We start from the raw sequence: 72,089 nt of genomic DNA on the forward strand, positions 1-72,089 counted from the left end.
AACATCTCTTTTAGAAAGGTAGATCTCTTCTATAAAGGGAACCATAAGTGACTGCTCTCCTTGCTCTTAAAGAAAGGATGAATGGCCTTTGAGAACATTTTTCCTTTTTTTAGGGGGGCAAGGTTGTCTTAACAGAGATAGACTAGGGTCATGACTGGGTATAGTTTGTGAAATTTTATACTAAATCCAAACCTGAGCCGAGTTTCTATTAAGACCCGCAAATTTTCAATGTAAAAATGATAAACAAATATGGTTTTACTGGGGTATGGTGCAAGTTTGGATCATGTAGTTCTTATCGAGTCGGGGTATGGTTTTTCTTATAGTGGACTCGATTGAACTCGGGTTTGGACTTGATACCAAACCCAAAAATTTTGTCCAAATCTGGTTTTATCGAAAGCAGATCCGGTCATGCTGAACATGAGCATTTTTGCTCACGCCGACATCGTGGCTCGGATGGCCACGATGTCAGCACGAGCAAAAACGCTCATGTTCAGCATGACCTGATATGCTTCCAATTTTACCTGGGTCCGAAGCAAACCTGACCCATTGACACTCCCAACACATAAACTTTTATTGGGGCCCAAACATAAACCAATTTTTTTTTCTTGGGGGGAAGATTTTTTTTTTTTTTTGTCCTTCAACATAAATAAAAGCAACAAAGTTATCATCTCATTGAGAATTAAATATAGTGAGATTATCCTTCTCAAAGAAAGATGACGGTGGGATTATTTGATGATTGGATATATCATGGAGTCACTCCATGTTACCTGTGGGGTCTTGGGTTTTATATCCCACGCGAGTGTCGTAATTTTTTTTGTCATTTTATTAATTTGGTTGTAGTATAAATGTATTTTAATAGAGAGAGAAAAATTAAGAACAAAAGATATTACAAGATTAAGTTTTTTCATCATGTTTCATCAGTGTTTGTGTTGCATCATGTTTGATGTGTATGGGTGTGCATGACGGACCATTTTCCAGTATATATATATATATACTAAAATATGGAGGTGCATGAGCACTTCAGAACATGAGCAGAACAAACTCAAAAGAGTTGGTATCAAATAACATCGACAAACTCCAAGGAGTTGGTAATAAAAGTTGCCGTATGAGATTGTCACCTCTAAAGGTCCTCACTGAGACTTTTAGCAGCGATAAAAGCCGCTACTAAAGGCCCCAAACCTTTAGACTTTTTGTCATCGCTAAAAGTCCTTTCACCGAAACAGTACGGTTGAGCATCCATCAGGCAGGATGGACCTCAACCCAAGTTTGTTTTGGTCATATATATATATATATATATATATATATATATATATATATATATATATATATATATAAAAGTTGGTAGCTAAACAATTGGAGAGGGTGGAGTATGTTCCCCCTGGAACACGGGGCCGCGTGTTCAGGGGTCCGAATGAGTGCCACGTGGCACTCATTCAGCTGGTTGTGTACGGAGGAAGGAATATTGCAAAACCCAAGATCTTCCTCCGTACATAACCAGCCGAATGAGTGCCATGTGTCACTCATTCGGACCCCTGAACACGCGGCCCCGTGTTCAGGGGGTAACATACAACCTGCTCAGAAACAATTGATAAGAATGCAAGAGAGCAATTTTGCTAGCCGTTGGATCTGAGTAGCCGTGAATCAGATCCAACGGCTACAAATCCCCCTACTAAAGCATTTGGCTTTAGGGATTCAACTCATTTTCTCAGTTCTTCTCTCGCTCTCTCATTCTCCTTCTTCCACCGCGCACCACCACGCCGCCGCCTGTTCCTCCCCTGAGACATCGATCACCACCACCACACCGTCCCTGAGACGTCGAGCATCCAGATCCCCTCTCACTCCCGCCGTCCACCAGTCTCACCCAGTCTCTCTCTCTCAGTGGTTCTGCTTTTACTTCAAGAATTGGTAACATTTTTCTGTTGAATCGGTGCATCTGAAATCAGCGCTAGATTTGGGGTTTCGATGACATGTTCACAGGAGATTGGATTGCTTGAGAAACCTACAATTATTATCCATACTGATGCAGGAAAGGTGTTAATTGTTATCCCTTTGGGGAACTTGGGGATAATCGATTTCATATTTTTTTGGGTGTTTCACTTATTGATATTGTTCTTGTAGTTATTCAAAGTTTTGCTTGTGGCTGCCAAAGGAATGGGAGTGTAGTGTTCTTGTATCTAGTGTCTATTGAGTGGGGTTGTGGGTATTGGATTGATATGTGCGATTTTTTTTCGATAAATTGTGGAAAGAGGGGAAATTTAGCTCTAGTGATGCTTCAGATCTTGCACAGAAATACCACCTACAATGGCAGGGATAAGCGACCAAGTCAATATCAGAAAATATCAACCATCCCATTGTTTATAGGAACCACAACAGCCATGTATTGCATATGGTGTTGGTTTTTGGATTGTTAACATAGGTTTTGTTTGTTTTGCATATTTTTGTAGATGCTAGACGTGAATGGATTGCATATGGTGTTGATTTTTGGATTGTATATAGATTTTGTTTATTTTTTTATATAAACTAAAATATGTCAACACTGTGATTTTTATAGTTTTTTTTTATTTTTTTCTAAAATTGTGTGGTACATATGCGATTTAGATGCATGGTTTTATAGAAACAGACTCTAGGAATCTTTTAAGACTTGAAAATCAATGGCTCAAATTTTTTGTAAATATGAAAGCATAAAAAAACACATTTTTTTATCGGATTATGACCAATAGTCGTTTCCAAGTAAGTGGACTACGCCGAATGTAAATGCAGGGTTATATTTACAAAAAAAAAACTATGAAAATCTTGATACATATTTTGTTAGTTTACATATTTTAGTTTCTCTTGATCTAGGGTAACTAAAATATATCAATGCATCGAGATTTCTATAGGTTTTTCTTTATTTTTTCTAAAATTTTACCATACTAATGTGATTTAGATGAATGGTTTTATAGAAACATACTCTTGGATCATCCAATTATGATGTATAAGAAAGATCTTTTAAGGCTTAAAAAAACACATTTCTTGATCTGATTATGGTGATTCAATAGTTGATTTCAACCAAGTGGACCACGTCAAATGCATCTGTAGGGTTAGATTTACAAAAAAAACCTATGAAAATCTCCGTTCATATTAGTTTACATATTTCAGTTTTTTTTATCCAGAGTAATTAAATTATGTAAACGGGCATGCATCAAGATTTTTATACTTTGTTTTTTCTAAAATTTTACTATTCGGATGCGATCTAGATGCATGATTTTATAAAAATAGACTCTTGGATCATCCGATTACGATGTATAAGAATGATTTTTTAAGGCTTGAAAATCAAAGGCTTAGGATTTTTGTAAAAATGCAAGCATAAAAAATTATTTTTTTTATCCGATTACAATGATCAATAGTAGATTCCAAGCAAATGGATCACGTCAAATGCATATGTAGGGTTAGATTTACAAAAAAACTTATGAAAATCTCAACTCATACTAGTTTACATATTTCAGATTCTTTTGATACAGGATAACTAAAATATATAAACCATTCAAATATGTAAATTGACATGCACTGAGATTTTCATAATTTATTTTTATTTTTTTCTAAAATTTTACCATACAAATGCGATCTAGATTGCATGGTTTTATAGAAAGAGACTCTTGGATCATCCGATTATGATGTATAATTAAGATCTTTTAAGGCTTACGGTTCAGAAATAATCAACATATTGACAGTGATAATTATTGTTGTTAATATATTAGAGATAATCAACGTATTGACGGTGATATTGTCGTCAATAAATTATAAATAATCAGGTTATTAATGATGAATGTTTGCATAAATCATTAAATGTCGCCTTAGTTGATGCAAAATTTATTTTCTTTGTGAAAATTCTGTTATAGCATGCACAATTTCGTTATAGTGCATGTAATTTTGTTATAGCATGCACAATTTCATTATAGCGATAGCATAAGCAATTTAGTTATAGCGTGCACAATTCTTAAAATGTTTTTTACAAAATTCATCAAGATTTTCGTATGTTGTCGACTTATAGCGATGCACAATTCTGTTATAGCGTGTGCAATTCTGTTTTAGTATCTATATAAGTGAACTGCATTATTATGCACATAAGAGATTTTTGCAAAGATTGTCACAATTTTAGTATTATATATGCGAAAATCATGAGAGAGTTTTGCAAGGATTGTTGAGAGTTTCACATCGTATCATGCAAAATTAGTGATTTTTGTGAAAACATTATGCATAATTCATTTTTAGTGATATTTGTCGAACAATACAAATATTTTTCATTTAAAATCACTCTTAGTTACTCAATGAAATAAATTATGTTGATTATTTATAATCTATTGACAACGATAATTATCATCATCAATATGCTAATTATTTGTAATTTATAGACAACTATGTTAGTTTAAAACCGACGATAAATATTGTCGGCTATATCATTTTAAGTTGATGATTTTTATATTCGGTTATATCCATTTTTTCAGTTTTGATACTAACATAGTCGACGATTAATTATCGTCGGTATAAACAATATAGTTGATGATTTTATCATCGGTTATATCTAATTTTTATTATTATTTTTGAAACCAACATAGCCGACGATAAAAATTGTTGGTGATTTTTCTTATACTGATGATAATTATCGTCGGCTATGTTAGTTTCAAAATAAAAAATGAATATAACTGATGATAAAAATCGTCAACTATATTTTTTATAGCGACGATAATTTATCGTCGGCTATGTTTGTTTCAAAATTAAAAAAATAAACATAACCGATGATAAGAATCATCGGCTATATCTATAATACCAATGATTAAGTATCGTCAGCTATGTTAGTTTAAAATTGACGATAATTATTGTCGTCTTGTAATTGGTGATGTCGTCGTAATTATAAAAGATTTTTAGCAACGATTAATTATCATTGTAATTTCAAACTCAACCATATTATCATCGACAATATCTTTTCGTGATCATCTTTCACGTCTTCCTCTTCATATTATTCACTGGATAAGAGTAACAATAAAATATCATTGACAATAGATGTTTTCACTCCAACGGTGTATGTCATCGGAATTAATTATTGGCACTGTTTTTTGTGTGGATTATGACCTGTGTTTTCTTGTAGTATCTTTAGTAACGCGACATGCTTAGAAGGTGATTTGATGGTATTTTCATCATTTAAGTTAGATGATTTTAGTCAAGATAAAGGCATGAAACTTCAATAGATGATCAATTGAATACATAAACAACGATGGTTAGCTGAGCTCATGTAACTCAGATGAGTGCCATTTATATTGATAAGATGTTTAAACAACCAAGTCTGTCCCAAAGGGGCTTGGCGTAATGGGATGGGACCTAGGCAGGTGTTCTAGGTTCAAATCTCATGAGTGTCACCTCTTGCGCAACCCTGACTTTTTTGGGGCAAGTAAGCCCGTGGACTCGTGGAGTTTTATGGTGTCAGTATGGTAGACAGCAAGTGCAGCTAGGTCTCTGGTCCTGAGGGTGGTTTTTCAAGTATAGATCTATGGAAGGACCCACATGCACTTCATACATCGGCCCCTCCAAATAATTTGATAATATGAGGTTCATATTTCAAGCATACTATAACCAACAAACTGAGGCTCATGTTGTGTGCATTGGCAGTGTCTACATCTGGTTATTACACTACAAGAAAAATGTGGATTAGCGATAGACGATATCCGTCGCAAATTCGTCGCTAACGTGTTTAGCGACGAATATCGTTCGTCGCATAATCCTAGTAAGTAAATTGTGACGGACTTTATCTGTCGCCAATCCGTCGCTAATTAGCGACGGCTTAGCGACAACTTATATCTGTCGCTAATTAGCGACGGCTTAGCGACAACTTATATTCATCGCTAATTAGCGACGACGTAACGACAAATGATATCTGGATATAATCCGTCGCTAACTTTTTGTCGATAAGTTAGCGACGGATTAAAGTCCGTCGCAAACCATCGCCTAATTGAAATTGGCGACAGATTAGTGACGGAAATAATCCGTCGCTAAGTTTAAAAAAAAATTATAAAATTTTGAAATATGAAACTCGAGAAAAAATTCTAGTAATACAATTCATATAACCTGCTTATAAAAAACAAAATACATATATAGGTAAAGACCTTCCACTTGAGAGAGAGATTACTGAAACCATCATATGGAAACATGTTGAGGACAGCCAACTACTACTACATTTTGCATGAGCGAAAACCCTAACTTGCACCAAAAGAAGTGCTAAAGAAATAACAAAACAATGCCACTGCCATAATACTAAAATGAAACATACACTGGACAAGAAAAAGCCAAAGAAAGACATGGTCATGGTGAGGTCTAGCTTGCTCAACAAACTGGCTCCTTACAAAAGCCATAACAGAAAGTCAACAAATTCACAAAGCATATGGCAAAAACATCAGAATGACAACAAATTCACAAAGAATACTTGATTTTACTGTCATGGGAACCATGTCACTGGTGTCAGACCATAGATGTAATATCAGAATGGAAAAAACATCTCTCATTTGAAAAAAATCTAAAAACCAATAATGCCAACAATAATGAACTGTAGATCGGAAGTCATGAATGCAATTATCATTTTAGGGAAGAGAACCAATGTGAACTCGATGAAATTTTTACGATTTCTTTTACTCAATCACTTATTTAAACAATACTCAATACTTCTTGCGCAGCCCAACATAGGAATTCAATTCTTTAATCTGAAAAAAAAGTGCACACACAAATCAGATTGATATTGGAAAGTTAGAGAACCAAGTTTGCAAAAAATACAGCATGCTTTGTCAGAATTAAGTAGACTATCACCATTGACTGCTTTTTCTCACTGAGCATCTTGTTCTTTTCAAAATCATAGCTACCCTCCTCTTCCTTAATTTGTTGATTAAACTCCTTAACAAGTCTGGAAAAAAAATAATGAGATCAGACACAACGTTAAGCAATGTATTCAAATACTTAATCACCTCCAGCATTTAGCAATATGAAAAACTCAAATTAAAAACTAATGGTGAGACAACCTTGGAAAGCATAGAGGCACTTATAAACCTGGAAGATCTGTAAATATTGCATGTCACTCAAGAGCAACCTAATCATATATCATGCTAAAATTTAACCAATGATTGAAAAAATCACCAAATATACCATGCCAAAGAATCAAAAAGACAAAAAAGACTGACAGATTAGCCAAAAAGACCATGCCTAAAGATTCAAGGTACTCACCGATTTTCATGTCATTAATGGAAAACATTCATAAAAAAAAAGAACAAATTGCATCCACAACTAAAACAATGATCACAAAGGAAACCCAAAAATATGAATAACACCAATAAAAGGAAAGAGATCCAGAGAGAGAAAACCAATAACGCCAAGTAGAAGTAATAAAGATTCATATTATATAAAATAGATCAAAATAAAAAAAGAAAATGAAAAGAATACCTTGACGAACAGATTGATGGCACCATTCTTTCTTGTTTGCGGCTCTCTACGAGACCAATTAATCTTTATAGCTTTCCCATTCAACGCGCTGTTGTTTAGCATTTCAATTCTTCTTGATTATGCTTTCTGGATGCTCGTTGAATCTTAGGCCTGCTCAGTGTATACTATAACATAAGCACAATTCTATAGCGTTCACTACCACAAAGCTTGAAAAGTTACTTTGTTGCCCACTTGTAACATAAAGTTTGAAGCACATAAAGTACAATAAACTAGAGAGAGAGAGAGAGAGAGAGAGAAAATTGCAAGAGAAATACAGATCCCCAACAGCAGCACATCGCAACCAACAATCAATATTAAAAAAAAAAGAACCAAAACCTAACAGAGCAACAGATACGGGGAGCAAAGTAGACGCTACAAGGCGCATATACAAAAGGAATGAAAAAGCATCACCTACTACCGAATGGCAGAGAAAACCTTGCAGGAAAGAAAGCGGGTTTCTCCCATTCGCACATGATAACAAAATAAAATAAAGGCGAAAAGGATTATTTGGACAAAACAAAATCAATTTCTTGGTCGATTGCGAGGGTTTCAAGGAATCCTGCTTCAAGATTAAAGTTAACCCACGATGTTGCAAAAGGGATAGAACCATCATCAGGTGTTTCTCCCTTTTTACATCTGATTGAAACAGAAGGAGAAAGCATTAGGAACTAAAAAGTGAGAAGAAAATCCCTGGCAAATTCAGATCTCGATCGAAAATTATGGAGTTCTTTTCTTTTCCTTTCCTTTGGGTTATTGATCATACTGGGGCTCTCGAGCAAAATAGGGGTACAGAAAGAAACCCCACTTGGGTCAGAGTTAGTTTTTCGCCTTTCGAGTGACGGATTAGGTATTGAATAAAAGATGGAATAAGTTTTATGGTTTTCGCTAGAAGATCATCTTCTACACGAGAACCATTGTCGGATTACTCTCCTCCTACGATATCTCCATCAACACCCGCGCGCGCACACACACACACACAGAGAGAGAGAGAGAGTCGAAATAAGGAAAGAGGAGACTCGCTCGCCATATGGTGGCCATCCTCCACTAGGGTCGGAAGGGTTCGTCGGGCTCCGTTGGGTGGGGGTGCGGGGAGGTGCCGGACGACGGAGGTGAAGCGATGCTGGGGTTCGGACGAAAGGAAAAGAGAAGAGGTGATTTGGGGGTAATCAGAGAAAGAGAGAGGGAGGGAGAATTTCGCGCCCGAGGTAGGCAGTTTTTTATCGAAAAATAGCTACCGATTGTACCGGAAAAAAATCGTCGCTACTCCGTCGCTAAGGTGCAACGGAGTTTAAGACACAAATTTTCTGTCGTTAACCCGTCGCTAATTAGCGATGAATTTGCGACGGAATTTTGTCCGTCCCTAATCTCGTAAATATTTTTGCATTTTAGCGATGGATAGTTTTCTCTCGTTAATCCGTCGCTAATTTGCGATGAAAAAAATCCGTCATAAATTTTTGTCGCTAATAAGTGTTTTTCTTGTAGTGTTAGAAACTTAAAATATATGATTTAAGGCACTAAAAAAAGAAAAAGACTTATCTCTGGGGGCAATTAGTGAATGTTGCCAACGTTTGAAAACCATGCGTGAGCATTTCTTACCACAGGGAGGAAGCTGGTGTACTCCTTGGTGGGCAAGCATGACCTAAGTTTAGGGCTGGTAAACTAGCTGAACGAACCGAATAGGTCAATGTTCGGACTCAGTTCATTTACCAATGGATTGAGATCGTGCTCGTGTGTAGTCGAGCCCAACTCGAGGCTCGTGGCTGAATAAGACTAACCCAACACGAGCTGGCTCATGTAAAAATATTTCATGTTATTTACACATAGAATATATATATATATATATATATTACACTTAAAATATATTTTTTTATATATTACACCTGATAGTTCATATTTTATGTATACATTCAAGTTCAAAACACAGGTTACAAGTTCAAAAATATTTTATGTATATATTTCTATGCATCCTTCTATTTGCATATATATTTTAAGTAATTTTCTTTGTATATATTACACTTCAAATATATATTATACATAAAGTATGTATATATTTTATGAGAGGGTGGTGTATGTTCGCCCCCGATGATTCACTGAATCCCACGTCTGTGTTCGGGGCTTTGAATGAGCACCACGTATACAAGAACATGGGACTCGTATTCCCGTGTATGTTGACATAACTTTGCATCGGACTCTGGTGTTGTTGCAAAGACTTAAGTACCCTTTCTTGCTATTCTTCTCATAAAGTGATGGTTTGAGAAAATGACAAAAATGCCCTTCATTCAAAAAAGAAAAAACAAACAGTTCAAAAAAAGGACAAACATGTCCTCCATCCAGAAAGTCGAGGATGATGTTGACTCTTCAAAGTCTTCTTCTTTTTCTGTTCAAAAAAAGGACAAACATGTCTTCTTCTTCTTTCTCCGTAAAACACTGTAAAACCCTCTCTCTCTCTAGAGAAGAAATCAAGGGAAACAAAGAGTTCTTCCTGGAGAAGGCCATGAACATCAACCCTCTCACTCTCTCTCCCTTCTCTCTCTACTTCTGTGCACATCCAACAAACGATCCTACATTGCTCCATCGTCATCTTCTTCTTCTTCCTTCTTCGTAAAACACTGTAAAACTCTCTCTCTCTCTCTCTAGAGAAGAAATCAATGGAAGTAAAGGGTTCCTCCTGGAGAAGGCCATGAACACCAACCCTCTCACTCTCTCTCCCTTCTCTCTCTACTTATGTGCCTGATTTAGAGTTTTTGCCCTTACAGGAGGGGGGTCCGGGGGTTCATCCCAGCGTGGGTAGCATCATTCAACTAAATGAGTTGTAGATCCTGATTCAGAGTTTTTACCCTTATAGGAGAGGGGTCTGGGGGCTCCTCCCAACGTGGGTAGCATCATTCAACTTGAAGAGTTGTGGAGTCTGATTCAAATTTTTTACCCATTCATATTTTAGGGCATTAGATCTCATGTTTGAACATCCACGCATGTGCAGTTTGCTCTCATCATGTTCAGTTGCTTTCTAGATTATACTTTGAATTCTTGTGCATTTTAGATCTATCGATTTGTATGTAATCAGAGCTCATTTTAATCTGAAATTTTTACTGAAATTTCATGCATATGTCTTCATGCTCTCCACCAAAAATCAGATCATTCTGAGTTTGTTTGACCCACTTTAAAAATTGAGATTCAAAACCTATTATTTTGCACCGTCAGGATTTTAGCAGAATCAGGACCAACTTGCAGAAGTGATTTCTCCCTAACCAGAGATGATCTTTCCGATCCGTAAAAAGGGTTGTTTTCTAAATTGAATATAGTTTGTTCATACCAAATTTCAATGATTTCTATGGTGTTTTCATACCCGTTTCGGGTCAAAAAACATAACCCTGTCACCCTGTGTCATTTTAACGACTCAGATTTTGATCCATTTTGTTTGAATTTTATTTTCCTAATGGAAGATCGTTTTTCAATTCTGTAAAACGGGTTCTCTTCGTTTATGTGTCTAGTTTATCCCTGTAAATTTTCAAAATTTTTCATGGTCAATTACTATTTTATTTTGATTAAATACCAGAACTTTGTATCCAGATTTTATAAATGTTCTGATTTTGGCTCCCATATCATGACTGTTGTAGCACTTCTTCAGCAAATCGTTATTTGATTGGCAATATTCTTCAACAAATTGTTGTTATGATTTTTGAGTCTCTAATGAGTCCCTACTATGATTTTTAGTATTTTTGGGTCTCCAACGAGCCTCACAATGATTTATAGTGTTGTCCGATCTTTTAACTATGATTTATAGTGCTTTGGGGTCTCCAACGAGCCCCACAACGATTTGTAGTATTTTTCGGTCTTTAACTATGATTTATAGTGTTTTCGCGTCTCTAACGAGACCCACAGCGATTTATAGTGTTGCTGGACCTCGCTATAGCGATTTGTAGTGTTTCTCGCTAAACATTACAGCGATTTGTGATACAAATCGCTATCCGAATCAGGACCAACTTGTCAGGGTCATATCTCCCTAACCATAGATCAGATTTCAAATCCGTAAAAAGTGGTGTCTTCGTTATGAAGTCTAGTTTATTTCTGTAAATTTTCAGCGATTTTATGGTCATTTGATACCCCATTTGGATCTAAAACCAGACCCCTATCAGTCTGCCTTATTTGAGTGACATAGGTTTTTATTTCATTTTGTAAGAGTCATATCTCCCCAACGGAAGATCATTTTTCAAATCTGTAAAAAAGGTTTTCTTCCTCTATGTGTCTAGTTTATATCTGGAAAGTTATTTAACTTTTTATGCTTATTTGATATTTCGAACATGTTAAAAACCGAGACATGTTATAAAATGTTATAAAACTTAAAAAGTTTGAAACTTCCTCTATGTGTCTCGATTTTTAACAGGTTTAAAATATCAAATGAGCATAAAAAGTTATAAAACTTTCCAGATATAAACTAGACACATAGAGTAAGAAAACCCTTTTTACGGATTTGGAAAATGATCTTCCGTTGGGGAGATATGACTCTTACAAAATTGAAAAATGATCTCCCATTAGGAAAATAAAATTTAAACAAAATGGATCAAAATCTGAGCCATTAAAATGACACAGGGTGACAGGGTTATGGTTTTTGACCCGAAACTGGTAAGAAAACACCATAGAAATCGCTGAAATTTGGTATGAACAAACTAGATTCAATTTAGAAAACAACCCTTTTTACGGATCGGAAAGATCATCTCTGGTTAGGGAGAAATCACTTCCGCAAGTTGGTCCTGATTCTGCTAAAATCCTGACAGTGCAAAATAACAGGTTTTGAATCTCGATTTTTAAAGTGGATCAAACAAACTCAGAATGATCTGATTTTTGGTGGAGAGCATGAAGACATATGCATAAAGTTGCAGTAAAAAATTCAAATTAAAATGAGCTCTGATTACATACAAATCGATGGATCTAGAATGCACAAGAATTCAAAGTATAATCTAGAAAGCAACTGAACATGATGAAAGCAAACTGCACATGCGTGGATGTTCAAAAATGAGATCTAATGCCTTAAAATATGAATGGATGAAAACTTTGAATCAGACTCCACAACTCTTCAAGTTGAATGATGCTACCCACGCTGGGAGGAGCCCCCAAACCCCCCTCCTGTAAGGGCAAAAACTCTAAATCAGGTTCCACAACTCATCAAGTTGAACGATGCTACAGTTAGTGTGCAGGTCAGTCGGTGTTTGATGGAGAAATGTTGGATCGTTTGTTGGATGTGCACAGAAGTAGAGAGAGAAGGGAGAGAGAGTGAGATGAGGTTTTACCCCTCTCTTGTAAGAGTAAAAACTCTGAATCAGGATCTACAACTCATTTAGTTGAATGATGATACCCACGCTGGGAGGAGCCCCCAAACACTCCTCCTGTAAGGGTAAAAAATCTGAATCAGGCTTCACAAGAGTCAATGTATAGGTCAGTCGGTGCTTGATGGAGCAATGTATGATCTTCTAATGGATGTGCACAGAAGCAGAAATAGAAGGGAGAGAGAGAGTGAGAAGGTTGATGTTCATGGCCTCCTCCAGGGGAGATTTCTTTCTCGGATAATCCTGCAGTGCAGAGACTGGGTCTTAAATAATCATCTTCGGGGCACTTAAGTCTTTACAACCACTCATTTTCAAGAACCGTCATTTTTTTTTGCACCAATGGAGGAAAGGGTACTTAAGTCTTTACAATCTTATCAAACTCCAACGCTAATTAATGCTGACAAACATGGGGATACGAGACGCACATGCTTACATACATGGTGCTCTTTGGGACCCCCGATCATGAGATGTAGCTAACTGCCCTGTTCGGGGGGGGGGGGGGGGACATATAACCTGCTTTGATATTTTATATACACAAGCTCACCTGAGTCGAACACCGTGTTCTAACTTGACTCGTTTAAGTTAAATAAGTTGCTCGTGACTCGGCTCATCATGAACGAATTCGTGACCAGCGGAGTCACAAGCTGGTCGCCTCATTTACCAGCCCAACCTAGGGTTTTTACACCAATGAGTTCCTGGTTGAGTGAGGCATTTTTCCTCCATTATCTCCCATTCTTGCTATAAAATCTCTCTCTCTCTCTCTCTCTCTCTGGTGGATGACTGAAACATATATAAAATATAAAATGACAACTAAAAATAGAAGCACAATCAATTGTTTTGTGTTGGATCTAAAACCATACCTGCATTCCAATCCTTGCTGAACCTAAACCATCCATTCCTTGAGCAGGGCATGTAAATGGAGTTAGGGCAGTCTATTTCAATCAAAATAGATCATGCAAAAGAAACTCTACAAACTATCAAAGAAAACAGTAGAAGAATTCTATTGCTTCTGCATTTCCTTTCTAACCATGCAACACAACCACCGCATCTCTTCCAAATCCCATACAATGAAACCATTGTTTCAACTTTTCCTGAGTTTTTTTTTTATGACTAAGGAAAACCCTCACCAAGAACTGGGACACTTAATGAGCCCATCTCCCTGGGTTGAGGACCCGACCAGCCAGCCTTATGCGCTCCAACCATGATAAAGCAACAACAGCACCATGCGCCAGCAGGATTTGATCCTGGTCCTTCAGCCTGACACAAGACAGTTCTCCCTCAAATCTCTGGCATACACTCAGTGGTTTGCATATTCCTGTCAATAAAGCTTAAATCTGATGATTATTACTTTGAGAGTCTCAGTTTACTCCTATTTTGCTCACCTATGATCTCATGGGTTTTGTTGTTCTCCAAATAAGTTCAAGGAGATGTCTTTTTATGACAAAAGTGAATTATCTCAGGTGCCCATCAGTGAAAGGCATCTCCACGCCCCATGGGAGTTGAACCTGGGAAGAAAGGGTTAGCACCTTCTCCCAAGACCTGCTATCACTAGGGATGTCAACCGGCCTGGTTTACCGAGACTCGGCCCGAACCAAACCCTATAGGGTCCAGGGATGGTGATAAATAATAAGACCCAATTAAGACCTAAGTTCAGACCTTCTGATTAATACTGGACCCGGGTATAGTTTATAAAATTTTATACCAGACCCTGACCCAACCCCAATTCCGATTAAGACCCGTAATTTTTCAATGTAAAAATAATAAAAATTATGGTTTTACCGGGTCTGGTTTATGTAGTTCTTAGCGGGTTCAGGTACAGCTTTTCTTATAGTGGACCCAATTAAACTCGGGTTTGAACCTGATACCATACCCGAAAACCGGGTCCAAGTCTGGTACCACCTGGGTATCCGTTGACACCCCTAGCTACCACACTAGCAACCAGAAATTAAGGGTGTAAATTTTGTATTATGTTGAAAATGCATTTCCAGTGTTATTCAACGTTAACAGAATTATTTTTTATTGTAAACCTAGATTGGAATGTTTTGGGAAGAGGCTCAAAGATGCATTTGAAAAAAAAAAACAAGTTTTTATATATCTTTTTAGTGTTACATCCTAGTGGTTTTCCTTGCTTCTATTTATGTTTATTATATTTATGGTGATGTATTAATGCTTGGGTTCTCTTACTTAGTGGTGTTGATTGGTCGAATCTTCACCTGACTTGAGTGGGTCCAAACTTGGATAAACTCTGAGATGCCTGTATTGGGTATCAATGCAGGTCCAAACCAGAACTACCAAAGGCAAAACCATAAGCAAAGTTTAAACCTAGCAAAATATCGACTCTTTATGTTGTCAGTATCGGCCCTGAATCGTTTGGCTAACGATTCAGGTGAATTGGCCGATACCGATTCACAAGTGGATCATTCTGAATTCGGCTAAAAAATATTTCATGTCAATCATAATGTGACACTTGTTAAAACCATTAAAATAATATTAAAAAAATAATTTTGAACATTTTTTTGTATTTATTAAAAAATAGCCAATTCAGGTTAGTATCGTATCGATTTTTTGCCGATATGATAAGTATCTGACTACATTGGTTTAGACTAGGGGTGGCAAAACCTGACACGACCCGCCAACCCGCTTCTTAGGTAGGTTTGGGTTTGGCTTAAACGAGTTCGTGTCATAAATGGGTCGACCCGCCTAACCCATTTATTAAACGGATTGGGTTCATGTTAGGGGTATGCCAACCCGGCTGACCCGTTTAATAAACGGGTTAGGCGGGCGGGTCAACCTATTTACCCAAGCCCGCCCGCTAACCTGTTTACCCGACCCAACCCGCCAACCTGTTTACCCGACCCAACCCGTTTATTAAACGGGTTAATCGGGTCGTGTTACCCGTTTAATAAATGGGTCGGGTTCGTGTTTGCCACAGCCGACCCGTTTAATAAACGGGTTGGGTTCGTGTTGAGGTATGCTGACCCGCCAACCCGACCCGATTGCCACCCCTAGTTTAGACCTATGTTTAATACGGAATTTAATAAACCATAATTAGGTCTGTATACTAATTAGGCCTCTCGATCGGATCATTAGTCAGACCACTTTCTTTGTTATCAAATCCTGACCTTATTGAATCTGGTACATGCAGTCCATGGGTCATACCTGGGGGTATCAGTGGATGGGGTTTGACCCAGACCTGACCTATACCAAACCCTATAGAAGAAGGTCTGATTAATCTTCCGGTTGGACCCAAAGGGTCTGATTAATATATGAAACTGGGTATGGTTTGTGAAATTTCATACCAGACTCGGGTCCGATTAAGATCGGTGATTTTCAATGTAAAAGAGATTAATTATTATTTTGTAGGGTATGAATCGGGTCTGGTTCATGTAATCCTTGGAGGATTCAGATATGGTTTTTCTTATGATGAACCCGATCAGACCCAGGTTCGGACCCGGTACCTGCACCTCAAAGTCAGATTCGGGTTTGGATCTACCTGATTCCAAATCATATCCAATCGTTTATACCCATAGGGCTCATAGCCGATCTGTTGGCACATCTAATCATACCTACTTCTCATTCTAATAACTTTGTATTGTCTATCTGATCATATATAATAGTTCGGTTGGTGATTAATTGGTTTAGTTCTTCGGTTCGGATCGGGTTTATGGGTCCGGGATAACCGGATGAGAGAGAGAGAGGGAGAGCCGAAAGAAGATTAACATTAATACTCATGAAGATCAACAAAATGTTGAACCGATGAACCGAACAAAATAGAAACAAAACTAAAATATAGAAAAAATAAAGAAAAAGAAACTACAGACAGCTAGCAACAAAACAACAAAGCCTACTCAACCAGGATCCGTAGGATTAGAAGAAACCACCGCTGAGTGAGAGGAGAGGTCAGAGAGAGAGATGGCTGGAGAAGAAGGAAGGAAGGATGGTTTTGGTCCTTTTGGAGCGGGTGGGAGATGGTCTCTCCATGGGATGAATGCCCTCGTTACGGGAGGCACCAGGGGAATCGGGTCTCTCTCTCTCTCTCTCTGTGTGTGTGTTAATTTCCTGGGAAAGTTTTTGATCGGAATTATGGGAAACTCGTTTCGCTAGAGACTCGTTTTGTATGAAGAATTTGGGTAAGAACTCTTGCGAGTGGGCTGATTACGAGTTTGGTTTTCTTTCTCTCAGGCACGCCATAGTAGAGGAGCTAGCAAGGCTCGGTGCGTCTGTGCATACTTGTTCTCGCAACGAAGCCGAGCTCAAGAAGTGTTTGATCGAGTGGGAAGCGTTGGGGTTTCGAGTTACGGGTTCCGTCGCCGATTTATCTTCGCGCGAGGAAAGGTCGAAGCTGATGGACACGGTTGGGACCACCTTCGGCGGGAAGCTTAACATCCTTGTGAGTTTGGTTCGCTTATCTGTGATTTCTATCTCCCTGTTTGTTGAAGACTTTAACTGCTTGCTTAGTTTGATCGTGTAATTGAACTATTTCTAAGGTGCCGGATTGTTCCTTATGTTCTTTCCAACTTCCTACACCTAAGACCATGTTTGGAAGTGGGAAAAAGACGGGAGAATTATGTACCAAAATATGGAAAAGAGAATCTTTATATGTTGTTCCAGAAGAGTCAAAACTTTCCAAATAAAAAAGATTCACATTTTGCTATGATCTTTTCATCTTATGGAAAAATTCTCCACCCTAAAATAGGTGGAGAAATGGCTTTTAAGTTTTCCTCTGGCTCACATCCCTTGCTTCTCACTATGTAAGTTAACCATCTTGTCGCTGTTATCAAATCGGCTGATGTTAATTGGACTCAAGTTTGGTTATATCAGGTTGTGGTTTTAGTTGGTCTTAGTCGGAATTGATGGGAAAGGTCACCTAACCATCGCCGTCGCATTGCCTGCATCAAGATCTTTTTTGAGCTTAATTTTTTGTATTGTAATGCTTATCTAGATTTCCAAAGGCAGAGTGGTAGAGAAAGAATGGCCGAACAGGCGGAGTGCTTTTTTCATGTTCTCGTTTTTATTCAAATAGGTCATATGCAGCATCAGGATCTACCATTGGAGTTTCATCTTGGATTTACATTGCTAAGACGGTAGGATGAAGACCATGGATATATAGACACCTTTTTTGTTCTATGAATTATGCCAAACAGTTTGAGAAAAGAATATCACTTCGGTAATAAAGGTGCTACTGCATCTAGAGGCACCACAACGCATAAATTCTTGTATTTCTAGGTTGCTTATCTCCTAGAAGATCATAATTATTTCAGGTAAACTTGCTACAGGTGCATGGTTTTGCCTTGTGAACATGATCCGGCCAGCTTAGAAGTATGTGCAGCATGCTCTTGTTGCATTGCTTCATACCTTTATCAAGATGGAAGCTCTATAGCTCTTGATTGCCCTCCCAATGTTAATAAATAAAGTTCTGAGGCATGGAGAACTAGGTGGTCAGGAAAATACTGCTACAGTGCTACTGTGGTCGTCATTCTTATGTAGGTTGATATTGTGAATGTATGGTGGATTATTTTGAGGTTAGGAATATTTCTATCAGGTATTCATTTCTGGCTTTATTCATAATAAGAGAGGGAACATGCGTAAAATAAAGTGTCCATCGGACGAAATTTCTTCTTGACCTTGTTATCTCTTATCTCCATTGGATAGATCACTAGTTGTCTGAAAACTCTACAGTGCATGTATTATTTCAAACATGGGGTTCAAATTCAATAAACATCAAAAAGTGAGTTTCTCAGTTTCATTATTTTTTTTGTCCCGAGTCCCATGCATGCTTCACTACACCAAATTATATTATGGTTTTTATGGTAGAATTTTGGAGAAACTTTTTAAAGTTGTATGCAAAATTGTTATTCTCTTTTCATCTGATTCTTATTCTAGATAAACAACGCTGGAACAAATAAAAGGAAACCAACTGTTGAATATACAGCTGAGGATATCTCATTTTTAATGTCAACCAACTTTGAATCCGCTTACCATCTAAGCCAGCTTGCTCATCCTCTTCTGAAAGCATCAGGAGACGGAAGTATTGTATTTGTATCCTCTGTTGCTGGTGTTGTGGCGATTTTGTCTGGCAGCATCTATGCAGCAAGCAAAGGTCAGCCTTTTCAGAATTCTAGTTACTTGTATGAAGTTTCTCTTTTAGGAGCCAATTTTTTTATGCAATATGTCATGAGCTAAAATTATCTCTTCACATGATTTCTCAGCTGCTATAAACCAGCTTGCAAAGAACTTGGCTTGTGAGTGGGCCAAAGACAACATTCGCGCTAACTCTGTTGCACCTTGGTATATAGAGACATCACTTACTGAAGAGGTAAAACTTGTTTGCCCCTTTATGTCATTATTTGCTGTAGAAACTTTCTTCTTGCTTAACTGCAATAATTTAGTGTGTGGAGTAATTTTGTTGTTGGAAAGCTATTTACCTAGCAGAAACTTGACATAATAGTCCATGCATTAATATTATTTCTCTATGAAACGTCTTTCTCTCACCATAAATCATACTTTTGTTAGATATATGTGTCTACTTAGTTTCATTCAGTAGTTATTTCAAATTGAGATCCACTAATAGTTTAAATTAAATGGAACCAACTGCTAAGACTGCATAGAATAAATTTGATGTATTTCTTGACAATCCACAAGAGATAATTTTTGGCTCGTCCATCTCCTTATTATTTTAATTTGAAACAGCCAGTTACTCGTTTCTTGAATTGAAAGGCTTGTTTAAGTGACTATAAATGCTTAGCTGATGTAATCAAGGTGATGAAATTCATCTCTTAATCTGTATGAATTAATAATTACTGCTTTGGTTGGTGACTGTTTCCTTCAGCTCCTGCACTTTCCTGTAGTTTTAGCACACCTGTTTACAATTTAGGCACCCATAGTGAACTTAGAACCTTCGATTGCATTCTACGAGGTGGAGTAAGTGGTTTGTTGTGGTTAGGTTTGTAATGAGACCTCAAAAGATCAAAGTAGATGCCTATGGGGGCAATAACACAACACAATCCACAAAGAAAAAATTCAATATGCACAAAGGCACACACTCAATATAAAAATATATATTTTATTAATAGAAAATGCATAACCAATAGGGACCCCAAATTTCCATATATATACAAGTGAAAAGGGGTTGAGAGGAGCCTACTAGCTGTTGGGAAGCTCCTAGCCATTGGGAGCTCCCAAGAGCTAGTTGGTCCAATTACCATTATGCCCATGAACAAAAGAAAAAAACAAAAAGTACAAAATTAACCTAGATACAATAAAAAATAATATATATATATATATATATATATATATATATATATATATCTTAATACTCCCCCTCAAACTTACAGTGAGATCACCGAAAGTTTGTCAAGGAGAAAATGAAATTTTGGAGAAGGAAGTGTTTTGGTGAAAAAATCCGTCAATTGATAGTCGGAGGTGACATAAGATAATGATATGGTCTTCTTCAAATATTCTTTACGAACATAGTGGCAATCCATCTCAATGTGCTTCATTCTTTAATGAAACGTATGGTTGCCGGCAATATAAATAGCACTCTTGTTGTCGCAACAAAGCTTTGAGAGTGTCATGAGTTGTACTCCCATATCTTCAAGTAGTCACCTTAACCAAACATCTTCAAATGTAGTGGTGGCCATGGCTCGGTACTCAACTTTTGTTGATGAAAGATAAATCTTTTGTTATTTTTTGCATTTTCAAGACACCAGCGAGTCATCTAAAAGCATACAAAACCAATACTTGAACGATGATTATAGGATCTCCTCCCCAATATGAATCAGAGTACACAACTAAATCGAGTGAAGAGGAATATGACAAAAAAAGACCTTTATAAACAGTTTTTTGAATATATCTAATGATTCTCATAACAACACTCATATGCATAGTAGTTGGTGAGTGTTGAAATTGGCCTAGTGATGGATAAGTATGTGAGAGCTCCAATCATCTGGTGATAGAGAGTGAAATCCTTCGTAGGCGTTCCATCACATGGTTGCCAGTCGAGGAAGCGGGAGCTGAAAGCGAGGCACTTTCAAAATTTTAGGAAGCGGGAAGCGGAGGGCGATTTAGAAGCGAATCATGAACTGTCTCGGAAGCGAACCAGAAACGACCTAGGAAGCGAGAGGGAAGCAAAAAAGAGAAAAAAAATGAAAAAAGGCGGAAGCGCTCTTCCCATAAAAGGAAAACGCACTTCCCATTTATGGGAAGCACGCTTCTCTACGCATTTCGAAAGCACAACGTTTTGTGCTTTCGAAATGCGCTTCCCCATATGCCTAGGCGCTTTTGGTAACTCTGTTCCATCATCAATTTTTATTTTTTCATTAATTACTTCTTAAGTATTGACTCTTTTCTCGTTAGTAATTCCAGACCTATTAATAATCTCAATTGCAAATTTAGCTTGGGTTAATAAATACCCACGAGGTAAGTATGCGATCTCCATACCAATAAAATATGTAAGAAATCTAAGATTAGTCATTTCAAAACTAGTTTTAAGATCATTCTTAATATGTCTAACTCTCTGTTTGTCTCCGCTAGTGATGATCATGTCATCTACATACTATGTAGTCAAAAGCGCTAGGCGGTGCCTAGTCGGTAGACCCCTAAAAAGACTAGTTGAGGACTAGACAGGACTAGTCAGTACGTCAATTAAAATATAAAAAAGTACACAAAATATACATAAAAATATGTTTAATTCTTTTTACTAATAAGATGTTTTCATTGTACAAGTACAAAATTACACATGCTTTCACAAAATAGATTAATGTACATAACCAGAATATACATATATATAATTGTACACATGCACAAATATATATATATATATATATATATATATTTCAATTATTCATAACATATTTAGTATAATCAATAAAATATGCTTTGAACCTTTCACAGAATTACAATAACACATACATATATAAACAACATATTACATAATTCATAATACTAAACATGCTTTCAGGATTTTATAGAAAAATTCATCAGAAACAAACACATACATATATAAAAAATATAATCAATTAAAATTAACTATCCATGCTTTCAATATTTCACAAATAAAATCCCAAAAGCAAAGTAGCGCGCGCGCACACACACACACACACAAATATATATATATATATATATATATATATATATATATATATATATATATATATATATATATAATAATAATAACTAAGCATGTTTTCATGATTGCACAAAACAAATCACGCAAACACACACACACATATATATATATATATATACAAAAAAATAACATATATAAGAATAATAAATGGCTAAACTATCCTCGTGCTTAGGTGGAGGCAGCTTAGTCGCCGACTAGGCACCTTAGTTGGTGCCTAGTTGGAAAAATAGTACCTTTTACTATGCCTAGTTGGCAAAATAGTACCTTTTAAGGGTACCCACCTAGGAATTGTAAATCTTAGGCATTTTACTTACGTTTGACCGACTAGGTGGACTAGTCGGGACTTTTGACTACATAGTCTATATACAACAATAGGATGACTATACCTGCATCAGATATCTTAACAAATAAAGCAGTGTCAATATAACATGATCTATTTTCAAAATTTATTATGATAATACTGAATATATCATACCAGGCTTTAGGAGTCTGTTTCAAACAATACAAAGCTTTCTTTAAATAGAGAACGTGTCCAAGTGGAACCTCAAGACTTAGAGGCGAATCCATGTAGACTTTTTCTTTCAATTCTCCATTCAAAAAATGTATTTTTTACGTTCATTTGGTATATAGGCCAACCTCTAATGGAAGCTAGGGCTAATGAGAGTCCTAACAATGTTCATTTTTACTAAGGAGCAAAGGTTTTCTCATAGTCTATTCTGTATTCTTGAGCTTATCCTTTGGGCACTAATCTAGCTTTGTATCTTTCTAATGTCCCAACACTTTTAGTTTTTACCTTATACATTCATCTACATCCTATCGGTTTTTCTCATTTGGCAATTTCACAATATCCCAAGTCTTGGCTCTTTCTAAGGATTCTAGTTAAATTTTCATGGCTCTCTGTAAGATCTTTAGGTTGACCATAAGTCTTGGGTTCAAAATAAGAGTAAATGCTAGTTAAATATGTTTTATGTTGAGAAGAGAAAGACTCACAGGATACAAATTCATCTTGTTCTATCTGAGTGTATCTTTTTAAAGCACTAGGTTGGTTCTCAGTAGTTCTTTTAGAATAAGTGAGAAGAGGTGGCTCAAATTCAGAAGTGACATTCTCATTATGGTTATCATTAACATCTACTTGAGGTTCCACATTGGTAACATTCTTTTCTTGATCAAGTACATCAATGTCATTATCAACATTTACTTTAAACAATAAGTCCAACATAAATGAATATTCATGGTCTTTCTTAGGTATACTAGAGTTAAAATAGCTTTCCTTTTCAACAAAATAGACATTTCTTGACACGTACAATTTATTATTGTAGAAGGTTAGATGAGATGCGCAGAACCCTAGGTATATATATATATATATATATATATATATATATATATATATATATGAGAGAGAGAGAGAGAGAGAGAGAGAGAGAGACGACTGCAAAATAAGAGAACTCGTTAAACTTGATTAGGGCTAATTTCTATGTTAAATAAAGAGAGGCCAAAGAGAGAAATTACACATAAGTCCCTCATTAAACTAAAATATCAAATAACCTCTAGTCTAGGAAAACTTAAACTTAAAACCTCTTAATCTCAACACTCCCCCTCAAGCTAGAGCATAAATATTAATCATGCTCAGCTTGTCACAACATTTTGAGAAATTTGGTCTAGCAAGAGGCTTTGTAAACATATCTGCAACTTGGTCCTCCGACTTTAGATATTTGGTAGTGATATAACCAGCTTGAACCATATCTCTTACATAGTGGCAATCAACCTCAATGTGCTTTGTTCTCTCATGAAAGACATGATTGTTCGCTATATATGTAGCAACCTTGTTATCACACATCATGGTCATAGGAGAGGAAACCTTCACCTGAAGATCATGAAGAACAATACAAACCCACATCAATTCAGCAGTTGTTTGGGCCATAGCCCTATATTCTGATTCTGCACTCGATCTAGAAACCACATTTTGCTTCTTACTTCTCCATGAAATCAGGTTGTCTCCCAGAAACACACAGAATCTTGTGGTAGATTTTCTATCTACTACAGATCCTGCATAGTCAGCATCAGAATAGGCCACTATCTCCAGAGTTTCACCTTTCCTGAACAATAACCCTTTTTCAGGAGAAGATTTTAAATACCTGAGAATCATTATAGCTGCGTTCCAGTGTACCTCAGTTGGTTTGTCCATAAACTGGCTAACTTTGCTTACTGTTAAAGCAATATCCGGCCTGGTCACAGTTACATACAGTAGCTTCCCTACTAGTGAGCGATAACTTTTGCTATCAACCGGTTTTGACCTTTCTTCAAACAACTAAACTTTATGGTCCATGGGAATATTTGCTGGTTTAGCTCCCAACATTCCCGTTTCCTTTAATAAGTCAAGAACATACTTCCGTTGAGACAAAACCATCCCTTCACGGCTCCTGGCAACTTCTATACCCAGAAAATATCTAAGTGAACCAAGGTCTTTTGTAACAAAGTGTTTTTGAAGATGAGCCTTTGTGGCTTCAATATCTTTCACATCGTCTCCTGTAAGAATGATGTCATCCACATATACCACCATAACAACTATGCCTGAGTTAGTTTTTCTTGATAAATAGTGTATGATCTGCCGCTGACCTGTTGAAGTCAAAGCGTGACATCACTTCAAAAAGCTTTTGAAACCATGCACGCAGACTTTGTTTCAAGCCATAAATCGCCTTTCTCAATCTACACACCTTCTGATACTCCCCCTCAACCTCGAATCCTGAAGGTTGTTGCATGTAAACTGTCTCAGATAGATCCCCATATAGAAATGCATTTTTCACATCTAATTGACATAAGCTCCAACCATGATGAACAACTATTGAGAGAACAAGACGAATGGTGCCCATCCGTGCAACAGGAGAAAAGGTTTTAAAGAAATCAGTACCATATGTCTGAGTATATCCTTTTGCTACTAATCTGGCCTTGTACCTTTCAATAGAACCATCCAATTTATACTTTATTGTATATACCCATTTGCATCCAACAATGTCAGCATCTACTGGGGAATCAACTAGATCCCATGTATGCTGAGACACTAAAGCATCCATTTCTTCTTGCATAGCCAGCTTCCAGCGGTTATCTAGCTCTGCCTGTTGATAGTTCAGAGGAATCGTTTCAGCAGATAAGACTGAAATAAAAGTTTTCATCTGATTTCCAATTCTGACATCGGAGACAAAATGAGATATGGGATATAAGGTACATTGTCGTGTCCCCTTGCGTAGAGCGATAGGCCTGTTATCATCATCATGAAGATCACTATTGTCAGTAGTACTTACTCAGGAGAAGAAGAGGATGGAGGCACTGGCGGAGGTGGAGCTCTACGCACATATACTAATGGAGGATTATTAAATCGTGAAGAGGATGAAGTTTGGTTCGGTAATGAAGGCACAAATTCCAAAGGAAAAGGACGTATAGGTAATGGAAAAGAGTCAGCTGAATCAACCTGCAGCGGGGAACCGGTACTAGAGAAATATGGAGTGGATTCCAAGAAAGATACATCCACACTGACATACTCTCGGCAAGAAATAGGATCATAACATCGATATCCCTTTTGATTTTTTGGATAACCTATAAATATGCATTTTATAGCTTGAGCAGATAATTTATCATGGTCAGGGCCAAGTTTCTGTACAAAACAAATACATCCAAATATTTTTGGTGAAAAAGAGAAGAGTGGGGCATTAGGTTTTAGGATATGTAATGGAATTTGATCACCCACAGAAGATGAAGGCATGCGGTTGATCAGATAACAAGCAGTGGTAATCGCATCACCCCAGTATAATGCAGGAACTTTGGATTGAATCATAATGGTCCGGGCAACATCAAGCAGGTGTCGATGTTTTCGCTCAGCCACCCCATTTTGTTGAGATGAATAGGCATAGGAAGTTTGTGGTTGAATGTCATGATCTTGGTAAAATTGTAACAGAACTTTTGATTTAAACTCAAGAGCATTATCAGTGCGAACAATCTTGACAATAGATTCAAACTGAGTTTTTATTTCAAGAATTAAGGATTTGATAATACTTAGAACTTCAGATCGTTCTTTTATTAAAAACACCCATGACAACTTAGAGAAATCATCAACAATAACAAGATAATATCGACATTGAGTCCTAGTAGGAATCTTACTAGGACCCCATACATCTGCATGAAGAAGTTTAAAAACTTTATGACTAGATTGACTCTGACTCGAAGGGAACAAACTTCGATGATGCTTGCCCAACTGACATGCTTCACACTGAAATAATGTAGCGGAAGGAATTTGAGGAAAGACAGAATGAAGCTTTGACAATAAAGGATGACCAGGACGACGATGCCACTGAACAGGACTGGATGAGTGTTCCACTGCAACATGAACATTACCCACTGGATGATGTAGGTAGTAGACTCTATTTTCTTCATAGCCTCCACCAATCTTCTTCCCCGTCAACAAATCTTGAAAATGACAACCCATTGGATCAAATATTACTCTACAGTTTTGTTCTTTTGTAAGGCAACTAACAGAGAGTAAACTTTGAGGAAAGTTGAGAGCATGAAGAACATTTTTCAACTGTAAGGAGGAGAATATAGAAATATTTTCCTGACCAACAACCGGTGAGGAACTCCCATCGGCTAATGAGACTCCTCGATGAACAATAATATCCTTTAGATCTGAAAAAACAAGCGAATTTCCACACAAGTGTCTGGATGCACCAGAGTCAATAATCTACTTACTGTCAGTCGGATGAAGATGATTCCCTGTTGAGTAGGCAACACCGGCTACATGTGGAACTCAAAGGGCGAAGAGCTATCAACTCATCATATTCAGCACGACTGAGGGTGATACTATCACTTGCAGAGATATTATCATGTACATTTGTTGTCTCTAGTGTAGTAACATTTGCTTTAGGAGCATATGACTTTAATGAAGAAGAGGTTGGCCGACCATGCTTATCCCAACAACGATCTTCTAAATGTCTAGATTTTCCACAGAATGTACATTGAAGCTTTCCTCTGCCTCCCATACCTCGTCTACGACCTCGTCCTCTGATATTCTGAATATTTCCACGCCCATAACCAGATGAAACAACTAGAGCAGATGACTGGGTCACAGGCTGAGATTATGGAAGAGAGATCACAAGTCTACTCAGACGATTGTATGCATCAGCAAGAGTAGGTACATCTGATCCAGTCAACATTTGGACTTTTGCAACAGAGAATTCTGAAGATAGACCTGTAAAAAACCAAGCAACCATAGTCTATTCTTGCTGATCCTTTTGCTTCGAACAACAAAGAGGCTTGTGAGCATTGAGTCTTTCAAACGCAGCTTTGACGGATGCATAGTACTAGGCCAAGGTCTGATCTCCCTGCTGTAAATTATATATCTCATGTTCGACTTGCAGGATACGACTCACATTAGTCTCTTGTGAGTACGTATCTCGAAGATTGTCCCACATCTGTTTGGCTGTATTATAGTAAATTAAACCATCTGCAATATGGGGTTCGACACTATTCATGATCCATGACATAACTATGTCATTATCTTCATCCCAAGTAACGTATTTTCCCACCTTTTCATTGGGTTCGTCTTCCAACAAAATATGTTTTCTATGATGTCCAGATACCAACATCATAAAAGTTCTGGACCACCTGGCATAGTTAGTTTCATTCAACCTTATAGAAGAGCCGTACGAGAAGGGATTGGCAAAAGCCTTATACTCCCCAATATGTTCAATTTTGGAATCACATTTCGAAGTTTTACCCATACTGAATATTTAATTCTATTTCAGCTGCAAAAAAAAAAAAATCAGATTCACTCACTTGAACAACAAGTTTTATAATCACACGTCAGGCAAGTCCACGACTACACAGTTTGCCACACTAAAAATAAAATCTTGACAGGCTTCAAGCGACACAGAAAATAGCGTGTGTTACAATCACGCATCAGCCAAAAACGACGACCAGCAGCTGTACTCAACACAGAATCCCACGACAGTAATTAAAAACTACCCACAAACAGGTTATTTTTCAACACAGCAGGGAATCACGCCTGCTGCTTCCACGACAGAAACACAACTGATACTAACATGCTTCTTTCACAGCACGCATGTAAAAAAAATCACGACACAGCAGGGAATCACGACTGCTGATATCATATTCTGAAATAGAACAACCAAATAAGATTTGAGAAGAACTCGACACCCAGATTTACGACCAACGATAATATGCAGACGCAGAAAAATAAAAATCACGATAGCTGCTGCTCCTAGACGTATAAAGCACGACAGCCAAAAAGAATTTCATTTCTTCAGGGCACAGGAAATGAGATTGCCGCTGCTCCCAAACACAAAAATCACGGCAGCTGTTTCCAGACAAAAAAAAATTCCACAACTCAAGGGCTCAAGGGTTACGACTGCCAGACCTAAAGACACGCATCCACCGTGTCCCTTAGATTTGATGACAGATCTGGGTCATGACCTTAGTCAGACACCAGATCTGTTATCAGATCTTACGTAAAAAAAACTGCACACCTGGTTCCAACTTCTCTTTTCGTTGGTGTAGATCAATCACGCTCCCGAGATCAGTGGCTCTGATACCATGTAGAAGGTTAGATGAGATGCGCAGAACCCTAGGGAGAGAGAGAGAGAGAGAGAGAGCTGAAAAATAAGAGAACTCGTTAAACTTGATTAGGGCTAATCTCTATGTTAAATAGAGAGAGGCCAAAGAGAGAAATTACACATAAGTCCCTCATTAAACTAAAATATCAAATAACCTCTAGTCTAGGAAAACTTAAACTTAAAACCTCTTAATCTCAACAATTATTTTTAACATCATACCCTCTAAATCTTTTTTTATTCTCAGCATAACCAATAAAAACACAATGAATGACTTTTGGTGAGAGTTTGTCTCATTTTTCATTTAAAAAAAACATTTATAACAAAAAACTCTCGTTCTACTATAATCTAGTTGAACACCAAAAAGTTTTTCAACCGGTGTAATGTTTTTTAAAGAAGATGATGGCATTCGATTTATGAGATAAACAACAATGAGGGATGCTTCAACCCACAAATATTTTGGAACATTGTTTGATGTCAAAAGGGTTTTATCAGTTTCTATAATGTATGTATGTTTCCTTTATGCTAAACCATTTTGTTGAGGTCTATTAGGACAAGACCTTTGATGAAGAATATCAGTTAAATCAAGATAAATTTTTAAATCATTTAAAACATACTTTCCCCCTGAATCGATTTAAAAAATAGGCATATTATAATTAAAATAATTTTTTATCATAGCGTAAATTTTTTTAAAATAATGGAGAGCTTCTAACTTATGCTTAAAAAAATAAATCCAAGTATATCTAAAGAAATCATCTACAAACACGATATAATAAGAGAAACCACCCTTTGAGGCAATAAGAGCCAGACCTCAGACATTTGAGTGCATCAATTCAAAAGGTTGAGAAAAAATGAAATTGCTTTAGCAAAAGGAAGAGACTTCATTTTTCCAAGTATGCAATCAATACAATTAAGATTTTCTTAATTGCAAACATTTTTCAAACAAGGAAAATATGAAACTTTGGATACACAAGGATGACCTAAACATTTATGTCAAAGTTTATAATCACTATTTTTGGTAATATTACAATTTTTTTTGGATAATTCAATAAAGTTCATGTAGTAGAGGCTTCCTTCTCTATTATCTTGCCTAATCAGCTTCCCTGATCGGGATCCTACACTCAACAACCATTTGATAAGAAGGAAACACATCACACACCCATGGTCGAATATTTGAGAAACACAAAGAAGATTTAAAGTGAGTTTGGGAATATGCCTAACATTTGAAACAATTTTTTTTTGAGTTTTCAAGAGTTTTAACAATGTTCCCTATCCCTTTTATGTTTTAAGAAATTTCATCGGTCATGGAGACAAAAGAGTCATTTGAATTGGTGCGACAATCGAAAAGAAGATTAACATTTAGGGTTATATGAAAAGATGCTCCTGAATCCAAGAGTCAAGAGTTCATATAAGAAGGGAAAGAAATGGAGACCGTGACACCTGTGGTGGTGGAAGAAGCTTTGAGTAGCGGTTTAAGGACCTCCACCAATTGAAACAAAGAGAGAGATCTAATGATTTTGGAACCATCATCGAATCCATTCTTTTGCCCTTCTTGGGAAAGAATCAAAGCTACCCTCTTCTTATCCACCTTCTTTAACTTGGGGCAATAAGGTTTGATGTGCCCCGATTCTCTATAAAAATGACAGATAATCTTTTTCTTCCCTTCACCATCTTGTTGAAGTATAGAGGTTTGATTCGGAAGCGGTCCTAGGCACAACCAACATGGTTTCCTTGGGTTCTTTTGGTTTCATAGAAGACTTTAGCCTCGTTTCCTCCATACACACTTTCACCAAAATTTCATGTAGGGAGAGTCTCATAAGTCTCCTGTCTATGTATAATGGCAATACAAACCTTTTCATATTCGGGTCTCAATCCTTTCATAAATTGGAAGAATTGTTCTTCTTGAACACACTTCTTCCCATGCTTAGCATCATTAGGAGTATCCCATATGGGATCATGCCTAACCATATCATCCTACGACCTTTTTAACTTGCAATAATATTCTCTTATGGATTGATCACCTTGCTTGCATGAATAGATCTTAGCTCTAAGTTCCTATAAGTAGGCGGCTGTAAAGAAGCGGCTTTGAATATATTGGGTTCAATAATGAACCAATACACATGCACATGAAGTGCGAATATACCCACTAAAGGGAAAACACAAACACATAATGTGCTAACACATAAACCCAGAGAGGGGCAAAAATGCCTATAAGGCATAAGTTAATATCATTGAAGAAAATAAGGGTGTAACACCCATTACATGGAGCAAAAGCTCCTTATTGGAGTGAAGAATACAAAGGGGAAAGCCCCTATTTATAAGCACAAAAAGGGACCATCTTGGGGGCTCTCAAAGGAGACGTTGGAGAGCCCCCAACGGTTACATTTGTGACCGTTGGGGGCTCCCAACGTCTCTATTGGGAGCCCCCCAATATGGTACGAATATGAAAAACAAAAATAAAAAAAAAACAGAAAATAAAAGAAATATTACAATGCATATTCCAATTGGAATATGCGTAAAATGACAAATTACAAGAATACCCTTGAGGGTATTTTAGGAAGAGAAAATAAATATTTATATATATATATATAAATAGAGATACGTATATATATATATATATATATGTATACGTATCTTTATATATATATATAAATATATATATGTATATTTAAGGATTATATTTCAACATACATATATGTGTACGAGTACACATATTTTAACACCCCCCCTCAATCTTTGCGGAGAAACGAAAAGATTGAAAAAAGGGCAAGACTCCAAGAGGCTTTGGTAAGGATGCTATTGAAACTTGAAAATGCCTTCCTCAAATTGCCTTCTAATGGTGAACACATTTCCCGATCCATCCAGGGTACTTCTTTTTATCCTATCTCCAAGATCATGTGGAATAACAACAAAGAACAAGTAAAAAATATCTTTGCACTTTACTCAAATGAAACATTCCTAACAAGGTGCAAAATTATAACTTATGCATAGAAATTTGAAGCACAGGATAGGATAATTACTTTAGCATGAAAAGAAAATTTAGAAAACCAAGGTTTTTAAAAATCATATATCATGTTAAATAGTGGGCGGAAACAAATTGCAAAAATGCATAACGCATTCATAAGGTCCAACATTGGACAAACACAACCCCATAATGGGGAAGAACACAATGGTCCACTAAGGGTCACCACAAGAAGCCTACGAAGAGGCATAAGTTATATAAACTTCATTGAATGAGGGCCTAAAAGGCCAAAATGAGCATATGCATATACTATCATGAAATGAATCAACACTTAAAAGAAACATTAATGAACATGCTCCAAACATATAGAAAGACAAGGGTTATTGATTTTAGCAATTCTTTTGAAAGCGATTTCAAGAGGGAAATGCTTCAAGAGCATAAAAAGAGTGTATGAAGCACACGATTTCAAAAAGATTTTAAATCCATTTAAGGGGCAAAATAATGAGTGTTATTTGAGTAGAGAACCTCACACTTTTAGGAAAATCTCACTCAAATGACAAAAAAACTCATTTTGCATATCAAAAAGTGGCCACAAAACCATAAACACTTAATATATAGATTAAATGCCAAAATATTGATTTGATTTTAAAATATGCATATCAAAGATATGATTCACTTGTAAAAAGAAAGCAAAAAAATGAATGTAATTTCATAACTTTCAACAATAGTTTATCCACTACAAGCAACTACCTCATTAGTCCTCCAAACCCCATAAATCAAGTGTATAAGCTACTAGATCAAGAATATAAATATAATGCCATTACGGGCCAAATGACACACACAAAGGTGTGCAAAAGAACCTCTTATCTACATGTAATAATACTTGAAATGAGTGCATCAACGATAAGAACAAGAGAATACACGCTAACATGGACCAAAAGCATCTCTTGTCTACGTAAAAATACACTCAAGACCAAGTATGTTCAGCTACTAGAACAAGAGTATCAAGCCAACCATGGGCTAAAAACACAATACATATATTGTCTACATAAAATGACACTTGAATTGAGTGAAAGAAGTCAACCATGGGCATACATCTCAGCGACTAGAACAAGGACACAAATGCCAACATGGACTAAAATCACACACCATGGTGTGAATCAACGTGCCTTGTCTACATATAATAACACTCAAGACAAGTGTGTTCAACTATTAGACCAAGAGAACAAAAACCAACAAAGGGCTACCAACACACAAATGTGTAATAAAATTCTTGTCTACATATGATGACACTTAGATATGAGTTATAAAAGGAGAAGACTTTTGAGGCAATAAAATTTGTAATGACAAACATATAAATAAAACCTTGAATCAATATAACAATATTTTTCAAAAAAGAATACCCATATTTTGGAATAAACTATGTAAAAGTATCTTCAACAAGATACTACAACCGATAGAACAATATTCTTGAGAATAAATGTGTGAACATACGCACACCAAGAACACTTGTGCACAAAAGCACGAAATCACAAATGTGCAAATGCACTCATAAGTTTCATAAACATTAAAAGGTTTGGCAATAATCCCTAAAACCTTGATTTTAATATACCTTAAAACATTTAAGGTTTCAAAACACCATATTTCCATCACATATATAAATAAGAACATCCATAAGATCAATGGCCAAAATCAAACGAGTGACACACTCATAATTAGAGATCATATACCAAATCATTCTAGAGTCCCAAGGTGCCCATAACTCACCTCAACCACCATCTATAATATGGCAAGTGGACAATCTAAAATGACATAACACAAGGTGCCCATAACTCACCTTAACAATTATCTCTAATATAACAATAGGGCCATAAAAAAGGATTGATGCATCATATACCTTGTGATGGATAGAAGATAAATGCCATAAAAGGGCAATGAACTCTTAGGAAAAACATTTTCCAAATATGTGATTTTACAAATAGGGCCGACTCAAAGGTCCAACATAATTAATCACAACAATATGCCATATAACAATAATGTTGCATATATATGAAATTATGTTCAATCATGATCATTATAAAAAGACTTAATAAACACAACATGAAATATTTAAGCTATGTCATGTGTGAGAAAGGAATTGGAATAATCCAAGAAACAAATCAAGCCTTTATAATTTGCAATTATATGTATACCAGGATGTAAAATGGCAATAATCTTAAATGTGCAAATTTAGGACAACATGTACCAAGATATTGCGGAAGCATTTATAATGATAAAAGAAACAATCTTACAAGTCCATTAAGGGATAAAATCAAACACAAGCCCTAAAGAAGGCAATAAAAACATCTCTTTATTGAAAAGAGAGTACCATGTGAAAATGTCTATGAATAGACAATACGCATATAAGCATAAATATTTTATAAAAGAAGTGTACGAAGACACTCTCACAATCACTTGAACAAAATACGCAAAAAGCGTAATAAAGGCAAACATGCAATAATGCATGTATTTCATAAAAAGGAACAAATGCTTGAGTCTCTCAAGCTTTAATTATGCAATTATATGCTTGATAAATGCAATTTAAGACAAAGAAGACCATATTATGGCCAATGTAGGCATCCTTAGAGATACAATCAAGAGGTTTTGAAACCTTATGTGAAAAATACAAACAAACATGTTTATAAAGTTGCATCATTAGAAGAGAAATAAAAAATTAATGAAATCTTTTATACCAAAGGATGCAATAGATACACTATGCATTCTATATAGTGTGAGAAGATTTTTAAAAGATCTTTCCTAATGAACACAATGGTTCATACAACATATTTATCACAAATAATTTTTCAAAATTCTTTAAATAAACCAAAACCATTGAGAGACTTTTAGGAGTTCATAAATATTTATCATTAACAAGAACTACTTCATAAATATTTATCACACCAAAATCGTGACTTCATGCGCAAGATTCAAAAGAAAGAAATTGCAGAGGCTTTGAAGAAAATGAAATCAAGAAGGGCAGTTGGCCCAGATGGTATACCTATCGAGGCTTGGAAATGCTTGGGAGAGAAAGGTTTAGAATGGTTGACAAATCTTTTTAACTTGATTTGGCGAACAAATAAGATGCCTAATGAGTGGAGGAAGAGTACTTTGGTGCCTTTATATAAGAATAAGGGTGATATACAAGATTGCACAAACTATCGTGGTATAAAACTCATGAGTCATACTATGAAACTTTGGGAGAGGGTGATTGAGTCTAGGTTGAGGAAGGTTGTCATGATATCGGAGAATCAATTTGGTTTTATGCCTGGAAGATCAACTATGGAAGCTATACATCTTCTTAGACAACTTATTGAAAGATATAGAGAGAGGAACAAAGATTTGCATATGGTTTTTATTGATTTAGAGAAGGCATACGATAGAGTACCTAGGGACGTTCTCTGGTGGACAATGATGAAGAAAGGTGTTTCTCTCAAGTACATTAGTATAATTAAAGATATGTATGAAGGAGTAGTAACCAATGTCCGCACTTGTGGAGGGGTGGCAACCAATTTCTCGATAACGGTTGGGTTACATCAAGGATCTGCTTTAAGCCCTTTCCTATTTGCGATAGTGATGGATGAGCTTACGAGATCAATTCAAGAAAATGTACCGTGGTGTATGTTGTTTGCTGATGATATTGTTTTGATTGATGAGTCTAGAGCTGGGGTTAATGCTAAGTTAGAATTATGGAGACAAACATTGGAAGCTAGAGGTTTTAAGTTGAGTAAGAGTAAGACTGAATATATGGAATGTCGGTTTAGTAAGCAACGAAGTAGTGATGGGAGTGTAGTGAAGCTTGGTGAGCAAGATATACCGGTGAATGATTATTTCAAATATTTGGGATCCATCATTCAAAAGTATGGAGAAATTGATGGAGATGTAAATCATAGGATAAAGGTTGGGTGGATGAAATGGAAAAGTGCTACTGGAGTGTTGTGCGATTGTAGAATGCCATTGCGGTTGAAGGGAAAGTTTTATAGGACGACTATTAGACCCGCTTTACTATATGGTACGGAATGTTGGGCTGCCAAGAGACATCATATTCAAAAAATGAGTGTAGCTGAGATGCGGATGCTTAGATGGATGTGTGGAAATACAATAAAAGATAAGATTCGAAACGAAGAGATACGTAAGAAGGTAGGTGTTGCACCCATTGAAAATAAGATGCGAGAGAATCGTTTACGGTGGTTTGGACATATTCGGCGAAGGCCTAATGATGCTCCAGTTAGAAGGTTGGAGAAATGGGAGAATATATTAGTTAAAAGAGGTCGGGGTAGGCCTAGGAAGACTTGGATGGAGATGATAGGAAAGGATATGAATGCTTTGAACCTCACCGAGGACATGGCGTTGGATAGAAATGATTGGAGGAAAAGGATTCATGTGGAAGACCCAAAATGAATTTCTTTTTTGGTTCATATCGCTGACCCCAATTGTTTTGGGATGAAGGCGTAGTTGTTGTTGTTGTTGTTGTTATCGCTGACCCCAATTGTTTTGGGATGAAGGCGTAGTTGTTGTTGTTGTTGTGAACAAGAACTACTTAGGGTTCATAAAAAAGTAAACTACAAAGATTTAGATGTGAGAAATTCTCATACAAGAATTATATCAAAAATTTAGCAAAGATCATTAACTTATACAAGAATTATATAAGTTATCACAAAAAAATGCACTAAAAACCATACACAAGAGTTTTTAAGCAAAGATCATTAATTTAGCAAGAAATTATATAAAAAGTTAACTTATAGGTTAATCACGAAATTCTTATGAAAAAATCATAAATCTCACATAATTGAAAAACAATTTTGCAAAACATAAATTACTATTATATGTGATGAGGAATCGATAAATATATAACCAAGAATTATAATAAACAAATTTACCAAATTTAAAAGGAGATATTTTAAAATATACGAACACGCGAAATGTGAAAGGAAATGATTCAACTATCAAAAACACTAAATGTGCAAGAAAAATAGTTTCATAATGCATAATATGTTAAGAAAAGAGATACATACCGAAAACTTCTAAAAATGAGAGGAACAATGAATACTTCACCATTTCTTGAGCACCACGCTTTCCGTTGCACCAAGAGACAACCCCATCGTAACCTTGCTCTGATACCATGTAAAGAAGCGGCTTTGAATATATTGGGTTCAATAATGAACCAATACACATGCACATGAAGTCCGAATATACCCACTAAAGGGAAAACACAAACACATAATGTGCTAACACATAAACCCACAAAGGGGCAAAAATGCCTATAAGACATAAGTTAATATCATTGAAGAAAATAAGGGTGTAACACCCATTACATGGAGCAAAAGCTCCTTATTGGAGTGAAGAATACAAAGGGGAAAGCCCCTATTTATAAGCACAAAAAGGGACCACCTTGGGGGCTCCCAAAGGAGACGTTGGAGAGCCCCCAACGGTCACATTTGTGACCGTTGGGGGCTCCCAACGTCTCTATTGGGAGGCCCCCAATATGGTACGAATACGAAAAACAAAAATAAAAAAACAGAAAATAAAAGAAATATTACAATGCATATTCCAATTGGAATATGCATAAAATGACAAATTACAAGAATACCCTTGAGGGTATTTTAGGAAGAGAATATATATATATTTATATATATATATAAATAGAGATACGTATACATATATATGTGTATACGTATCTTTATATATATATAAATATATATATATATAAATATATATATATATATATATGTATATTTAAGGATTATATTTCAACATACATATATGTGTACGAGTACACATATTTTAACAGCGGCATCCTTTTGAGTATATGTTTCCTTTAGAAATTTTCATGTTTCATCGGTCCTTTCAAATCTCAAGATGTTGTCACATAAATCTTGGTCCATGCTATTCATGAACCATGAAAGGACCTTAGCATGATCCACTTCTCAATCTCTTAATGCTTTCTGGTAATCGGACATGGCGTTATCTCTTTCGCCATCTTTTAGAGCTTCCTCCATTCCATTTACATATTTGGAAAGAATGAGTTGGAGTTCCAGTGTAAAACCATCCACCAAATGCCATAGTTCTTTTCTAACCAGAAATCTTTTCATCGCCATGGCCCATCTATTATGGTTGTTCTCATCGAACTTGATGAGGACGATGGTGGCAACCTCCTTCTCGGCCATAGAGATAAAGAAAATAAGGAGGGAGACAGAGGAAGAGTGAATGATGAAAACTGAAGGATGCACGAACAAGAGTGGCACCACGAACACTTGAGCACGAGCACCACGATCACTTTGAAAGAGTAGATGCCACCAATTCTTGAATCACAATCCCAAAAGCATGGTCCTAAGAGCCAGGTTCTCTGATACCATATAATGAGACCTCAAAAGATCAAAGAAGATGCCTATGAGGGAAATAACACAACACAATCCACAAAGGGAAAACTCTCAATATGCACAAAGGCACACTCAATATAAAAAAATTATATTTTATTAATAGAAAATGCATAACATAATGCATTACCAATAAGGACCCCTCCCATATATATACAAGTGAAATGGGCTTGAGAGGAGTCTCCTAGCCATTGGGAGCTCCCAATGGCTAGTTGGTCCAATGCGCATTATGCCCATGAACAGAGAAAAATAAAAAAAATACAAAATTGACCTCGATAAAATTTAAAATAATATATATAATACATATATATGTATATATATATACATATGTGTATACATATTTATATATTTATGTACACATGTACAACTCTTAACAAGTTTGGCCAATGTTTCTTCTGTTGGCTTTTGTTTCTAATGTTTTTCTTATTGGGCTATTAAATCTCTCGGGTTCTGGTAGATATTTAATTCAGATTTTATGTTCCAAATAGCAAACATCATGGAAAACTCCTCCTTTTCTTGTCTTTTGTTGATCTATCTTCTTCACTTGAGCATGTAAAGGATGAAAAAGATGCACAGTTAATTGCTTTGCTCTCACTGTGAGTAATGGTTCTGGGCTCTGGCATTGTTGGTCTTTCTTTTTGAAGATAGATGATTCCAGTCAGTCCTGTGGTCTTCCAAGATGGCACCTTAGAATGTTGAGCACTGTAGACATGGGAATTCCATCCAACATAATGCCAGACATTTCTCTATGCAATGGTCAACTGCCTTATTGAACTTTGTACTAAGAAGAGTATTTTTATATTCAATTATTGGTTCTGAAACAAAGGCAGAGATGACCGGGATTTTAACTTGGATGAAACTTGAAAATGGCCAAGAATCAGGAAAATGTTGACAATCATTGAATCTATGTTTTTTATGCTTTTATAGGGCTCACACTGTTTCTAACTATATTTTATTAAAAAAAGTGAAAGAAAAAGTTATAATCTAAAGCACTGTTTTTCCAGTATGAAAATGAGTTGATGCACTTTCGCATGTGTTTTTTTGATCCTTTAAAGAAAATTGAGCAAATAGCACAAAGACATTGTTTAAGCTCATATTCAATTTGAACCACTACCAAATTAATGTTCCAATTTGTGTTCATGCACATTAGTACATCTCTCTCTCTCTCTCTCTCTCTCTCTCTCCTTGTGGCCATTTGTCCTTTGGTACACATGATTTATGAACCTTGCATTTGTTTGTGTTCCTTTTTATCTCTCTTGACTCACCAAATATTGATTTCTGCTTTCTAATTCAGTTATTGAAAAGCAAGGAGTTTACTGCAGAGATAATTGCTCGCACTCCTCTTCGGCGTATTGGACGTCCTCAGGAGGTGTCTTCTTTGGTAGCATTCCTTTGCCTACCAGCTGCGTCATACATCACGGGTCAAGTTATTTCTGTTGATGGGGGTGCGACAGTAAATGGCTTATATCCAAGGAATGATTAGAATCTATACTTTGGCCTTACCATGTACATTTCCCATCAAGGTAACTTCTCACTTCCATTTGTGTTGCCCGTTGTTTGTGTTAGATATCTTGTTCAAAGAAATACTGTTTGGGAGAAATTCACCATATCATCCTTTTATATTTTAATGAGGCCTATAGCTTTTCCAATGCTTTGAACCTTTTTTCTGACTTTTTACATTAGCAACCATCTCGTAAAATACATAGTAGGCACTTTTTGTTATTGAGGATGTTAGAGAAGAAATATGAAGGTGAATGAACTATGAAGCATGAAAAAAAGGCTTTTAACCTTCATTAGAAGCATTTATTTAACATGGGTGGCATAAAGCAAGGTGCTGATGTCGCATGGAGATTACTGTGTAGCTAACATGGATCCATCACTGAAAACTATGAGATAAATTGAAGTGGTTTCCCTGGTTCAGAAAAGGTTGTAACAGGAAGGAGAAAAATAAATAAATAGCAGCTCTCTTTTTTTTTCTCCATAGAATTGTGAAAATGTCTTCAGTTTCATATTTGCTGGTAGGTCTGGGAAACGAGATGAGCTGCTCGTGGCTTGGATCATGTTTGGCTCATAAAAAGGGCTCATTCGAACTCGTGAATTAGGCTCGATGTGCTCATGCATGAACAACCAACGTTCGTCTCAGCTCAGCTCGTATAGGCTCGTTTACTAATAATAAATTATATTTTACATATTTTTTGTATTATAGAATGAAGATGGTTGAAGTGTTTGGCCTTCAAGAACTAAGTTTGAGTTCAAATCCTATTGCTTGCAAGTTTTAAACAATTATTTGTTTTGTAAATGAGCTAGTTTGAGCATGGCTTATTAGGTTTAGTGTCCAAATTCTATTGTTTTCAATTTTTTAAAGATATATATATATTTTTGTAAATGAGATTGCTCGTGCTTGGTTCGTTTAGCTCGGGCTTTTCATGAGCTCTAGCTTGGCTCCACTCGACACAAGAAATGAGCCAAGATTGAACACCTCTGCTTGGTTCGTTCGGCTCGTTTTACCAGCCCTATTTGCTGGATGTCTACCTCCAGTTCTTCTGGTGTATATTCCCATCCATTCTGGTCCTGGTTAATTTCAGAGTATTTTGAATTAGTTTAGGTTCACTTTCTCTTTTTTGTATGTGTTCTCCCTGACTTGATTTTCTTCACTGATGAAGGTGCCAAATGTCTAGAGTTTCAATTTGTTTGGCGTCTTCCTAAAAACTTCCTGTTTGAACATTTCTTATCCATTCTGGAACCAGTTAACTTCCTGGTGCTTTATTCTACTGTGGTTATTCTCTTTGTCACATGTTAGCATTTGGGAAAATATTGACTACCCTCGAGTTTTCCATACCCTCTAATAAAAACCGCCTGTTCACATTTTCTGTGATTTTTTGTGTGGATCGAGCCTTATAAGTGTCAAAAACATGTTTTAGATTGTAAGAGCTGATTTTCTAAGGGCTAAAAATTCAACGGTCTACAATGCATCAACCAATTAAAAAAATGATATTTTTATGTTAGAACCATCCTACTCAAAGTGCATTTGCTAATAAATGGACCATGCCGAATGCATTTGTGCGGTCAAATTGGTCAAAAAAAGGCTTGCACCTATTGAGATTCAGCTAGAATACTGTACTGTAAGAGTGTAGCCAGTATTTTCCCTTCGCATTTCTTAACATACTGTTTGCTTGAAGTTTTGTCACCATTTCTTGGAATGTATTTATAATACCAACGAGCTCCTGCCGCACTGCTGAGGACTTCGGGCTTTCTGTGATAATATATATGGTAGGGGGACAGGATCAGGTCAGAGTGTGATCTCAAGATGAACAGCATCCAAAACCTGTACGAATGAGATGCCCATCACTTGGATGGGTCCAACTTTTTTTTATGTCGTTTGTGTTTTGGATGGACGCCATCAGAATGGTTTAAAATGAATGTTTCACAATGAGCTTCTTCACTGTTTTTGATGGGTGTCCATTTTTAAGATGAATGACATCCAAGGCAGCTCTGACGTGTGATGTGATCCTCTCTCTCTCTATGGTAGGGGTATGCCAGATTATTCATTCTTCTGTCATTAGCTTTTCTTTTCTTTTTTTTGGATGGCGAGGAACCCTCGCCGAATCGAGGAAAAGCCCTGGTGGGGCCCCATGACAACCATGCCTTAAGTGGCTCATTTCTGAAAGCTACAGACACATCCGTGCACCAATGGGGGTTTGATCCGGTGCCTTCATCTCAGCACCCTGCTGGCCACGCTTGTGACCCCTTCAGTGGTGATTAGCTTTTCTTTTTCAATAGGCTGTTTGATGGCAGCTTTTCACTTGCAAGTACAGCACATCGAATTGCTTGTTTCATAAATCACTGCTTGCATGGCAGAAGCATATGGGAGGCGAAATTCAGAATCATGTGACGTTTTCATGCATGGATGGGTGCAGCTTAGGGATGGCAGTGGACCGGGGGAAAGCGGGGCCCCGCCCCGCCTCGCCCCGTTTGGACCGGGGATGGAGGGTATGAAACGGGGATGGAGGCGGGGACGAAGGTTAAAATCCATCCCCGTCCGGGGGTGGAGGCGGGGATGGACGTGCACGTTCCCCCGCCCCGCCCCATCCCCGCCCCGGCCCATCCCCGCCCCGGCCCCGGCCCATCCCCGTCCCGGCCCCACCCCGCCCCATCCCCGTCCCGGCCCCGCCCCATCCCCGCCCCCAACCCTTATACTCTTAGTTGTTTTATTTACTAACCCTAACTTCCTAATCCTAACCCTGGAGCCGCCGAGCAGGGCCATCGTCTCTTCCCCTTCCCCAATCCCCATCCGCACTGTCATTGGAGCCGGGCTGTCGCCGACCACCATTGGCCGTCGCCGACCACCGTTGGCCGTCGCCGACCATCTCCTCCCTCTTTTCTTTTTCCTTTCCCCGTCTGTAGCCTTGCATCGTCGGAGCAGCGTAAGTTCTCTTTTAGCTTGAATAGTTTAGAGCATAGCGCCCGCTTGATCATGAGTAGGTCAGGTGATAAGAGTAACTACTTGCTTGGCCTGGGTGGGATAGGTGATCAAGCGTTAGCCTTTGTTACTTTGCAAATTGAAAGGGGTTAAAATATGGTAGAGAGCAAGCAAGGTAGCTTGTCGAGAAAAAGAAAAACAGGAATTTTCCAAAGCTGATATTTGAGAAATGTGGAATTTTCCAAAGCTGATTTCACTGAGATACCCAAAAAAACTCTAACAACATGTTTTTTTCTAGTCAAGTTGGGTTTGTCACCCTTGGCGGTATTGTTGAGTTTCTGCTATTGTAGAGCTAAGGCCTGATTTCTCTGTTGGTGTTGGTTTGATACCATGAATTTCGTGGAAAGAGCTGTAGCAAGTTTATAGGTTATGCGTTATCTTGACTGTTTTCCATGTGGATGAATTCATTTATCATCAACTGGAATATTAACGTGAATGATTTGTAAGTAGGGATGCAATTTGACGGGGACGGGGACGGGGACGGGGCGGGAACGGGGACGGGACGGGGCGGGGACGGGGACGGGGACGGGGCGGGGGTGGAGGACATGAAACGGGGATGAAGGCGGGGGTGGAGGATAAAATCCATCCCCGCCGCGGAGGCGGGGCGGGGGTGGAAACCTTGTCCCCCGCCCCGCCCCGCCCCACTGCCATCCCTAGTGCAGCTGTTTCATTGGCAGGTTAGACTTGTGGCGTCTTCGCCAGAGGATACTCTACTCTTTGTGAACGTGAAAACTTTTGGACCATTTATCTTTTTGCTTATTTGTAACTAAATAAATAATTGTTTAAAGTGGTTTCTCGCTTCGGTGAGGGTTCCTCATCATCAAAAAACTGTTCCAAGTGGTTTAGTAGGCGTGGATTTTCTAGCTGAAGTCATCAACTCAATTGATCAATTCCATTCTCTCTCTCTCTCTCTCTGGTATCTGAAAGTATGAACATAATTTTGATCTCCCTCAGAACTATAATAGCTCGGTTTGTTTGGCGTGTCTAACATGCTTTTGAGCACAACCTTGATGAATTTGGATTGATTTGATTATACCTGTCACAAAGATACGTCGAAACCAGGACACCTGATGCAGGTTCCTTGCAAGTTAAAAATTAATTTTCTACCTCCGCAGGTGTTGACCGCATGGCTAGCAGGGTGATTGTGAAGGCATTGACTTGAATATGCCAGATCAAACCCTGTTGGCACAGAGTGTGTCCGTAGCTTTCAAAGGTGGGCCAGGTAAGGTAGGGTGGTCATGGAGCCTCATCCGCAGGCTCCTCATCATATATATATATATATATATATATATATATATATATATATATATATATATATATATATATATATATATATATATATATATATATATAAAGTGGTAGGTGTGCATGTACCTACGGGATCATGCTGGCCATCCATCGCAGGGTGTGATGGATGGCTATCACAAAAAATGAAAGAAAAAATGTTGAAAAGCAATTTTTTTTGCATTGAAAAAGAATTACCGATGCTTTTCGAGCACCGCTCAAGGTCCCAGTTTCACTGGGACCTTTAGTGGTACTTGAAACCGCGGCTAAAGCCTATAAGGGATGTGCCCATCCTTTTTAAAAAGAACTTGCGATTTTGAGTGCCGCTAAAGCCAATTTTGCATTTTTTCAGGGAAAAAATGATAAGCGCCCATCATGTCTGTGATGGAGGTTCAGCAGCATCCAGTAGGTGCTATATATATATATATATATATAACTGGTTTACATATTTTAGTTTCCTATACATACGGAAACTAAAACATGTAAACGAGTATGAAGTGAAATTTTCATAGGTTTTTTTGCAAATCTAACCCTGGAGATGCATTCAACTATGGATCATTGAGATTTTCTATTTGCTTGGAATCAACTATTGGATCATTGAGATTTTCATGTTTTTTTATGCTAGCATATTTACAAAAATTCTGAACCGTTGATTCTCAAGCCTTAAAAGATCTTTTTTATAGTGTAATTGGATAATCCAAGAGTCTCTTTCTGTAAAACCATGCATCTAGATTGCATCCTTAAGGTAAAATTTTATAAAAAAAACAAAAAACAACCTATAAAAATCTCAGTTCATACCAGTTTACATATTTGAATGGTTTACATGTTTTAGTTACCCTTTATATTCAGCACATGTTAGCTTGTGTCATAAGCGATGCAGCCAAAATGGCCTTCCTATGAGAGGCTGATCTTTCTCGAATGCACGTTACTGTCTTTTAGATTTTTTATTTTTCTGTCTTATCAACTTTTCATCGAAGTATTTTCAATTTATGTATTTATCATTTCGGCCCAAGTTTTTTTTTTCAAAGCCTTCTAAGTTCCAACCATCACTCACACTCATTGCATGTTTTACTCAAATTGCTTCCATAGTTCCAACTGCCCAAGGGGGGCTTTGTGGGAGATTTCAGTTTCCGCTGATTTCTCTTTCTGCAGCATGAAACAAACGACCCCTAAGAGGCCACTTTGGCGCTGCGAAAACCAGGGGTTTCTCATGAAAACTCATGTGTTTCCATCGGCCCCATGGCAGGGTGCTGGTCCGTCTTTGATTCCATTGAGCTTCCTTCCGCGACAGGCAAACATGCCCCAGATGTTCCATGTACCAAAATTTTGTACTTCATTTGCATGCCCAGCTGCTTCAAAAGCTGAACTTTTGTTTTCTTTTACAATGTGAAAGTGCTATATTGTCGTTAAGGGTCCGTTTGATTGCCCTGAGTAAATTGTCTATCTGAGAAACTTGTTCAGAAAAGGTTGGAGCTCGCTCTTTTTACCATAAAATAATTTTGTCCCCAGACAGGTTTGTCAATTTTGACATCTTTTCCTGGAGAAATGATCCATTCTCTGGGGGTGGGGCATTTGTTTTACCATGAACGGTAGAAAAGAGGGCCACTTTTTAGGGCATGTTTGAAAGTGAGAAAATTAGTAGGAAAAGTTAATGTAGGAAAAAAATTATAACTTTTCCATCCGTTTCAAACGAGAGAATTATTTAAAGATTTTTTTTTTTAGAAAATTTGATTCCTTCATCTAGGGTGTAGCGGGTGGTGAAGAAATTTTTCCTATTAATTTTTTTTTTTTGCATTAATGCAATCATTCACCCACAAGTAGGGGTGTCAACGGGTAGGATTTGGTTCTGACCCAGGTGGAACCAGACCTGACCCCAATTTTTAGGTATGGTATCAGCTCCAAACCCGGGTCTAATCGAACCCACTATAAGAGAAACCATACCCGAACCTGATAAGAACTACATGAACCAGACCCAGGCCATACCAGGTAAAATAATAATTTGTATCATTTTTTCATTGAAATATTGCCGGTCTTAATTGGAACTCGGGTCGGGCCCGAGTCTGGTATAAAATTTTACAAACTATACCCAAATCTATGTATTAATCGGACCTTCTGGTCCGGACTCGGGTCTTAATCAAATCTTCTTATTTACCACCATACCCGGACCCTATAGAGTAAACCCGACCATTAACACCCCTACCCACAAGACATCTCATTCTATGGGCTGCCTATAGGAAGAGAGAGCTTCCTCCCACCTACCACCATTTTCAGCTCTCTCTCTTTATCTCATTTTTTCACTGTTTTTTTGCTACACAAACTAGCAAAAAAAAAAATTCAAAAAAGTTATCATATCAAAACTTTTCATAGGCAAATTTTTCTTTTCCTATGAGACTTTCTTGCTTTTAAATGTGATGTTAGGTGAAAGTGGTCTTCTTTCCGGCTTTGGGTGAAACAAACACCCTACTGAAAAGTAGCAGCGGGAAACCAAACACCCAAGCAGAAAGTATTGCTTGGGCTCACATGTTTAATGTGCCATCAAAGTCGAGCCACAAAGACTGACTGGCAACAACTTTGACTGCATTTTGCCTCTTTCATGGCAAAATGTCTTCCACCCTGGTAGCATTTAACAAACAGGCCATAGAGGTTCAATTTTTTTCTTTTGAGAAAATTTTCCCCATGCACAAACGACTCACCTCTTTCAAATCAAACAGCCCTAAAAAGATTTGGGTTGAAAATAATACTAGATAGATAAATCTTTAGGACAAATTTCCCCATGGATAAACATGTCTGGGCTATCAAACGGCCCTTAAGTTTTAATGAAAGAAACACGAATGACTGTCATTGCTCATGGACTTTATTTTTCTCTCCAATAATAGGAAAACAAATGATACTCCATTTTGGTTTCTCTTCCCTTTTGTATAATAAGAAAACTCGTGTCTTCCTCACAAAGAAAAAAGAAGAAAGCTAATACCCACGAGGCCTCCCCTTTTCTAGCCAGTGCAATTGTGGTTTGTCACCTGACAAGGGATAACCACGGTTCAAAATCCACAAGGAGCATCCTCTTCCACAAAGTTGAAGTTGGGTGTATTGGAGCAGCTACATCAGATGGATCTGGGTATGATCCAAATTCAGATAAGAATATGGAGGAGACGTGCCAAATGACAGCTAGAGAGCAGTTGAAATAATCTCTAGTTGTAGAGATTGAGTTTTCCTTTTGGGCTCCACTTTTTGCTCCTTGTATCATGGTGTGATCCCTTGATTTGCAAAGCAGGTTATATGTCCCCCCCCCGAACAGGGCAGTTAGCTACATCTCATGTTCGGGGGTCCCAAAGAGCACCACGTATGTAAGCATGTGCGTCTCGTATCCCCATGTTTGTCAGCATTAATTAGCGTTGGAGTTTGATGCGATTGCAAAGACTTAAGTACCCTCTCCTCCATTCATGCAAAAAAAAAAATGACGGTTCTTGAAAAGGAGTGGTTGTAAAGACTTAAGTGCCTCGAAGATGATTATTTAAGACCCAGTCTCTGCACTGCAGGATTATCCGAGAAAAAAATCTCCCCTGGAGGAGGCCATGAACATCAACCCTCTCACTCTCTCTCTCTCCCTTCTATTTCTGCTTCTGTGCACATCCATTAGAAGATCATACATTGCTCCATCAAGCACCGACTGACCTGCACATTGACTATTATGGAGTCTGATTCAAAGTTTTTACCCTTACAGGAGGAGGGTTTGGGGGCTCATCCCAGCGTGGGTAACATCATTCAACTCTCACTCACTCACTCTCCCTTCTATTTCTGCTTCTGTGCACATCCATTAGAAGATCATACATTGCTCCATCAAGCACTGACTCACCTGCACATTGACTGTTGTGGAGCCTGATTCAGAGTTTTTACCCTTACAGGAGGAGGGTTTGGGGGCTCATCCCAGCGTGGGTAGCATCATTCAACTAAATGAGTTGTAAATCCTGATTCAGAGTTTTTACCCTTACAGGAGAGGGGTCTGGGGACTCCTCCCAGCGTGGGTAGCATCATTCAACTTGAAGAGTTGTGGAGTCTGATTTAGAGTTTTTACCCTTACAGAAAGGGGGGTCTGAGAGCTCCTCCCAGTGTGGGTAGCATCATTCAACTTGAAGAGTTATGGAGTCTGATTCAGAGCTTTTACCCTTACATAAGGGGGGTCTGAGGGCTCCTCCCAGCGTGTTCATGGCCTTTTGCCCTTACAGAAGGGGTCCGGGGGCTCATCAACCCTCTCACTCTCTCTCTCCCTTCTATTTCTGCTTCTTTGCACATCCATCAGAAGATCCTACATTGCTCTATCAAGCACCGACTGACCTGCACATTGACTGTTGTGGGTCCTTACTGATGAGCTGCCTCTAAATTTATTCGACTCTGTGTCCTTACTGCACTTGAAGTTGAGTCGTTGTATTTTTTGTTGTTTGGTGGGTGGTGAGGCCCTCCTCTACTCTCTCAAGACTCTTAGCTGGGGCAATCTTTCTTTTGATGATTGTGGTTGTAATGTATCGTTGAAGTTAAAATGGGGAATGGAATGACAATAGAAATCACTGAAAATTTATAGAAATAAACTAGACTCAATAACGAAGACACCACTTTTTACGAATTTGGAATATGACCTCCGGTTAGGGAGATATGACCCTGACAAGTTGGTCCTAATTCGGGTAGCGATTTACAGCGATTTGCTTACTGAATAACACTACAAATCGCTATAGCGATTTGCGGAAGACACTACAAATCGCTATAGCAATTTGCGGAAGAATCTACAAATCGCTATAGCGATTTGCGTAAGAATCTACAAATCGCTACAGCGATTTACGGAAGACACTACAAATCGCTATAGCGATTTGCGATTTGTAGTGTCTTCCGCAAATCGCTATAGCAATTTGTAGTGTCTTCTGCAAATCACTATAACGTTTCGTTGGAGACCCGAAAATACTAAAAATTGTTGTATGAAAGCCCGATAATACTACAAATCATTGTTGGAAGTCCCAAAAAAAAATTGGTCCGGAGGGCGCTGCCCTCCGAGCCCCCCGCCAGGGGCGGCCCCCCTGGACCCCCGCCCGGGATCCGCGCCGGGGGGGAGCCCCCGAACCCCCCTCCTGTAAGGGCAAAAACTCTAAATGAGGCACATAAGTAGAGAGAGAAGGGAGAGAGAGTGAGAGGGTTGGTGTTCATGGCCTTCTCCAGGAGGAACCCTTTACCTCCCTTGATTTCTTCTCCAAAGAGAGAGAGGGTTTTACAGTGTTTTACGAAAAAGAAAGAAGAAGAAGATGACGATGGAGCAATGTAGGATCATCTGTTGGATGTGCACAGAAGTAGAGAGAGAAGGAAGAGAGAGTGAGAGGGTTGATGTTCATGGCCTTCTTCAGGAAAAACTCTTTGCTTCCCTTGATTTCTTCTCTAAAGAGAGAGAGAGAGAGGGTTTTACAGTGTTTTACGGAGAAAGAAGAAGAAGACTTTGAAGAGTCAACAGCATCCTCGACTTTCTGGATAAAGGACATGTTTGTCCTTTTTTTGAATAGAAAAAGAAGAAGACTTTGAAGAGTCAACATCATCCTCGACTTTCTGGATGGAGGACATGTTTGTCCTTTTTTTGAACTGTTTGTTTTTTCTTTTTTGAATGAAGGGCATTTTTGTCATTTTCTCAAACCATCACTTTATGAGAAGAATAGCAAGAAAGGGTACTTAAGTCTTTGCAACAACACCAGAGTCCGATGCAAAGTTATGTCAACATACATGGGAATATGAGCCCCATGTGCTTGTATACGTGGTGCTCATTCAAAGCCCTGAACACAGACGTGGGATTCAGTGAATCATCGGGGGCGAACATACACCACCCTCTCCTTGATTTGTGCCTTGTATTTTTCTCTCTATTTATCAATGAAGGTTGGAAATCTCACTCTCTCAAGTGGACGTAAGTTTATCTAGGGGTGGGCCCGGCCCAGCCAGCCACGGGCTGGTCTTGGGCCTATAAATTAGACCTAAGCTCAGCTGGAACCAGGCTTTTGGCCCTGCACAGCCCAAACCGGGCCGGCATGGGCTGGGCCATGGGCTGACACGGGCCGGCCTGTATATATATATATATATATATATATATATATATATTATATAATAGGCCCGGACCGGGCCTGATTAGGCCCATGGGCCTAACAAGATGGCTGTGGGCGAGGGTTTTCTCAATGGGCCAGTCTGAACTGGGCCTTTGGCCCGGTCCATTAGTGGGCCGTGCCGGCCCGATGCCCAACCCTAGGTTTATCAAAATCGAACCACTATGCATCTTGTGTCATCTTGTTTCTATTACATACTCATGGTATCAAAGCTATAAGAAGGCAGTACTATGTTTTTTGTTTGTTCTTCCCTCCTGCTGATTAGGTGGCACTCGTATGTGCTGCAATGCTCGTGTACAACAACTTGATGATCGTGTGTGTTGTTGTCTGGGATCGTGTTGTCGTGACCGTGTTCTCCCTTCGCTTGTTGTTACCCAACTTGATCTCTATTAAGTCTAGATCTCAGAACTCAGCTATGTCAGGATCTTAGATAATGCAGTGGAATGCTTTTTGCCAGCTTTGTTTTAATAAAATTCGATAGAAATAACTCTCTTATGGAGATAGTAATTGATAATAGATCATATTTCACACAAACAGAAGGCAGGCTAACTCACGATATACGTGGTTCGATGCACTTGCACCTACGTCCATGGATGATTGATCACACGATAAGAATACTTCACTTATCACATGTTTCCACCAAACACGATATTTTATAAAAGAAAGAAAGGAGATCTCGTAACAACTCATCAGATCTCCAAGGATCTTTAGATCCTAATTTGTAGGCTCTTTCTGAGGTACATTTGATAAGGAGTCACTGTTAAGTGTTGGATTAGATTTCTCTTATGTTGTGATTCTCATGATTTTTCAATATTCTCTATCTTTCATCCTCCCTCAAACTAAGCGGTGGCTTGCTCCATAGTCCCAGTTTGCTACGTAACTCTTCAAAAGGAGTACGAGGTAAAGCCTTTGTGAAGTTATCAACGACTTGCTAAGATGACACAACATATTTAGTAATCAAGGATCCCAACACCACTCTTTCATGCACGAACATAATGATAATCAATCTCGACATGTTTCATTCGAGAGTGAAACACAGGTTTAATGGTGACACTAAGAGCATAAATATTATCACAAAACAATACAAGCGGACTGGCCAAATAAAGATCCAAATCTCTGAGAATAAATGTCACCAGGGGCGTAGCTAGGGGGGGGGGGCAGGACTGGGCTCCTCCCCAAACAGTTAATTTTTTTTTTTTTTTTTAAAAGCCCAGTCCTAGCCCTGCCCTGATTCCATATGAAATAGATTTTTATCCATTTTTTAGCCCAGCCCAGCCCTTACTGCAGCAAATAGTTTGATTTGTCCATATGAAATAGATTTTTATTAATAATTGTAGCCATTTTTTATTTTATCTCAATTTTTTTTTTCGGGGGCGCTGCCCCCGAACCCCCGACTATCACACAAATAATTTTTTTTTCTACACCCCTGTTTGCCCCCCCTTCACATGAATCCTAGCTACGCCCCTGAATGTCACCCATGTAGGCTCTGCAGCTGTTGATGCCATTGCTCGGTATTCTTATTCCATTTTAGATCTGGAGATGGTGGGGTGCTTCTTTGCGCTCAAGAAATACAATTTGACCCAAGAAACATGCAAAAACAGGTAGTTGATCTTCTTGTAAGTAGGCAGCCATCCCAATCAGAATCAGAAAAGGTATATAGATTTAACACCGTGTGGGTTAATAAACGAGTTTCATGCTCAATAGTGCTGCTGACATACCTAAGAAAGCGAGAATTGGTAGGAGTGCTCATGAATTAGCACACATGATTAACACGGTAAGAATGATCTGGATGACTAATGGTAAGATATTGGATACCACCAACCAAACTTCTATAGATAGTGGGATCATGAAAGAGAGAATCACCATCTTTAGTGGAATGAAGATTGGAACCATAAGAGTGCTAATAGGTTTACAACCAAGCATATGAACCCAATCCAATAATTCATGAGCATACCTTTTTGACTAAGAAATAATCCTCCCTTCATCCGACGCACTTCAATGCCCAAGAAGTAATGAATAAAACCAAGATCCTTCATAGCAAATTCATGGCTAATTGTTTGAACAAAGGAACTGATAAGGTGATAATTACTTCCTATGAGAATAATATCATTGACATACAATAATGATATGAGAATGTCGGACGTGGATCGATAGATAAAAAGAAAGGGATTCACAATACTTGAAAAGAACCCCAATGACAGTAGGAATATGCCAAACCGATCATACCAGGCTCGTGGGGCCTGATTGAAGCCATATAAAGCATGTTTCAAATGGCAAACATGATTTGGTTTTTGTGTCTCAAAAAATCCTGGAAGTTGCTCTAGGTACACAATTTTTTTTCAAATCTCTATGCAAAAATGCATTTTTAACATTTAACAAGCTGTTTCGAAGAGCAAGAGTGAGTACAATCCTGATAGTGACTGATTTAATTACTAATGAAAAAGTTTCAAGAAAACCCAAACCATGGATTTGATTAAAGCCTTTAGCAATGAGACGAGCTTTCAGCATTCATCAATTCTCAAGTATCTTTATGATGAACAGCAGACGTCTCTTCTTTCATCGTCTGCACCCATCCGAGATGTTTTAGAGCATATTATAGGGACTTAGGCTCAAGAAGAATATTCAAGGCAATAGAATATTTTGGATTGGGTTTAATAATGCCAACCTTTAGAGGAGTTGTCATAGGATGAGTATTCTGGTCTAGAGGTGGTGCAGGGTGTGGGGCAGCATCATTGGTATTAGAAATATCCAAATAAGTTGCAATGGGTAGATTTTCTTGAGAAAGAGTTGGAGCAATAGGAATGAGAGGTTCAAGAGCCTAGTCCAGATTTAGTTGAGGATCATTACTAGGCATGATCTGGTCTTCACTAAAGCTCATTGCTTGATGTAGTTCTCGAAAAAAAGATCACTTGGGCTTTGAACAGAAACACAACTTCATCAAATACCACGTGACGTGAGAGATAAATCCGCCTAGGAGGATAGATGCAGCGATAACCTTTTGTGAACCTCACTGTACCCTATGAACACACGTAGGAGAGACTTTGGTTCAAAGTTCGTTTTGTTGTACTCTTTAAGATATGGGTAGCATCTGCAGCTAAAAGTACGAGGACAAGAGTAATCCAGTTTGTGTCCATATATCATTTCAAAAGGAGATTTCATACCTATAGTGGGAGATGACAGTCGATTTATTAACCATACAGCAGTGCCAAAAGCTTTAACCCAAAACTTAACTGGAAGATGAGTATGAAACATCATAGTAAGACCTAATTCGGTGTACGACTATGTTTGCGCTCAACAATACTATTTTGTTATAGAGTTTTTAGACACTTTTTTACGGAGAATCCCTTTTTCTTTGAAAAAAATACTAAGCACCAAACTATTAAATTCCCCACCTTCATCAAATTGAAAAGTCTTAATTTTCTTGTCTATTAGTGAAATTTTTTAAGTATCTGGCATAAATCAAATTTGTGATGCAAAGGATAAAACCATGTGAATCTAGAATATTCGTTAATAAATATCACATAACACTTAAAATGTTGAAAAGAGTCAACAAGATCTGGCCCCCCATAAGTCACAGTGAATCTTTTTAAAAAAATCACCACAATGATCCATAACAAGAAAAAATGGCAAATGACATATTCTTCCTAACTGATAGCTCTCACACACTCCAATATTTTCATGCTTAGAAAGTAGAGCAATATCATTATTCTAAACTAAAAAACCAACTTTCCCTGCGACGAGATGAAAAGAAAACTTGCTTGGCTTCTGGCTCTAACACATAGAGGTCGCCATGTCTACTCCTGGTTGTCGCTATCTTCCTGGAATGCTTGTCCTTTATAAAAAAATTATTAGAAGAGAATTTAAACACATAAGGCATGTCAGTGGTTAGTTGGCTTACTGAAATAAGATTTTTTTTTTTGGAACAATGAGCACATTATTTAACTCAACATGCTCGTGTCCAGTTTTAAACTTAGTAGGGACAACATGAGTAATTTGCAGTTTATCACCATTGCCAATCATAATCTGTTTAGGACCAACATATTCAACTAAAGAATCCAAATTACCTGCATTTGATGTGACATGTGACGATGCTCCTGTATTGGAGAACCAGGATTGATCTTGTGAATTGTTGATCTTCATTGTTGCTAATGCATGAGGGATGTCATCCGATTGATATGCTTGGTTGAAGCGATGCCAACAGTTTAAAGCATTATGATTAAAAATTCCACAGATCTAACACATCACCTTTTTATCCTTACTTTGCTGGCCAGAGTGTTTCCCAGAGTTGCTGCCATTATTTTTGTTATTCTGTCGGCCTTCCCGATTAAGTGGTTGATTCTTATGGGACCTACTTGATAATTTCCAGCTTGTTGGAAACCTCTGCCATGTGAGTTAAAGTGTGGTTTTCGATAGAATAAATGACTATGTTGATTATTATTGGAGCATTGACTCACAAAGGCTTGATAATGTTTTTTGTATCTCCATTGATTTTTTTTTGAAGTTCATAGTTTCACAACAAAGAAACTACTGCATCATAGGTAGGTGCTGGAGGTTTTTACAACATGCTTAAGGTTGTTTCCATAAAAGGATTCATAGCGAGGCCTAAGTCCATTCAAGAGCCAAAACAAATTCTACTGATTTTTCCACTGGTTTTCCAATAGCAGCTCGATCATCACATATTGACTTAAATGACATGATATATGAGTCTAAAGATGAATCTCGTTTCTTATGCATTTGAAGTTTTTGGAGCAAAACGAACTCGTGTTCTTACGAGTCATGCGCAAAAGCATACATAAGAGTCGACCAGAACTCTCTTGAGGTTTGTATCCATACAACTAGACCCAACACTTCCGATTAAGTAATCGTTAACCAACCTTGAACTAGCCTGTCAAATCTTCTCCATTGAGCAAGATCTAGATTGAGAATATTTTCTCCTTCTGCCCAGATGATTTAGGAATAAACTCAGGAGGCATTAGCACTTTTTTTGTGAGAAAACCAGCCAGATCTTGGATTTTAACTAACCCGAGAAATTGGGTTTTCCACAGTAAAAAGTTTGATGACTTTAACTTCAACAAAACAAAATTAGCTACATTGGTAGCAAATGGATATAGATATTTTGATGTAGTAGATTGAGGTAGCTATATTTGTAGCAAATGGATATGGATATTTTGATGTAGTAGATTGAGGTGTTGGGGCTTACATACCTGATGAAAATTGAACACCATCTAGATTGACCAACAATTTACAGCTCCATGAAGTGGACAACTCGGACCAGACCCATAATATCGTCACCAGGGGAGCATTTGCTCTGATACAATGATATCAGACCAGATTTCACACAAACGGAAGAAATGATAACTCACAATATACGTGGTTTGGTGCAGTTGCACCTACATTCACAAATCATAGGTCACACAATAAAAAAAATTTACTTATCATATGTTTCCACTAAACACGATATTTTATACAAGAAGAAAGAAGATCTCATAACAACTTGATCATGCATACATTTTACATGCTTATTCATCTTATTCTATGCATGATCCAGCGTAAAATCACATTAAAAACCCATCTTTATCGTTGTTTTTGAGAAATTGCTTTGAGACCCAATTTTCAAAAAAAAAATCACATTTTTCGATTCGGCCTTGTGTTTTTCGGTATTTTTATTAGATAATTTTTTTCTAATTCATAATTTAGTTAGATTTGGACTTACTTTATTACTTAGTTTCAGAAAATACTCCTTTGAAAAACACATTTTAAGAGAGGACCTGTTTTGGAAATTAAAAAAATATTTTGAACTTTTTTTGAAAACTTTGTTTTTAACCTAATCAGGCTTATAAATAGTAAGTTTGAGGGCTAAAAAAATATTTTTTTCAGCAGCCCTCTTGACTCCCTTGCCTCTTGCCTCCATCTTCCCTTCTCCCTTATTCTTCTTCATTCTTGGTCAATTTCTTTTCTCCTTCTATTTCTCATTCTTCTTTCTCTTCTTATTCTTTATTTCATCGATCCTCTAAACCCCGTCTTCATCGGCTTTTCTTACCTTTTTCGTCGGAGAGGCGTGTATGAAGATGAGATCAACTACTTTCTCCTCTCAACCAGTCCATCGGAGGTGATCCGTGATAAGTCGTTTCTCTTTTCCCCCTTCTCCGTAGTTTAGATTCATAGCATGCATCATTGTTTATTTTTTCGCAGATTCATGACATGTAGCTTAGTATGAATTATTGCATTTAGTTTAGTATATTTGTTTCAGCCGTTTTATTAGAAAAGAAAAGAAAAAATTGGTAAAGTATAGTTCAACATATAGTGTTTTGTTTAGTTGTCTTATTAATCGGGTTTTCTTGTGACAGTCGGTTTAGAGTATGACGTTCTATAAGAAGTTGTTTTTGTCATTTCTATCTGCTGCATCTTTAGTAACAATAGTCATGCTTTATTATTCAATCTCAATGTTTCTTTTATGCAGGTGCATCATTTGTTAAAATAATCCAGCATCATTTTTTTTATTATTGCATTCAGCATTTTTTTTAGGTTCAACGTCTTTCCTTTTGTCAAGACATTGTGTTAAACATCGTTCAGCCACCACATCATTGACGCTGTATGGAGGTAGCTGCATGTAAGACAATAGAAGGTTGTGCGTGAACTTACGTTTAACTTAGTTGAGAGTCATAAATTTATTTAGTTGATAGTCATAATTTAGATATGCTTTGATTGATTTAGTTAGGCAGATTCATTAGGTATTCCAATAGGTCATGTGTGACGTTGTTCACAAAGTTAACGCCAATACCCAACAAACTTGTTTAGAATTCAGTAGTTATATAGTCTTTTAAAACTAATTAATGTCAACAGGTTAGCTGATGTTTATATAGGTTAGGTTGTTCAATTGCTTTTGTGCAGTAATGTTTTAGTCTTTCTTTTATTAGTTGTTTTCAATAAGCATTTTTTTAGCTTTAGTTGTAATCTTTTTTAGTTACACGTTTTCATTAGAATTGCGTCTTAGGTAGTTTTTCTTTTATCAGCTGAGTCCTTGCTTTTGACTTTTAACGGATTTTTGTTTTATAGTTTTTGTGAGTTATCACTTTACGTTGGTTAGTGTCATTCATTAATTCATTAGTTTTTTTTTTTCATATAGTTAATGCTAATTTTACTTGATTCGGGTTAGCCTATTAGCATAGTAAATTATTGTGCTTATTTCTTGCTAATTGTTATTAATGTGTGATATTAGATTACACTACAAGAAAACCGTGGATTAGCGATGGCCTCTATCCATCGCTAATCCATCGCTAAGCCGTCACTAAACTGTTTAGCGACGGCTTAGCGAAAGATTAGCGATGGATAGAGGCCATCGCGAATTTTTGCTCGCTAATTAGCGAAAAAAATTATCTGTCGCTAATTTGCGACATATTAGTGACGGACATTATCCGTCGCTAATCTGTCGCTAAATTTTAAAAAAAAAAAAAAAAAAAAAATTGATCCTTGTCGGGCGGTATTCCGGCAGCACTAAGCCGGACTTATACCGCACTCGACAGGCATTGCATGCACAGAACGATCGCTCTGCCTCATCGCGAACCGGCGTCGCCATCCTCCATGAACCGGTGCTCTCCGGCGTCGTCGTCCTCCATGAACTGGCACCGTCATTTTCCGTGAACCAGCGTCGCCATCATCCTCCGTGGACCGGCGTCATCGTCCTTCGTGAACCGGCGCCGACGTCCTCCAGCGATCGCTGACCGTCCTCCGCCGTCACCGTCCTCCGTGAACCGACGTTGTTGTCCTCCGTGAACCGGCGCCGACATCATCCAGCGATTGTCGACCGTCCTCCGGCGTCGCTGTCCTCCGGCGTCGCCGTCCTCCGTGAATCGGCGTTGTCATCCTCCGTGAACCGGCGCCGACGTCCTCCAGCGATCGCCGACTGTCCTCCGGCGTCGCCGTCCTCCACTCTCATGTACATGCTCTCCAACGCGCTCTCCGACGTCGCTCGGTTTAAATCGAGCGCGATCGATTTAAATTTTGAACGGGGAGAGAGGGAAAATTTCGCGCTCGGTTTAAATCGAAAATTAGCGACGGATTAGCGACGGAAAAATTACGTCGCTAAATCCCTCGCTAATTAGCGACGGATTAGCGACGGAAAAATTACCTCACTAAATCCCTCGCTAAAATGTTTTTCTTGTATTGAGAATTAGCAACGAAATAATTGTTGTCGTTAATTCGTCGCTAATTAGCGACGGATTAGCAATGAAACAACTTTCATCGCTAATCCGTCGCTACTTACCGACGGATTCATTAAGAAAGTTTTCTCTAGCTAATCTGTCGCTAATTTGCGACGGAAAAAATCCGTCGCTAATTAACATTTTTCTTGTAGTGTTAGAGTAATTTAATTAGTTTGCCATGTATTGTGTTTTTGATCTTTTGGTTTAGTTAGTTGTTGATTGCTTGAATTAGTTTACAGTGAGTTTGTTACAATTTAGTTTCTTGGTTTGTTATTTAGGTGGTTTTGCTATTTTGTCTTTTAGTGTTAGTGTTAAGTTGTTATATTAGTTTGTTCATAGTTAGTTCATGTTATTAGTTTAATTTTAATTAGTTTAATTTTTTTTTTTGCTATTTTTTTTTTAGTTATTAGCCATTGGATTTCTCGTTTAGATCAGTTTGTACTGCTTTATTTCTTGTTTTTGTGTTTTGCAGGGAAGCATTAGACGTGCGGTAGAGCCCTTTTTTTGCCCTTGAAGTACTCTCTGTAGTCCTCTCAAGCCTTCAGGGAGCTCTCAAAGAGCCCTCAAAAAATCAAAAGTTCAAGAAAACAAGTATTACCTAAAGAAGGAAGGACAAAGGGAAGCAAATTAATCAAGAAGGGACAAGAAGACTCGAAGCACTGAAGTCTTTTATTTTCTTCTTAGTTTAGGCTTTTATTTTATTTTATTTATTTAATTGGGTTTATAATAAGGCCGTTAATTATTATTTAAAATCTTCTGCAGAGGGCTGCACTATTTCCTTATTAACTCGAATAATTAAAATTTTCTTTTTGGCAATAAAGAGTAGTTTAGATTGTGTGTTGAATACAAGTATTTTTCATTCATTGAGATCGACCCAGACTTCACCACTCATGCAAGCCGGTTTTTATTATTTGGTGTCTGGCTTTCACATTTGTTTTCATTAAAAATATTGTTTTAAAAAATCATTTTCATAAAACTTACACCACAACTCATTAGATCTCCAAGGATCTTTAGATCCCAATTTTTAGGCTCTTTCCTGAGAACATTTGATAATGAGTTATTGTTATATTTGGTAACTCAGTTTCATGTGGTAAGTGTTGGATTATATTTCTCTTCTGTTGTGATTCTCATGATTTTCAGTATTCTTTGTCTTTTAGGAATAACTATCTCTCAAATGGAGTCGGTCATGTTGAATCAAGATTTGTTGAAGTTTGTCAATAAATTTCTTGTGTCCTAGTATGTTCCTGATGAAACTATCAAGACCATTAATCTTGATTATCAGTATTGGCGTTGTTTTGACCAACTTGCCCTAAGCTGGATAACGATGACAATCACAAAGACTACTCTTGGGTAGATTATATATATGCAAATGACTATGGAAGTTTGGGTTGCCTTAGAAAAATCCTACGCATCTCAATCTAATCTATGTATGATTCAATTAAAGGATCAACTTAGGAAAGACAAGAAGGGTGGTGATGATACGGTGACATAATTAAATCGAGTAAAATTGCTTGTCAACTCCCTTGCTGCTAATGAGCCAATAGATGATAAAGATTTAGTACATGTGATGAATGGTCTATCTGCCAAGTACGTGAGTTTTATTACTATGATGGTAACCAATGCCAACGAATTTATTCTCTTTTTCATGATGACTATGACATGCTCTTGAATTGAGAGAGAAACTTCAAGATAATGCAACCATTTCATTCTTTATCCAAAGAGGATAATGAGGTCATCACTATAATTAACTACTATAATAATCGTGGAAGGAGAAATAATTATTAGGGCTCATGCTTAGGATCACACTAGGTCAGATATGATATTGATCTGATTAGAAAACGTAGTCAATCACAATAAAAACAACAACAAAAAAAGTAAATAACTACAAAATAAGAGAATTTTACGTGATTCGACAAAACTACCAACATGCCTGGAGAGAGTATCAAGAGTTTTTATTAATCTCACTGATATAAGAGAGAATAAATAAAACCACAAACAAAAATAATTGCACATGTCGTTCGACCCATCAAGAGAATCAATGCATGCAACCCAAAACTTCATCTCACTCACCAAGAAGAAGCTATCACATTATCACTTACACTTCTCTCAAAATCGAATAGAAGCCCCAAAGCACCGAAAAATCACCCAAGAGAGCAACACTATAATTTTTCTCTTTTATGTCCCCAAGTGAGAGTACAAAAAAATAGATAATCTCTATTTTCATTCCCATAAACCAGAAAGTACCTCTCCACCTTTTCAAAAGAAAGTATACCATCAATTTATACAATCAAAGGTAGAGTCCTTATCCATGAAGTAACCTTATATGGTTCCTATTTTCCATCTTATATAGAATTTTAAATAAGAGTCCTAAAGAAAATTCTTTATATGGCAAGATAAGTCTTAGTCCAATAGAAACTCATTCAAGTCCTAATCAACAATATCAAATGGCAGCTAGGGGACAACTGCGATAATCTGTAGTTGATGTAGAAATTGAATTTTTCCTTTTGGGCTCCACTTTTTGCTCTTTATATCATATTGTGATCTTTGATCTTTGATTTGTGCCATGTATTTTTTTCTCTATTATCTCACTCCTTGAGAAAGTGAGAATCTTGAGAAAAAGAGTAGCTTTATCAAAACAGAAGCACTATAGATCTTGTGTTGTTTCTGCCATGGTTATATTATATTGCCTTCTCAAAGTGTACTCTCCCGAGGTCAAAGGCCCAAGGGTTTTATCAACTTGCTAATGTATGCTAAGTGACGGTGGGGCAAAAAAAAACTAGCTAAAGAAAGCTTTTTAATAATGTTTTTTCTATATTTACACGGAAAAACCACCCCCAGGAACAGAGACTTACCCGAGCTGGCTCTGCCTGCCGTACTGAGGATCACTGTCCCGGCAGCGTAAAACTCAGTGGGCTTACCCCTTGCCCCAGGGACTCCATTTCAATAATATTTTTAATGAGTGATTCATTTAGTTTGGAGATTAAGAATTCACTACAGCCACCGAAGTACTGAACAACTGATTGGTAATCATATAATTGGGAGTTCCACTCTATTGTTGGTGGAAGTATTAATGATGGTTCACTATTATTAGTGGGACTTACGATATTGTTGATTGGTGGAGGTTTTGATGACAGTTCACTGTTATTAGTAGGAAGCTTTGCTGGATCACTGGTGTCATAGAATCTGGCTGGTGCAAACTTTAATTGAGAGGTATGCATGCTGCTCTTTGATAGCTTTAATTGATAATTATTGCTATGAAAAGCTTCCTTCTAGAACTTAATCTAAGAAGCCTTTAAAAAAAAACAAAATCCTCTCTGTAATCTTCAGTACGGCAATCAGCAGCAATATCACGTTTAGATTCTATTGTTTTTTTTTTCTTTATTCTTCTCCCCCCCTTGTGTTCTTTGTGGTACTTTAGAAGCTTGGTGACTATAAAAATATTGTGTAGCAACAATTTTTTTGTATCTAAAAGATAGATTTAACCAATGGGACATGATGACTATGACCTTTTCTTTTATTGTTATTATTGTTTTTAAACTTCTGGTGAATGATTTAGATGTCAATATGGAAATTTAGACATTACAAAATTGCTAATCCTAGGTGCAAGAACATGGCCTTTTGGATAATGCAGAACTGATAACCATCTTGGATAACATAAACCTCTTAGAAAACCTGCAATTTTTATCTTCATAATATTTTCAAAATCCTCTATATATATTGAGAGAGAGAGAGAGAGACAGGCCTACCACCATCTCAGCTAACCTCCAGTGCACCAGGTGATAACCTCCAATGTAAAAATGATAAAAAAAATATGGTTTTACCGGGTATGGTCCCGGTTTGGTTCATGTAGTTCTTATCGGTTTTGGGTATGGTTTTTCTTATATTGAACCCAATTAGACTCGGGTCTGAACCCGATACTATACTCGAAAATCTGGTCCAAGTCTGGTTCCACCTGGGTCCGAACCTAACCCGATCCGTTGACACCCCTACTGGTAAGGTCAGTATATGTTTCTCTGATTTTCTAACAATACACTGAGTATTTAAAGGATTGGACCCGAGAAATGTAATTTTAATGATTTTATTTATCCAAAAAAATGATATTTAAAATAGGTTTTGAATTACAATTAAAAAATCAATGGCCAACAGAGCACTAAAAATTCACCATGTAAAAAATCTCCCTAATGAGAAAAAAAACATGTTGAAATCATTTTCGTGGGGTCTAATTAAATAGATATCATACCAACTATGGCTTTCTGCTAAATTGTAGATTTCTAAAATTAATATTAACTATTTACCCCTAAATATAGATGGTTTTGGTGGTCAAAGCTGCAATATAGACATCTTAACTATAAAAGAGGGTTATTTAAAAGCATAATTGCAATATATATATATATATACTCAAACGGGTCACACTATCTAATGTTTGAAACCTATTGGATTGTTCATTCTATTGAAATCATGAGAATCCACAACCATATGGGTAGGGGTCTCAACGGGTCGGGTTTGGTTCGGACCCAAGTGGAACCAGACTTTGACTAGATTTTTGGGTATGGTATTGGATCTGGACCGAGGTTTAATCGGGTCTACTATAAGAGAAATCATACCCGAACCCGATAAGAACTATATGAACCAGACTCGGAATATACCTGATAAAATAATATTTTTTATCATTTTTACATGGAAAAATCATGGGTCTCAATCTAAACTCGGGTCGGCCCCATGTCTGGTATAAAATTTCACAAATTATACCCAGGTCCATGTACTAATCGGACCTTCGGATCTGGACCTGAGTCTTAATCGAGTCTTATTATTTGTCACCATACCTAGACCCTATAGAGTTTGGTAAGGGTCGGGTCCGGGTAAAACCAACCCGTTGACAACCCTACATATGGGTTATGACTTGTGCAATTTGTAGCACATAACATTTCGGATGTCCATAAAATAGGACTTTTGCTTTTTCACAGCCGTTCATTTTTTAGAGCAATTCATAATAAGCAGCGTGACCTCAATTAGCCACCTGCATGTACAATTTATGTTTCAGAGGATCATGTGGGCATGAAATCAGTCCCCGGACCCTTAGTCAGGCAAATTGACTAAAATGCCCTTATTGTTGATTCGTTTAACAAATGAAATTTGATGACATAAGATGAATTGTTTTATAGAAAAGGACAAAAATTAGGACACATTATATACCTCAGGCACGTTCTTCCTAAATTGTAGGCAGCTTTTTGCAAATAGCAGATAAATAAGATAGGTTTTTGTAATCTGGTTTTTTGATTGCTGAGCAGTTCATGACTTGGCATATAGTTTACCGGACAAGCTACGAACAGATTTTGCTTAAAGGGAGCAAAAAAAAATTCGTAATAAAATAAAATATAAATTTTTATATTTTGCTAAAAAGGGGGACATTTTTTTCTAATAAAATAAAATATAAAACTAAAATATAAATAGGGAAATATAAATTTTTATATTTTGCTTAAAGGGGGGGGCAAAAATAATTTATAAAAAAATAAAATATAAAAGAAGGCAATACAAACTTTTATAATAAAATAATAAAAACTTTCAAAACTTGAGGAGGTGCTCAAGCCCCTCCTCGCCCCCTGCAAGAACAACTTGTTTAGGTCAAACAAGTTGAGCCAGAACATAAAGTGTTAGGCTTGGCTCAGGTGAGCTCGTGCATATGCATCCGTACTAAATATGACATGGTGATAAATGAATCATTTTATTGGATTTTTGGTGCTTTTTCAAAATTTTGACAGTAAAAATGTTGTCAACATGATTGTTTTACTTGAAATTGATACTTGATCATTCATTATAAATAGAAAAACTGGTATTTAGAGTCTTGAAAATTTATAAAAATTATAGGTAGTTGATTTTTGAAACCTTATAAAAACCCATCCATGCATCTGAATCAAATGCTCCTAGAATTGATTCATATAAAAACAAGCATATAGATCACATCTGAGAATTTTGAAAAGACCCTGAAAATCCAATAGCATGTTTTATTTAGCAACATACCTATTTAGCACGAATGTATTACCTATATATATATATATATATGAAAACCTACAAAATGGATACAGTGCTCAATGAAACACGCTATTTGATTTATGTTGTTTTTTTTTGAAATTTCAACCTCATAGATGTATTTAGTGTGATTGATTTATTAGAAATTGATACTTAGATCATGCATTTTGGATGAAAAATTGGTATTTGGGGCTTCAAAAATTTATGAAAATTATAGGTTGTTGATTTTTAAAAAACCTATCCATGCATCGGAATTAAATGCTTGAAGAAGTAATTCCTATCAAAACAAACATATAAATCACATATGTATGGACAGAATTTTGAAAAAAACACTAAAAATTATATATATATATATATATATAAAAATCGGTAGCTACCCACTCGTTAGGTGCTCAAACAAAGGTCACTCACAATGCTCAGCATCTTTTTTGTGCAAAAAGACTTTTACTGACACTAAATTAGCACCAGTAAAAGTCTAATTAGCAGACACTTTTAGACTTTTACTAACACTATTTTAGCATCAATAAAAGTCTTTTTGCACAAAAAAGGTGTTAAGCATTCATCACGCTAAACACCTAATGAATGAACAACGTGAGTGACCTTCGTTTGATTACCTAACGAATGAGCAGCTACGCATCACTATATATATAGTAACATGTAGGTGCATGATCGCTTTTAAACATGACCAAAACAAACTTGTGTGGAGTGTCCATCGCATGCATGGTGGATGCTCTGTGCTTGTTTCCAACAAACAAGAGCTTTAGCGGCGACAAAAAGTGGCCTCTAAAGGTCTTCTTTGGCAGAACCATGCGTGCGATGGATGCTCTACACAAGTTCATTTTGGTCATGTTCGAAAGTGATCATGCACCTATGAGTTTTTGTATGTATCTCTCTCTCTCTCTCTCTCTCTCTCTCTATATATATATATATATATATATATATATATATATATATATATATATATATATATATATATATATATATATAATACAATAGCATTTTTCATTTAGCACCATGCCCATTTTGTAGGTTATATATATAACCTTTTAGACACCAATTTGTGTTTGGCTCATCTCAACTAAATACAACAAGTTGATGAGCCCACTAGTAATTGAGCCAAGTTTAAACATACTATGATTGGTTCTTTTGGCTTATTTATCAGCTCTACTTGCAACCCATGTGCTTCAACCACCTTTTTCTTTTTTGGATAATCCAAGGAAAAAAAATCAATATTGTACATTGGCTGGCCTCCAATTGGTAAAACCCTTGAGCCTGTCCACCAGGGAGTACACTGAGCTTTTCAACCTTGCAGCAAGGGATGCCACCCACATGTTTCAAACTTGTGACATCCCGTCAACTTGGTGACATATTCACAAGTCACCCATACCATGTGTTTGAGACACTTATTCTATACTAGTACAATACAAAATACTATCTAAAATAAATTTATTACTATTTAACAAACTAAGCAGAGCTGAACAACTATTCATCATGTTCAACTTGTTTAGCTCTTTACAAGTCAAGCATGAGCTGAGCTAATTGTCTATTCATAAGTTAGTTGAGCATGTTCCTTTGTCAAATTGCGGAAGATGGACCGAAAGAAACATGTTTGGCATGTTAGTTACTTTGAAAACTCAAAAAGGAGAGCCCATAAGTGGGAAGACCACAAAATGCCGATTCTTTTCAGTAATATATCTAAAAATGCCTGGTGATTCCTTCTTATTGGCACCATTTCGGACACAACTGATATATTTCAAAATAACCGTAACTTTGGGATTTTTACCCTTGGGTATAAACCTCCTTTGTATTTTCGATTCTCTCAACTCTTTCTTCTTCAATACGAAGAAGAAATGAGTTTCTTCTTTAATTTGAAGAAGAAGAAAGGAGAAAAGAAAAAAACAAAAGTTGCTAACTGAAAATTCAATTATGAAGGATTTTGTTGCAAGTTGCAAGCAGTAGAATAGAGTAAAGTGTAATACAACTATTTACTACAATTGAATTGCTATTTTTAATCCTAGTATTTTATTTCAATATCATTTAATTTAAGTATCTTATTTAATCTTGAATATCCAAACCTAGAATTGCATTTATTTCTACTCTCTCCTTATTTATTCTGCCCCGAACCCATGTTTTGCCCAAGTTTAATTCACTTTTATTTTTTTATTTCCCTACTCGACTAAAGTAAAGGGGAGAACTTTTTAACAAAATAGAGAGCATGGGTTATTTTCAAAATCCTGTATATATATTTAGAGAGAGAGAGAGAGAGACAGGCCTACCACCATCTCAGCTAACCTCCAGTGCACCAGGCGCGATCTGATGGTCGCATGCTAAAAAGTTGCATAAATGACTGTTAGCAATTATCACTGACAGCGGCTAAAGGTGTTTTTCAGCGGAAAAGACAATCGAGCTGGACGTGCATCCGCTCAAGTTTAGCAGAGAAACCACCTCTCTCTCTCTCTCTCTCTCTCTCTCTCTCTCTCTCTATATATATATATATATATATATATAAGCCTCTTGGAGAACCTGTGCCGCAAGTATAGCCTACATTTTGAAATGGATATTTTTAAAAGCCAATATATATACAGCCAAAAAAGTGACAGTTCCACAATATTGCATTTTCATTGTGATTTATTGGGATAAAAACAGTTTTTTAATATTTTCACATCATTTGTCATTTTTAGTTATATGTTATATTATATATTTTTTTATCTTTGTATATGCTGATATTCCCCCCCCCCCCCCCCCCCCCAAAAAAAAAAAAAAAAAAACAGGTTTTTCAATATATTGTTAGGTTTTCCTTTGCAAAGATTTTCCTGAGAAACATCTAAATTACTCTTTCTCTGACATGCCTCGAGTCATGGCTAGTTCATCCTATAGGTAGAGGGCTGGGAAATGAAAATGAATCAAGCATCCCCTGGCTCTGCTCTTTCTGGCTTGCATCACTCACGTTCATGAAATAGCCTCCATGCGTTTTTTCCCATTTAGGCTCGTGGTTGTGCATGCGTGCATGCAGGAAGCAGATCAGGTCATGCTGAACATGAGCTTTTTTGCTCATGCCAACATCGTGGCCGTCCGTTTTGTATTTTGGAAAGTTAAAAAGCCAACAGAACAGTTATATGCTACGTGGCATTCATCCAAAATGCAAACAGACGGCATGTTGGCATGAGCAAAAAACTCATGTTCAGCATGACCTGATCTGCTTTTCAGAATGCGGGAGTGTGTGTGTGCACGTGTGCATGCACGTGTGCATGCACGCACTCATGTGTGTATGTGTGTAACGAGTCAGCTCAAAACCCAAACTTATTTACCTTGATTAATGATCAAGGGGCTATCCACCAGCATGTTTGAAAAAATAGTATAAGAGTTGAACAGTTTTTTTCCTCTTTGTTAATCACCCATTTATTGGTTTTAATCAATCTTAAACAATGTTTTTTTTTGCTGATTCTGATAATGGGGAAACCCACCTTGTCCATCAAGTCCATCCTCAGGTCCTTGCCAACGGGGGCTCTGCTTGTCTGGCAGTAGCAGTTAGTGCAGGTCACCTTGTGTTGGAAAGTTGCAAGTTCGAATCCCAATGGTTTATGGTTGTAGATATGGAAGGGGTCGGACTAACCCAGCATTTTTTGTCGAAAAAAAACCTCTGGTCTTTTTTTACCCTCACGGAGTGAAGCAGGTTATATGTTACCCCCCCCCCGAACAGGGCATCTCATGCTCGAGGGTCCCAAAAAGCACCACGTATTTAAGCATTTGCATCTCGTATCCCCATGTTTGTCAGCATTAATTAGCGTTGGAGTTTGATGCGATTGCAAAGACTTAAGTACCCTCTCCTCCATTGGTGCAAAAAAAAATAACGATTCTAGAAAAGGAGTGATTGTAAAGACTTAAGTGCCCCGAAGATGATTATTTAAGACCCAGAGTCTCTGCACTGCAGAATTATCCGAGAAAGAAATCTCCCATGGAGGAGGCCATGAACATCAACCCTCTCACTCTCTCTCTCCCTTTTCTTTCTGCTTCTTTGCACATCCAGTAGAAAATCCTGCATTGCTCCATCAAGCACCGACTGACCTGCACATTGACTGTTGTGGAGCCTGATTCAGAGTTTTTACCCTTACAGGAGAAGGGTTTGGGGGCGCTTCCCAGCGTGGGTAGCATCATTCAACTAAATGAGTTGTGGATCCTGATTCAGAGTTTTTACCCTTACAGGAGAGGGGTCTGAGGGCTCCTCTCAGCATGGGTAGCATCACTCAACTTGAAGAGTTGTGGAGCCTGATTCATAATTTTTACCCTTACAGAAGAGGTGTCTGAGGGCTCCTCCAAGCGTGGGTAGCATCATTCAACTTGATGAGTTGTGGAGCTTGATTCAGAGTTTTTTCCCTTACAGGAGGAGGGTTTGGGGACTCCTCACAGCGTGGATAGCATCATTCAACTTAATGAGTTGTGAAGCCTGATTCAAAGTTTTTGCCCTTACAGGAGGAGGGTTTGGGGGCTCCTCCCAGCGTGGATAGCATCATTCAACTTGATGAGTTGTGGAGCCTGATTCAGAGTTTTTGCCCTTACAGGAGGGTTGGGGGCTCCTCCCAGTGTGGGTAGCATCAAAACGAACCTTAATCGTTTCGCTGATGGTGATCTAGCGATTCGATGGTGAGCCGACGATCCGATGGTGAGCCGACGATCCAATGGTCATCCGACGACACAAACCTGAGCCATAAAAAATGTTTGTTTAAACTTTTCATCGCCATCTTCTTCTTCTTCCTTCTCCGTAAAACACTATAAAACCCTCTCTCTCTTTAGAAAAGAAATCAAGGGAGGCAAAGAGTTCCCCCTGGAGAAGGCCATGAACATCAACCCTCTCACTCTCTCTTCCTTCTCTTTCTACTTCTGTGCACATCCAGCGATTTGAAATATGACCTTCGGTTAGGGAGATATGGCCCTGGCAAGTTGGTCATAATTCGGGTAGTGATTTGCTTACTGAATAATACTACAAATCGTTATAGTGATTTGCGGAAGACACTACAAATCGTTATAGTGAGATCCAACAACACTATAAATCGCTGTGAGGCTCGATGGAGACCCCAAAACACTACAAATCGCTATACTGATTTGCGGAAGACACTACAAATCGTTGTTGGAAGACTGGATAACACTATAAATCGTTGTGGAGCTTGTTGGAGACCCAAAAACACTACAAATCGTTGTAGGAAGGCCCGACAATACTACAAATCATTGATGGGAGGCCGAATAATACTATAAATCATTGTTGTGCTCGTTGGAGACCCGAAAACACTACAAATCGTTGTAGGAAGGCACGACAATACTACAAATCGCTGTTGGAAGACCAGACAACACTATAAATCATTGTGGAGCTCGTTGGAGGCCCGACAATACTAAAAATCGTTGTAGGGGAGTCATTGAAAAAATCGTGGGAAAGAAACAGAAAAAAAATAGAAAAATCGTGGGAAGGGGTGTTACGAAAACGTCAAGCAAGAAACAATTGAAGGAAACATGAGCCCCATGATTAAACAAAATGCTTTATTGCTCTTTTTCAATAGTTAAAAAAGGGAAAGAAAATAAAAAAAATTATACAAGGCCCCAAAAAAATTATACAAGGCCCGTTACAGGAGGGGGGGGGGGGAGCCCCCGGACCCCCCTCCTGTAAGGGCAAAAACTCTAAATCAGGCTCCACAACTCATCAAGTTGAATGATGTTACCCACGCTAGGAGGAGCCCCCAAACCCCCTCCTGTAAGGGCAAAAACTATGAATCAGGCTCCACAACTCATCAAGTTGAACGATGCTACAGTCAGTGTGCAGGTCAGTCGGTGTTTGATGGAGCAATGTAGGATCGTCTGCTGGATGTACACAGAAGTAGAGAGAGAAGGGAGAGAGAGTGAGAGGGTTGATGTTCATGGCCTTCTCCAGGAGAAACTCTTTGCCTCCCTTGATTTCTTCTCTAGAGAGAGAGAGAGAGAAAGGGTTTATAGTGTTTTGCGAAGAAGGAAGAAGAAGAAGATGATGATGAAAAGTTCAAACAAACATTTTTTATGACTCAGGTTTGTTTCGCTGTGTAGACTTTGAAGAGTCAACATCATCATCGACTTTCTGGATGGAGGACATGTTTGTCCTTTTTTTGAACCGTTTGTTTTTTCTTTTTTGAATAAAGGGCATTTTTGTCATTTTCTCAAACTGTCGTTTTATGAGAAGAATAGCAAGAAAGGGTACTTAAGTCTTTGCAACCACACCAGACTCCAATGCTAAGTGATGTCAACATACACGGGAATACGAGCCCCATGTGCTTGTATACGTGGTGCTCATTCAGACCCTCGAACACAGACGTGGGATTCAGTGAATCATCGGGGGAGAACATACACCACCCTCTCCTCAAGGAGGTATACCCAGCTTGGGCCTCACAGCAAATGATGCACACCCATGGTGTTGGAACTTGTGACATCTTGTCAATTTAGTGACATTCAGGCATCACCAAATCAAATCAAGTGAGACTGAAAAGAGTGCAGGGCCACGTAAGACAGGGTAATCATGCCCCCCCTCCCTCCCACAAGGGGTTTTCTTCGCGAAAAAACTAAAGTACAACATTTAGTGCAAATATTGAAAAAAAAAGACAAATGCACCATGTCATGGAACATAAGGTGGTTTTCTGAATTATTGGCTAGAAATACTTGTCTAGAAAAGGACAGGAAATTTCATAAGGTGTTAAGGATCAGGGCAGGTTATATGTTCCTCCCAGGAACACGGCTAGAGTGTGTGTTCCTGAGTTCCCGCTGAGCGCTTTGAGGTGTAGGGGGGGGGGGGGGTATACTGTCATACATCCTACAGGCTGATGTACGACTCTCTCGTACACCGCATTGAGCATCACGCGACGCTCAATGGGGACCTCAAAACATGCACTGTAGCTACAATGTGTGTTTCAGGGGTGCACACGCAACACCCTCTCATAAATCATCATACCTAAGAATGTGTTTATATCCACTTGTAAGTAGAGGTGTCAACGGGCCTGGTTTATCTGAACCTGATGCGAACCAAACCCTATAGGGTCTGGGTATGGTGATAAATAAGAAGACCCTATTAAGTCACGGGTTCGGACACGAAGATCCGATTAATACAAGGACCCAGGTATAGTTTGTGAAATTTTATACCTGACCCAAGTTTCAATTAACACCCCCTAAATTTTTAATGTAAAAATGATAAAAAGTATGGTTTTATCAAGTATGGTCCAGATTTACACTACAAGAAAAATGCGTATTAGCGACAGATGCTATCTGTCGCTACGCCATCGCTAAATATGTTAGCCACGAATAGCGTCCGTTGTATAACCCTAGTCATTAAACTGAGGCATAATTTATCTATCGCCAATCCATCGCTAAGTAGCGACGGATCATGTCCGTCATTAATCCGTCGCTAAATAGAGACTGATTTGGTTATGCGATGAAATTTAATCCGTTGCTACTATTTAGTGAGGGATATGTATCTGTCGCTAATGTCCGTCGCTAATTTGGCGACAGACATTAACGACAGATTTAATTTCGTTGCAAACCGACGACTGCCTCAAATTGGCGATGGATATTATCCGTCGCTAAGTTTTTACTTTTTTTTTTTTTTTGAAATTTTCTGAAACTCGAGAAAAGTTTCTCGTTATACAAATCATATAACCTGCTTAAAAAAAATAAAATACACATAAAAAATACATATGCAGGTGAAACAAATGTAACACAAGTTCTAAGTTAGGCAAACTTTAACAATCAAATACAGTCCTTGCCAAGTTATAATTAGTTACAAGTATGTCAAAGAAATTAAACAAATGAATCTAATCCTCGTCAAGATTTTGTGCATCATCCTCTTCATTTTGTTGATCTACGCCTCCCTCTATGCCTACATCAGCTCCTCTACGTTAATCATCTCCAGCATCCTACAAGAGAAAAATAAATATTAGTATTTATAAACAAAATATAATGAAATAAATTATATGCAATGCACCTAATCTAATGCAACAAAGTAAATGGTTGAATGACACAGAGAATAGTA

The 72,089-nt window shown here is 37.6% G+C and overlaps 1 protein-coding gene across 2 annotated transcripts; it reads left to right on the forward strand.

Moving 5' to 3' along the window:
- Nucleotides 1-16,702: 16,702 nt before the first annotated feature.
- On the forward strand, nucleotides 16,703-43,204 carry LOC149839892 (tropinone reductase homolog At5g06060-like). 2 transcript variants are annotated; one of them, XM_090002874.1, is made up of 6 exons: nucleotides 16,703-16,843; nucleotides 17,004-17,211; nucleotides 18,705-18,921; nucleotides 19,031-19,137; nucleotides 39,235-39,463; nucleotides 43,083-43,204. In XM_090002874.1, the coding sequence occupies exons 1-5, from the start codon at nucleotides 16,734-16,736 to the stop codon at nucleotides 39,421-39,423; spliced, it is 831 nt and encodes a 276-aa protein (XP_089859000.1). In that variant the 5' UTR covers nucleotides 16,703-16,733; the 3' UTR covers nucleotides 39,424-39,463; nucleotides 43,083-43,204. The 2 variants fall into 2 exon arrangements, with proteins under 2 accessions (XP_089859000.1, XP_089858999.1); XM_090002873.1 differs by lacking the exon at nucleotides 43,083-43,204 and adding an exon at nucleotides 41,799-41,870.
- The last annotated feature ends 28,885 nt before the right edge of the window (nucleotides 43,205-72,089 follow it).

This window comes from Nuphar pumila, chromosome 4, assembly GCF_984573655.1.
Source record: "Nuphar pumila chromosome 4, dmNupPumi1.hap1.1, whole genome shotgun sequence".
Taxonomy (NCBI): domain Eukaryota; kingdom Viridiplantae; phylum Streptophyta; class Magnoliopsida; order Nymphaeales; family Nymphaeaceae; genus Nuphar; species Nuphar pumila.

Coding starts and splice junctions, on each gene's coding strand:
- LOC149839892 (XM_090002874.1), top strand. CDS start 16,734: ATGGCTGGAGAAGAAGGAAGGAAGGATGGTTTTGGTCCTTTTGGAGCG. Junction 16,844..17,003: donor GGAGGCACCAGGGGAATCGG/GTCTCTCTCTCT, acceptor TCTTTCTCTCAG/GCACGCCATAGTAGAGGAGC. Junction 18,922..19,030: donor CATCTATGCAGCAAGCAAAG/GTCAGCCTTTTC, acceptor ATGATTTCTCAG/CTGCTATAAACCAGCTTGCA.